The sequence below is a fragment of the Amblyraja radiata genome, chromosome 45 (assembly GCF_010909765.2).
Source record: "Amblyraja radiata isolate CabotCenter1 chromosome 45, sAmbRad1.1.pri, whole genome shotgun sequence".
Taxonomy (NCBI): Eukaryota; Metazoa; Chordata; class Chondrichthyes; order Rajiformes; family Rajidae; genus Amblyraja; species Amblyraja radiata.
The window spans coordinates 1,005,162-1,067,327 of record NC_046000.1 but is presented as its reverse complement, the minus strand read 5'-3'; the positions used below and the strand labels follow the sequence as shown (position 1 = coordinate 1,067,327).

The 62,166-nt window shown below is 47.9% G+C and overlaps 2 long non-coding RNA genes across 2 annotated transcripts in view; both read right to left on the bottom strand.

The window, feature by feature from the left end:
• Positions 1-16,665, bottom strand: part of LOC116968604 — a 17,097-nt gene extending 432 nt beyond the window's left edge. The window contains exons 1-2 of the long non-coding RNA XR_004410479.1: positions 16,623-16,665; positions 9,925-9,926 (exon numbers count right to left, since the gene is read on the bottom strand). This is a non-coding gene — a long non-coding RNA (uncharacterized LOC116968604). The remainder of the gene's footprint in view (positions 1-9,924; positions 9,927-16,622) is intronic.
• A 25,253-nt stretch (positions 16,666-41,918) lies between these two features.
• On the bottom strand, positions 41,919-52,030 carry LOC116968603. The gene is made up of 3 exons (XR_004410478.1): positions 52,021-52,030; positions 43,167-43,338; positions 41,919-41,966 (listed from the first exon to the last, which is right to left on the bottom strand). It is a non-coding gene; the product is annotated as an uncharacterized LOC116968603 (long non-coding RNA).
• Between the last annotated feature and the right edge of the window lie 10,136 nt (positions 52,031-62,166).

The window sequence follows — 62,166 nt, the reverse complement described above, 5'->3', positions numbered from 1 at the left end:
ATAAGGTTCGCACCAGGGTCTCATCCATACCCCGCAACACTGCTCTCTCTCCCCATCCCCGCACTCGCAACAAGGGCAGAGTCCCCCTAGTCCTCAACTTTCACCCCACCAGCCGGCAATACAACAAATAATCCTCCGCCATTTCCGCCACCTCCAACGTGACCCCACCACTCGCCACATCTTCCATCTACCCCTATGTCTGCCTTCCGCAAAGACCGCTCACTCCGCAACTCCCTGTCAATTCTTCCTCTGCCCTCCGTACCACCCCCCTCCCCGGGGCACTTTCCGTTGCAACCGCAAGAAATGCAACACCTGTCCCTTCACCTCCCCCCTCAACTCCATTCAAGGATCCAAGCAGTCGTTCCAGGTGCGACAAAGGTTCACCTGTATCTCCTCCAACCTCATCTACTGCATCCGCTGCTCTAGATGTCAGCTGATTTACATCGGGGAGACTAAGCGGAGGTTGGGCGATCGTTTCGCCGAACACATCCGCTCAGGTCCGCAATACATACCTGAACTCCCGGTGGCTCAGCACTTCAACTCCCCCTCCTATTCCCAATCCGACCTCTCTGTCCTGGGTCTCCTCCATTGCCAGAGTGAGCAACACCGGAAATTGGAGGAACAGCACCTCATATTCCGCCTGGGTTGCTTGCATCCGGATGGCATGAACGTTGAATTCTCCCAGTTTTGCTAGCCCTTGCTGTCTCCTCCCCTTCCTTAACCTGGAGCTGTCTCCTCCCATCCCCCCGCGCTTGGGCTCCTCCTCCTCCCTTTTTCCTTCCTTCATCCCCCCCCCCCATCAGTCGGAAGAAGGGATTCGGCCCGAAACGTCGCCTATTTCCTTCGCTCCATAGATGCTGCTGCACCCGCTGAGTTTCTCCAGCATTTTTGTGTACCGATGATTCAAGCTTTCTGTTTAATGTTTGGATGGGTGAAGGTAAAATGTTGTCATTCCATTTTTGTGCCTCAGACACAATTAGCAGAATTGTACATTATCCAAATTGATTTATCTTTGCAAAGAGCCCATTCAAAACCAAATTAGAAAATCAAATTGGGTGAGTAATGTGCACTGGGTGGGTATAAAGGACTTGTGGATGATTAAAAACTACAATGTTAAGAACTATCCTTCAACAATAATTTGGATTTATGCAGTCATTTTAAGTCACCACAAGATGCTAAGGTATAGAGTCATAGTATCATTCAGCACTGAACAGGCTCTTCAGCCCAATTTGACCATGCCGACAAAGACACCCCATGTAAGCTTGTCCCTGTTCCCCGTGTTTGGCCCATATCCCTATAAACTTTTCATGTCTATTAAATGTTGATAATGCTTCATCCTCTGGTAGCTATTTCCATACACCTGCCAAAGTCTGTGTGACAAAGTTGCCCCTCAGAAACCGATTAAATCTTTCCCATCTCAGTATTCAGTTTTAACTTTATTGTCATTTCACTGAGTACTTGCATACACAGAAGAAACGAAAAATTGTTTCTAATCAGTTTTTTGTCAGTGCAATTAATAAAAACAGAAATAAATACACACAACTTAAAAATTATCATATCTAAAATAGACCTAAAATTGAACTAAAAACAGACATTCAAACTGAAAAGTGACTTTACCTTGACAGGTAAAGTGTATGTGTATGGGGAGGGGACACAGTCCGTTAACCATTTTTATTGTTTGTGGGACGAAGCTGTGCAGCATCCTGCTGGTTCTGCAGCTGATACTCCCGTACCTCTTCCCAGATGGCAGAATGGAGAAGATCATAGAATCATAGAATCATAGAAAATAGGTGCAGGAGTAGGCCATTCGGTCCTTTGAGCCTGCACCGCCATTAAATATGATCATGGCTGATCATCCAACTCAGTACCCTGTACCTGCCTTCTCTCCATACCCCCTGATCCCTTTAGCCACAAGGGCCACATCTAACTCCCTCTTAAATATAGCCAATTAACTGCCCTCAACTACCTTCTGTGGCAGAGAGTTCCAGAGATTCACCACTCTCTGTGTGAAAAATGCTTTTTCTCATCTCGGTCCAAAGGATTTCCCCTTTATCCTTAAACTGTGACCCCTTGTCCTGGACTTCCCCAACATCGGGAACAATCTTCCTGCATCTAGCCTGTCCAACCACTTAAGAATTTTGTAAGTTTCAATAAGATCCCCCCCCAATCTCCTAAATTCTAGCGAGTACAAGCCAAGTCTATCCAATCTTTCTTCATATGAAAGTCCTGACATCCCAGGAATCAGTCTGGTGAACCTTCTCTGTACTCCCTCTATGGCAAGAATGTCTTTCCTCAGATTTGGAGACCAAAACTGTATGCAATACCCAGGTGTGGTCTCACCAAGACCCTGTACAACTGCTGTAGAACCTCCCTGCTCATATACTCAATCCTATACTCAAGATGTGGTGGGATCGGTGATAAGGGTCCTTAATGATGGAGATGGCTCTGCGGATTGCAGCGCTTCTGATAGATCTCCAACAGGAAAGGGAGTGGGGCACCTACTGGCTGTCTTCACTATCCTGTTTAGCTGTCTTTGTTCGTAAGCCTTGCAGCTCCCAAACCAGGAAGTGATGCCGTAGGTCAGTATGCACTCAATGGTGCCCCTGTAGAAGTTCGTTAGGTGAACAATGGGGAGACTTGCTTTTCTGAGTCTTCAGAGGGGGTGGAGCCACTGCTGTGCTCGTTTGATGACGGCTGTGGTGTTGGTCGTTGAGGTCAGGTCGTCCGCTAGGTGGAATCCCAGGAACTTCATGCTGCTGACCTTCTCCACAGCGGCTCCATCAATATGGAGCTACTTGTCTGGACCTTGAGTCCGTAATAAAGTTTATTATTATTATTATTATTATAATATGCAGCGGAGTGTGATGTTGTTTTCCAGCCCTCCTGAAATCAATCACCATATCCTTCGTCTTATCCACGTTGAGGGTGAGATTGTGAGATCTACACCACTCTGTAAGCAGCTCCACCTCCATCCTGTATGCTGACTCATTATTGTCACTGATGAGACCCACCACTGTTGTGTCATCAGCAAACTTATTGATGTAATTGTTGCTGAGTCTGGCAGTACAGTCATGAGTAAGCAGGGGGCTTAGGACACAGCCTTGGGGTGAGCCAGTGTTCACAGCGATGGTTCTTGATGTCCGACTGCCCACCCTGACTGTCTGCTGCCGTTGTGTAAAAAAGTCAAGGACATAATTGCAAGTGCCAGTGTCCACCTTTAACAGCTTCAGCTTTTCCAGCAGCTGCTGTGTAATGATTGGGTTAAAAGCGGAGCTGAAGTATATGAAGAGGATCCTGGCGTAGGTGTTCTTCTGGTTGAGATGTGACAGCTAGAGATGGAGTGTAGTGGAGACTGCATCCTCTGTGGACCGGTTGGTTCTGTAAGCGAACTGTAGTGGGTCCAGGTTGGCAGGGAGATGTGCTGCATGACCAGCCGCTTAAAACTCTTCATTAATATGGGTGTGAGAGCCACTGGGCGAAAGTCATTGAGACAGGCTGGGTTGGGCTTCTTCGGGACGGGAACGATGATGGCACTTTTGAGGCAGTTGGGCACTACTGCCTGGCTGGGTGAGATGCTAAAAAATTCTATAAAAACATATTTTAGTTGCTCTGTGCAGTCCTTTAAAACGCGTCTAGGAATGTTGTCCGGCCCTGCAGCTTTGCGTGGATTGACGCCGTCCAAGGCCTTTTTAACTCCAGCTGTGGACAGCCTGAGTGACTGGTCACTGGATGATGGCAGGAGTGCTTGTATCTGGGTGGTATTTTTAACCTCAACCGTGCGTAAAACTTGTTCAGTTCATCTGGTAGAGAGGGGTCGTTTTGGCATATCCGCAGTGGGGGGGGGGGGGGGGGGGAGGCTTTTAGTAAGTGATGGTATGAAAACCCTGCCACAAGCGACGTGTGTCTTTGTCATTGTGAAGTGGCTATAAGTTTTTGTACATACCGCCTCTTCGCTTCCCTGATCCCCCGGGATAGGTTACTCCTTGCCAGTTTGTATGCTGCGTTGTCCCCAGATTTAAATGCAGCATTCCGGACTCTCAGTAGAGAACAAACTTCCCCAGTTAGCCAAGGTTTCTGATTGGCACACCTCTTGACGGTTTTAACCACCGTCACATCATCAATGCATTTATTGATGTATCCGATGACGGATTCTGTATATTCTTGGAGATCAATGCCACTGTCACCTGTGCTGCCTCTCTGGAAATGGCCCACTGTGTGGTTTCAAAACAGTCTTGCAGTGCTGCGGTAGCTCCCTGTGGCCATATTCTGACTTCTTTGACCATTGGCCTGTTTCACCCTGGGTCTGTATGCAAGTGTGAGCATAACCGCTAGGTGGTCAGAGTTGCCGATATGGGGGAGGGGGGCTGCTTTATATGCATCTTTGATGTTTGTGTACACCAGGTCTAGTTTGTTCTTTCCCTGGTTGCGATGTTCACATGCTAGTAGAATTTAGGCAGAACAGATGTGAGACTTGCCTGGTTGAAATCCCCAGCTGCCATGAAGAAAGCATCGGGATGTTCCCTCTGCTGCTCACTGATGTTGTTGTAGAGTTGTTATAGCATCCTTCACGTCCGCACGCTCGGTGGTACATAGACGGCCGTTATGAAGACTGCCGTTAGCTCCCTCGGTAAGTAGAAGGGTCGGCATTTCACAGTCATTAGCTCTACGTGGGGTGAGCAGTAAGTGGAAATCACCACAGCATCCCGACACCACAATCTATTAACATACACAGCCAGACGCCCCCCCCCCCCCCCCCCCTTGACTTACCAGCTAGCGAAGCTACTTTGTCAGCTCTGTGTAGCATTAGCCCATCCAGCTGGATCGCAGCGTCCGTGATGTTCTGGTTCAGCCAGGTCTCTGTAAGGACGTAGACACAGCAGTTCTTCACACTACGTTGAGTAGCTCTCCACGCTCTGATGTAGTCCATCTTATTGCCGAGGGAGCGGACATTTGCCAACATGAGTGTAGGCACTGCTGGTGTATATGGATTTGCGACTAGCCTAGCGTAGACTCCTCCGTGCTTCCCCCGCTTCCGCATCCTGCTACACTGCTTGCGGTGATTCCTCACCAATGTTGTTCCAGATGCAGCCGCGGCTTTCTGTGGGCCTACGCGGCGCAGAAGTCCCAGCTCACCCAGAACGCTCCGTAAGTGTCTGTTACAGCAAGAAGCTTTGTTGTGAGTGTCCAACAGAAACTGTCGCTCATACTGCCGCACTCTCTCTCAACACACATTCTCCAGTCACACCACACGCTCCAATAACATGCAAAAGCAGTGAATTTCCACTGAGAGAGGCCACTGCAAACACCTGTCGCGCCGCCATCTTGATCTCGCCTTGAGGTGCTTGAGGAGTATAAAGAATGTAAAAATAATCTTAAGAGAGAAATTAGAAAAGCTAAAAGAAGATATGAGGTTGCTTTGGCAAGTAAGGTGAAAGTAAATCCAAAGGGTTTCTATAGCTATATTAATAGCAAAAGGATAACGAGGGATAACATTGGTCCATTAGAGAGTCAGAGTGGACAGCTATCTGCAAAGCCAAAAGAGATGGGGGAGATATTGATACTGTAGGGGGCGCTCCTCTGTGTGCAGCCATGTCAGCAGCGCGTCAGTTTTTCCAGCTTTTTTTTATTTTTTAGTATGTTTTAAAGTGTGTATTTTGTGTTTCTTCGTGTGTTTTGTGTGGGGGGTGGTGTGGGGGGGGGGTAAGGGGGAAACCGCTTCGGTCGCCTCCTCCATGGAGAGGCGACTTTTTCCAGGTCGCCTCCCCCGTGGCCTAACATCAAGGATCGACGCGGCCTTTCCCGGAGACGCGCCCGGGGCTTCAGCGGCGGGCGCAGCGTGGACTCTCGTTGTGGAGCGGGCGATCCTCGCTGGGGCTCGCTGGAGGGGAGCGCTCTGTTTCGCTGGCCCGGGGCAGCCGGCAGCCTGAAGTCGCAGCCTGAAGCCGCGGTCTGCAGAGCTCCAGCTGGTGCGGCGTCTACAGCCCGGCATCCCTCATGGGGGACCCGGGGGAAGAAGAAGCCATCACTGCCGGCCCGTGGCCAACTTCTACCGCGGGGCCGGCATGGACTTACCATCACCCCTGGAGGGGAGCTTCGACCGCCGGCCCTGCAGTCTACGGTGCTTCTGGCTGCGGCGGGGACTTTAAATCTCGACCGCCGGCCTGCGGCCTACAACAATCTAAAGCCGCGGTCTCCGGTGAGGAAGAGCCGATCCTGGACTGACTGGACTCTGGTCCTGTACACGGGGGGGAAATGGAGGAGGACTGGCCAAATGTTTGTGCCTTCCACCACAGTGATGAATGCTGTGGTGGATGTTTGTGTTACAGTTGTATTGTGTGTTCTTTATTATTGTACTGCTGCTGACAACCCAAATTTCCACCAACCCTGGTTGTGTGGCAATAAATTATATCTATCTATCTATCTATCTATCTATCTATCTATCTATCTATCTATCTATCTATCTATCTATCTATCTATCTATCTATCTATCTATCTATCTATCTATCTATCGAACAATTTATTTTCTTCGAGGAGAAGGATATTGAATTATGTGAGGTAAGGGAAACAAGTAGAGTAGCTATGGAAACTATGAGATTCAAAGAAGAGAAGTACTGACACTGTTGAAAAATATAAAAAGTGTATAAGTCTCCAGGTCCTGACAGGATATTCCCTAGGACATTGAGGGAAGTTAGTATAGAAATAGCAGGGGGCTATGACAGAAATATTTCAAATGTCATTAGAAACGGGAATGGTGCCGGAGGATTGGCGAACTGCGAATGTTGTTCCATTGTTTAAAAAGGGTTCTAAGAGTAAACCTGGCAATTATAGACCTGTTAGTTTGACGTCAATGGTGGGCAAATTAATGGAAAGGATACTTAGAGATAATATATATAAGCATCTGGATAAACAGGGTCTGATTAGGAACAGTCAACATGGATTTGTGCCTGGCAGGTCATGTTGGACTAATCTTGAATGTTTTGAAGAGGTTACTAAGGAAATTGATAAGGGTAAAGCAGTGGACGTTGTCTATATGGACTTCAGTAAGGCCTTTGACAAGGTTCCACATGGAAGGTTGGTTAAGAAGATTCAATTGTTGGGTATTAATGGTGGAATAGCAAGATGGATTCAACAGTGGCTGAATGGGAGATGCCAGAGTAATGGTGGAAGGCTGCTTGTCAGGTTGGAGGCCAGTGACTAGTGGGGTGCCTCAGGGATCTGTGTTGGGTCCACTGTTGTTTGTCATATTCATCAATGATCTGGATGATGGTGTGGTAAATTGGATTAGGAAGTATGCAGATGATACTAAGATAGGTGGTGTTGTGGATAATGAAGTAGATTTTCAAAGTCTACAGAGAGATTTATGCCAGTTGGAAGAGTGGGCTGAAAGATGGCAGATGGAGTTTAATGCTGATAAGTGTGAGGTGCTACATCTTGGCAGGACAAATCAAAATAGGACGTACATGGTAATGGTAGGGAATTGAGGAATGCAGTTGAACAGAGGGATCTAGGAATAACTGTGCATAGTTCACTGAAGGTGGAATCTCATGTAGATAGGGTGGTAAAGAAAGCTTTTGGTATGCTAGCCTTTATAAATCAGAGCATTGATTATAGAAGTTGGGATGTAATGTTAAAATTGTACAAGGCATTGGTGAGGCCAATTCTGGAGTATGGTGTACAATTGTGGTCGCCAAATTATAGGAAAGATGTCAACAAAATAGAGAGAGTACAGAGGAGATTTACTAGAATGTTGCCTGGGTTTCAGCAACTAAGTTACAGAGAAAGGTTGAACAAGTTAGATCTTTATTCTTTGGAGCGCAGAAGGTTAAGGGGGGACTTGATAGAGGTCTTTAAAATGATGAGAGGGATAGACAGAGTTGACGTGGATAAGCTTTTTCCATTGAGAGTTGGGAAGATTCAAACAAGAGGACATTTGAGAAAAAGGGACAGAGGTTTAGGGGTAACATGAGGGGGAACTTCTTTACTCAGAGTGGTAGCTGTGTGGAATAGAAACATAGAAAACAGGTGCAGGAGTAGGCCATTCGGCCCTTCGAGCCTGCACCGCTATTCAATATGATCATGGCTGATCATCCAACTCAGTATCCTTCTCTCCATACCCCCTGATACCTTTAGCCACCAGGGCCCCATCTAACTCCCTCTTAAATATAGCCAGTAAACTGGCCTCAACTGCCTTTTGTGGCAGAGAATTCAACAGATTCACCACTCTCTGTGTGAAAAATGTTTTTCTCATCTCGGTCCTCAAAGATTTCCCCCTTATCCTTAAACTGTGACCCCTTGTTCTGGACTTCCCCAACATCGGGAACAATCTTCCTGCATTTAGCCTGTCCAACCTCTTAATATATTTCAATAGATCCCCCCTCAATCTCCTAAATTCTAGCGAGTACAAGCCAAGTCTATCCAGTCTTTCTTCATATGAAAGTCCTGACATCCCAGGAATCAGTCTGGTGAACCTTCTCTGTACTTCCTTTATGGCAAGAATGTCTTTCCTCAGATTAGGAGACCAAAACTGTACGCAATACTCCAGGTGTGGTCTCCCCAAGACCCTATACAAGTGCAGTAGAACCTCCCTGCTCCTATACTCAAATCCTTTTACTATGAATGCTAACATACCATTTGCTTTCTTAACTGCCTGCTGCACCAGCATGCCTACTTTAAAATGACTGGCGTACCATGACACCCAGGTCTCGTTGCATCTCCCCATTTCCTAATCGGCCACCATTCAGATAATAGTCTACTTTCCTGTTTTTGCCACCAAAGTGCATAACCTCACATTTATCCACATTATACTGCATCTGCCATGCATTTGCCCACTCACCCAGCCTATGCGGGTCACCTTGCAGCCTCCTAGCATCCTCCTCACAGCTAACACTGCCCCCCAGCTTCGTGTCATCCACAAACTTGGAGATGTTGCATTGAATTCCCTCGTCCAAATCATTAATATATATTGAAAATAGCTTGGGTCCCAGCGCTGAGCCTTGCAGTACCCCACTAGTCACAGACTGCCATTATGAAGTGGAAGTGGTGGAGGCAGGTTCGATTTTATCATTTAAAAATGAATTGGATAGGTATATGGACGGGAAAGGAATGGAGGGTTATGGTCTGAGTGCAGGTAGATGGGACTAGGGGAGAATAAGTGTTCGGCATGGACTAGAAGGGCCGAGATGGCCTGTTTCCGTGCTGTAATTGTTATATGTGATATGCTATATATGAGAGGTCCCTACAAGAGACCGAGTTTGGAACAGTTAGAGGTAGAATTTAAGCAGTATATGCAACAGTAATTATGATACACAAGGCTATTTATGCACAGGCAAAGCAAAAGCAGTTGGAGGTGGACCAGGAGGAAGGACCCTTTAAACCCGGAGACAAGGTGCATGTATGAGCTTTCCGAACCACCCACCGCTGTTCAGGTAGTAAGTTGATCTACCTGGTACCATCTCAATCCTTACATGGGGGCTGCCCCAAAGGTTCGACTCGATAATAGCCCTGAGGTAAGTGAACAGGAGTACAAAGAAGTGAGGGTTATTATCTTGTTAAAGCAGAGCTTTAACAAGATAATAAGTGAGGGTTTTGGAGACATTAGTGACTGTGAGACTGGTGTAAATAAGGTCAGAATGAGGGGGTGTATGTGTCTTGTTTGGGGAACAATGATGCACCTGCATACCTAATAATACTAGCCCGGAGAGGTCTTTCACTAAAGCAATGGATAAGTTGAGAAATCTGATAAAAGAGAAGCAGAATGTGGGTTTTGGACATGACGTCTTTAGTTGGCTGGAAAATATGTTAGGCGGTTGGGGAGCGTGGCCGATTAAGATGGGGGTGACTATTGGAGGCGGAGCTGAACTGCTGGGGGTTCTTGTGGTGCTAAGTTGCGTCTTACCCTGTGTTATGTTTTTTTCGCGTAAGAACCACTGCCAAGCAGCTTTCGTTGATCCAGGATAAAGGTGAAACTGTTTCCCGTAAGAAGCAGACCCCGAAGATAGAATACTATGATGATGTGCAAGACATACCAGATAAATATAAAACTATAGATTGTGAGGAGGGCTGGATCTTTTTCCCCACCCTAGTATAGTGGGGGTGGGATTTTGGCCCAGTTATCCAGGATTCCAGAGAAAGAACATTATAAGGCTGAGCATTACAAATTTAAGGACCCTGAGTTTAATTTGACGACAGATATGTGCAGCTTGTGGTTTTCTTTTCTGTGAGACAATTTTTGGTCTCAAAGGGAGGGATATATGGTATATTTTATATTAAATGTATCTTGTATAATCTTGTATTGAAAATAAGTAATATTTTAAAAAGTAGTTTGTCAGTGGGGCCCGTTCTCGGGTCACAGGCCATTTGGTCACAGCCCATTTGCTCTTTCTCGATGTCACATTCTTGTGAAGTGGTGTAATGACATGGCTCAGGATTTATGACTGTTTATACGTCCAAGACAACAAGGCTGGAATAATAATGGATTCTGTATTAAGTTTGCTACGTTTAATTATACTCATGTTGAGATAAGAGATAAGACATATGTGAAGTGAAAGGTGTTCACTTGAGGTTTATGTGACCTTTGTATGTTGGATTTATTATGTTTATTAAAACTGAGGTAGCTATACTCTGAGATAGTGATAGTGGTGTCTGCATCTGTAACATTTCATTTGATCTGTAATGCTGCTGGTGAGGAGTCATAAAGAGGCCCAAGGATGAGTTTGGAATTCCATCCTCTGGAGATAACAAGAGAGGGCGAGGGTGTGTGAGCTAGCCAAGAAGCAATTTTACTTCGGAGTCACGTGAGTGACTACGTGAAGAGCCCGCCAGTGCGCATGCGTGTCATATGGTCTAACGCATTGCGTACGACTGGCAGGGGGGACGCGAGTCTCCTGCCAGCAGTCAGACCTGAAGGTAAGTTTTTAAAAACTTTTTCCAGGTTTTATCTTCCTGCAGGAACCTCTACTTAGAGGTCCTGCTAAAGCCCGGGGCGAAGTCCGGAGGACCCAGTCAAGGGAATACCGGTCACGACCTCGGGGATACCCGACCACGACCAAGGGATTGCTTGGAGACCGTGGAATGCGGGAGCGGGCGACGGTGAATTCGCCTCTCGGGCCGCTGGCGTTGGAGCCAGCAGCCTCATATTGGTGCCGCTGGCACCTGGGAAAATACAGCAGGTATACACCGACACATAGCCGCTTGAAAGACCACGGAATACGGGTAGCGGGCGGCTGAGAAGTCGCCTCTCGGGCCGTTGGCGTTGGACCCAGCGGCTTCATACTGGTGCCAGTGGCACCTATACAGCGGGAATACCCCCGGACAATGTATATCGCGGCTATCCCTTTTCACAGGGACCGCGGGGATACCCAGCTCGGCAGGGGGGAAGTCCCGACTATAAAGGGAACCCCGGCTGCATACAAGGACCTCGAGACCAAGCTCTGGGGGGGGGGGGGGGGGGGGGGGGAGGGGAGAGTTGCCCCCGCAGCAGAAGGTTTAAAACAGGACCTGCAGGTACATTCTTTACTCTCAGGTTGTTTACTTCTATTTCTGTAAGGATGTGTTACAGGAAAGGAACCATGGACTAAGTCCAAATGGAGACTGACTGCGGAGGACCGCGGGAGTGCGGGCAGTCAGCAGCGGTTGGCTACACCTGGACCGCTAATCAGATTCAGATTCAGATTCAACTTTAATTGTCATTGTCAGTGTACAGTACAGAGACAAAGAAGTGCAGTTAGCATCTCCGTGGAAGAGCGACATAGAATATGATTTCAATAAATAAAGCTATTTACATGTATACAGACATAGTGTTTTTCCTGTGGGATGAGTGCCCGGGGGGGGGTGATTGGCAGTCACCGAGGTACAGTGTTGAGTAGTGTGACAGCCGCAGGGAAGAAGCTGTTCCTGGACCTGCTGGTCCGGCAACGGAGAGACCTGTAGCTCCTCCCGGATGGTAGGAGGGTAAACAGTCCATGGTTGGGGTGAGAGCAGTCCTTGGCGATGCTGTGCGCCCTCCGCAGACAACGCTTGCTTTGGACAGACTCAATGGAGGGGAGCGAGGAACCGGTGATGTGTTGGGCAATTTTCACCACCCTCTGCAGTGCTTTCCGGTCGGAGACAGAGCAGTTGCCATACCATACTGTGATACAGTTGGTAAGGATGCTCTCGATGGTGCAGCGGTAGAAGTTCACCAGGATCTGAGGAGACAGATGGACCTTCTTCAGTCTCCTCAGGAAGAAGAGACGCTGGTGAGCCTTCTTGACCAGAGTTGAGGTATTGTGGGTCCAAGAGAGGTCATCGGAGATGTTGACCCCAGGAACCTGAAGCTGGAAACACGTTCCACCTCTGTCCCGTTGGTGTGGATGGCGGTGTGCGTGCCGCCCCTAGACTTCCTGAAGTCTACAATGAGCTCCTTGGTCTTCTTGGAGTTAAGGGCCAGGTTGTCAGCGCACCATGCTGCTAGGAGCTGGACCTCCTCCCTATAGACCGACTCATCGTTGTTGCTGATGAGGCCAATCACCGTTGTATCATCTGCATACTTGATGATGGTGTTAGTACCATGTACAGGTGTGCAGTCATAGGTGAAGAGGGAGTATAGGAGGGGGCTCAGCACACAGCCCTGTGGAATGCCGGTGTTCAGGGTGAGGGTTGAAGAGGTGTGCTTGTCTAACCTAACAGACTGGGGTCTGTTGGTTAGAAAGTCCAGATTGATCATCAGTCTCCGACCTGGCACCTGCACAGTCCGTATGGACATCACAGACTGGCGGGAAGTCCAAGCAGAAGTCGGACAGACCGAAGGGAGTCGGGCTGTGAAGACTGTGATCGAATATCCCGCATGGAGCGGTTGATGGAGCAGATGCTCCAACGTGAAAATGCTCCAGTATATGGAGTCTAGTCACCATGGGGTCCTAGGACGCCCATGGCAGCACCTCATAGAGGGCTGCATAATGCATCTCCCTCGACAGAGGGGAGCATTAGGAGTCACTTCTGGGCTGACTCTGAAGACAGGGGTTTGGCTGAAGATACCACAAGTGTGCTGGCGGTGCAGGAACAACAACCAGCAGCAAGGCTGTGAATGGCATCTCCGGTGGCAGCACCCCTACGCACCCACCAACAAACCATGGAAAGTGGTGAAAGCTTGAAGGCCGTACAACCAGGACAAAGGTCTTTTCAGGCCATAGCCCAGAACGGCCTTCCTGGAAGATGCGCCAACCTCGTATTCGAAGCTCCTCTACCTCCCAGGAGTAGAATGTGCAAAATGATGCACACAAGGTTAAGGCAGTTACTGGGTCGGTTAGCATAAGTCCTACCATTCGGATGTGGAAGGATGACACAACTCCTGGTTCCCCATCCTGCGGTATGAAGGTATGGAGCCACATCGATGATGCCTCCTGTCACGGATACAAATTGGTAATATTTACACTGGTTTGAATATTTACACTGGTTTGGGATAACATGAGATTAGTTTATACTGCACAGCAGGTATGGTTGGAGTTGCCTTCAAGGCAGGCTCACAATTATGGGAGATATGGACTGTTCATTGTCAACAGCTTCAACCCGCATGTGCAGTATAGACATTTCTGAATAACTTCCATGTGAGCATTTCCGCTCACAGGCTTCGGAGATATTTGAAATTTAGCTGGATGAGGCAATGATACACTCAAAAGCGTCGCAAAATGGGCTAACCAGTTCCCAGACTATTTACCAAATCACTACAATCAGTGCTTGGACTGCACAGAGCTAACAAACAAGTGTTATGGCCAATCTGGATGATATTGAACATACTGTATCAGCCACATAGCCATATTTGAGAAATTGGGTTCCTCATCCGTCCAGTTAAATTTAAGTTAAGTTGATACCAACTGAAACTATTGATTATTGAGATACAATTAAGCCATTCATTTGTCTGGGATTCTGAGACAAAATATTAGACCTCTGCTATTCCCAGCTGAAACTATCAAAGTCACTATGGTGGACGAACAGTATTCAACATTGGTACACTAAACCTTTCATCCGTAAATCTTCAGTCAATTCCAAACTGATGCTATTACTCCAAGATGGAATATTACTAATACCATCTCTAGTCACGTGAGGCAGATGGGATTAGCATGAGTTATCAATTGTTCAGTTATGGTATCAACTGCCAATGTACACCAAGTGCATTCTGTGCATTAAAAGGTGTGTGAATATGCATAATCTGCATGCACAAGTCCAAGGTGATACACTTTGGTGGTGGTGGTGGCTCGCCGGTGTGGGTGCGCTTGTGCAACAGCAGGGTGCTGGACTGGGTGAAGCCCTTGCCACACTGGGTGCAGGTGAAGGGAAGCTCGCCGGTGTGGGTGCGCTTGTGCACCAGCAGGTCGCAGGAGCGGGTGAAGCTCTTGCCACAGTGGGCACAGGTGTAGGGGCGCTCGCCGGTGTGGATGCGCTGGTGCCTCAGCAGGTTGCCGGAGCGGGTGAAGCTCTGGCCACACTGGGCACAGGTGTAGGGGTGCTCGCCGGTGTGGGTGCGCTGATGCTCCAGTAGTTTACTGGACCGGGTGAAGCCCTTGCCGCAATGGGCGCAGGTGTAGGGGTACTCGCCGGTGTGGGTGCGCTTGTGCACCAGCAGGGTGCTGGACTGGGTGAAGCCCTTGCCACACTGGGCGCAGGTGAAGGGAAGCTCGCCGGTGTGGATGCGCTGGTGCACCAGCAGGTCGCAGGAGCGGTTGAAGCTCTTGCCACAGTGGGCACAGGTGTAGGGGCGCTCGCCGGTGTGGATGCGCTGGTGTTTCAGCAGGGTGCTGGACTGGGTGAAGCTTTGGCCACACTGGGCACAGGTGTAGGGGCGCTCGCCGGTGTGGATGCGCTGGTGCACCAGCAGGGTGCTGGACTGGATGAAGCTCTTGCCGCACTCCGAGCAGTCGAAGGGGCGTTCTCCCGTGTGCACCCGCCGGTGGGTCTCCAGCAGGCTCGGCTTCTGGTAGGCCTTGCCACACCCATAACGCTTCTCCTTGTTGTGGCCCGTCATGTGGTCCTCCATCGAAGGTCAGCCCCTCGGAGCTCAGCCCGCACACCAAACAGACGGGGGGGGGGGGGGGGGGCGGCGGCTCACCGGCACCCTGGCCACCCTCAATGGCCGCTCACGTCCCCGTCTCTCCGTCCACAGCAACAGTTCCTAAACCCTGCAGAACACAGACGGTCAACAAGCTGGCAAACAGGACATTACCAGCACATATTGGGTGCGTTTATGGCGGAGGAAACAATTATATAATTCTGCGTGGCACAGTGGCGCAGCGGTATAGTTGCTGCCTCACCGCCAGATATCCGGGCTCAACCCTGACTACGGTGCTGTCTGTGCGGAGTTAGTACGTTCTCCTCTTGACCTGCGTGGGTTTTTACTCCGGGTGCTCCGCTTTCCTCCAACATTTCAAAGACATTCAGGGTCGTAGATTAATCGGCCTCCGCAAAATTATTAAATTGTCCCTAACGTGCGTAGGATAGTGCTAATTTACGGGGTGATCGCTGGTTGGCGCAGACTCCATGGCCGAAAGACCTGTTTCCACGCTGCATCTCTGAACTAAACTAAGCCAAAGGGTCTCGACCCAAAATGTCACCATTCACTCTCTCCACAGATGCTACCTGACCCACTGAACTACTCCAGCACTTTGTGTCTATCTTCTCCACAGATGCTGCCTGACCCGCTGAGTTACTCCAGCACACTCTCTCTCTCTGTCTCCCTCTCTCTCTCCCCTCTCTCTCTCTCCCTCTCTCTCTGTCTCTCTCTGTCTGTCTCTCTCTCTGTCTCTCTCTGTCTCTCCCTCTCCCTCTCTCTATCTGTCTCTGTCTCTCTCTGTCTCTCTCCCCTCTCTCTCTCCCTCTCTCTCTCTGCCTCTGTCTCTCTCTGTCTCTCTCTGTCTCTCTCTCTGTCTCTCTCTCTCTGTCTCTCTCTCTCTCTCTCTCTATCTGTCTCTCCCTCCCTCTCTGTCTCTCTGTCTCTCTGTCTCTCTGTCTCTCTCTCTCTCTGTCTCTCTCTCTCTCTCTCTCTCTCTCTCTCTCTCTCTCTCTCTCTCTCTCTCTCTCTCTCTCTCTCTCTCTCTATCTCTCACTATCTCTCATCGTTTGTCTCTGACTTTAGAAACATAGAAAATAGGTGCAGGAGGAGGCCATTCGAGCCAGCACCGCCATTCATTGTGATCATGGCTGATCGTCCCCAATCAATAACCCATGCTCACCCTCTCCCCATATCCCTTGACTCCACTAGCCCCTAGAGCTCTAACTCTCTCTTAAATCCATCCAGTGATTTGGCCTCCACTGCCCTCTGTGGCAGGGAATTCCACAAATTTACAACTCTCTGGATGAAAAAGTGTTTTCTCACCTCAGTCTTAAATGACCTTTCCTTTATTCTAAGACTGTGGCTTCTGGTTCTGGACTCGCCCAACATTGGGAATATTTTTCCTGCATCTAGCTTGTCCAGTCCTTTTATAATTTTATATGTTTCTAAAAGATATCCCACCATCCTTCTAAACTCCAGTGAATAACCTAGTCTTTTCAATCTTTCCTCATATGATAGTCCCGCCATCCCAGGGATCAATCTTGTGAACCTACGCTGCACTGCCTCAATCACAAGGATGTCCTTCCTCAAATTAGGAGACCAAAACTGTACGCAATACTCCAGATGTGGTCTCACCAGAGCCCTGTACAACTGCAGAAGAACCTCTTTACTCCTATACTGAAATCCTCTTGTTATGAAGGCCAACATTCCATTAACTTTCTTCACTGCCTGCTGTACCTGCATGGCAACTTTCAGTGACCAGTGTACAAGGACAGCCAGGTGTCGCTGTACCTCCCCCTTACCTAACCTAACCCTTTGAGATAATAATCTGCCCCCTTGTTTTTGCCACCAAAGTGGATAACCTCACATTTATCTATATTATACTGCATCTGCCACGCATCTGTCCACTCACCCAACTTGTCCAGGTCACACTGCAACCTCCTAACATCCTCTTCACAGTTCACACTGCTACCCAGCTTTGTGTCATCCGCAAACTTGCTAGTGTTGCTCCTAATTCCTTCTTCCAAATCATTAATATATAAGGTAAATAGTTGCGGCCCCAACACCGAACCTTGCGGCACTCCACTCGCCATTTCCTGCCATTCTGAAAAGGACCCGGTCACTCCGACTCTTTGCTTCCAGTCTGCCAACCAATTTTCTATCCATGTCAACATCCTACCCCCAATACCATGTGCTCTAATTTTAGTCACCAGTCTCCCGTGCGGGACTTTATCAAAGGCTTTCTGAAAGTCTAGATATACTACATCCACTGGCACCCCTTCATCCATTTTACTTGTCACATCCTCAAAAAAATTCCAGAAGATTAGTCAAGCATGATTTCCCTTTCATAAATCCATGCTGACTTGGACTAATCCTTTTACTGCTATCCAAATGCCTCATTATTACTTCATTAATAATTGACTCCAGCATCTTTCCCACCACTGAAGTCAGGCTAACTGGTCTGTAATTCCCCGTTTTCTCTCTCGCTCCTTTCTTGAAAAGTGGGATAACATTAGCTATCCTCCAATCCACAGGAACTGATCCTGAACCTATTGAACATTGGAAAATGATCACCAATGCGTCCACTATTTTTAGAGCCACCTCTCTGAGCACCCTGGGATGCAGTCCATCAGGCCCAGGGGATTTATCATCCTTCAGTCCCATTAGCTTACCCAATACTATTTCTCGCCTAATGAAAATTTAATTCCGTTCCTCGACCCCCTTAGATCCTCTGTCCTCCAGTACATCTGGGTGATTGTTTGTGTCTTCCTTAGTGAAGACAGATCCGATGTACCTGTTCAACTCTTCTGCCATTTCCTTGTTCCCCATAATAATTTCACCCGTGTCTGCCTTCAAGGGACCCACATTTGACTTTCAATTCAATTCAATTCAACTTTAATGTCATTGCACAAATACTGAGTATGGGTACAACGAAATGCAGTTTTGCGTCAGTCCGTAGTAGTAGTGCATCTAGAAATTTAAAAAAAAAGAAGATACAGAATAATAAAAAATACAGAATAATTAAACAATGGGGACGGAGGGACTGGAGAAATCTATCGGCGGGACTCCGAGTTCAGCAATGTGATGGTATAATTGTAGAAGCTGTTCCTCATCCTACTGGTACGGAGGGCAGGAGGAGGGCAAACAGTCCATGGTTGGGGTGGGAGGGGTCTTTAATGAGCTTCCCAGCCCGTCTCAGACACCGTTTGCGGTGGAGGGCATCAATGGCAGGGAGCGGGGCACCGATGATGTACTGAGCGGTTTTCACCACCCGTTGTAGTGCCTTCCTGTCCGCAACAGTGCAGCTGCTGTACCATACCGTGAAGCAGGTGGTCAGGATGCTCTCGATGGTACAGCGGTAGAAGTTGGTCAGGATCTGGGGGGACAGGTGGGCTTTCTTGAGCCTCCTCAGGAAGTAAAGGCGCTGCTGTGCCTTTTTGATCAGCTTGGAGGTGTTGAGGGACCAGGACAAATCCTCCGAGATGTGTACCCCGAGGACTTTGCTACTCTTTTTCCCTTAACGTATCTAGAGAAGCTTTTACTGTCCTTTTACTGCCCGTTTTGTTTCCTTCTGTTGTCCTATGAAAGTTTCCCAATCCTCTGGCTTCCGGCTACTCTTTGCTGTGTTATACATCTTTTCTTTTAGTTTTATTCTATCCCTAACTTCTCTTGTCAGCCACGGTTGCCACCTACACCCCTTAGAATCTTTCTTCCTTTTTGGAATGAAATGATCCTGCGACTTCCGAATTATGCCCAGAAATTCCTGTCATTGCTGTTCCACCGTCATTCCTGCTAGTATCCCTTTCCAGTCTACCTTGGACAGCTGCTCTCTCATGCCTTCATAATCCCCTTTGTTCAACTGCATCACTGCCACTACCGATTTAACCTTCTCCTTCTCAAATTGTAGATTGAAACTAATCATATTATGATTATTGTGACTCTCTCCCTGTCTCTCGCCCTGCCTCTCTGTCTCTCTATCTGTGTCTCTGTCTCTCTCTCTTTTTCTCTCCCTCTCGCTATCTCTCTCTGTCTCTTTCTCTCTCTCTGTCTCTCTTTCTCTCACTCTTTCTCACTCTCTCTGTCTCTCTCTCTCGGTCTCTCACTCTCTCTCTGATTCTCTCACTCTCTCTCACTGTCTCTGTCTGTCTCTTCCTCTGGTTCTCTCTCTCTCTTTGTCTGTCTCTCTATCATTCAGTCTCGCTCTCTCTCCCTCTCTCGCTCTCTCTCCCTCTGTCTCTCTCTCCCTCCCTTTGTCTCTCTCTGTCTCTCTCTCCCTTTCTCACTCCGTCTGTCTCTCCGTCTCTCTCTCTCTCTCTCTCTCGATCTGTCTATGTCTCGCTCTCTCTCTATCTCTGTCTCTGTCTGTCCTCTCTCACTCTCTCTCCCCATCTCCCTCTTGCTCTCTCTCTCTCCGTCTCTCTTTCCGTCTCTCTCTCTCTCTGTCTCTCTGGCTCTCTCTCACTCCCTCTCTCTCTCTCTGTCTCTCTCGTTGTCTCTCCCCCTCTCTCTGTCTTCCCCCGTCTCTCTCTGTCTGTACCTCTCTCTCCCTCTCCTCACCTCTCTCTCTCTCTCTCTCTGTCTGTCTCTCTCCATCATTCTCTCCCTCTCCCTCTCTGTCACTCTGTGTCTCTCTCTTGCCGTCTCTCTCTGTCCCTCACTCTCTGTCACTCACTGTCTCTCTCCCTCCCTCCCTCTCTCTATCTATCTCTGTGTCTCTCTCTCACTATGTCTCTCTCTGTCCCTCTCTCCCTCTCTCCCTCACTTTGTCTCTCTCTCTCTCTGTCTCTCTTTCTCTCTGTCTCTCTCTCCCTCCCTCTCTGTCTCTCTCTCTGTCTCTCGCAACCATCTCACTCTCTGCCTCTCCCTCTATCGCTCCGTCTCTCTGTCTCTATCTCTCTCCCTCTCTGTCTGTCTCTCTCCCTGTCTCGCTGTCTCTCTCTCTCTGTCTGTATCTCTCTCCCTATCTGTCTCTCTCTATCTCCCTCTCTCTCTGTCTCACTATGTCTCTCTCTCTGTATCTGTATCTCTCTCGCTGTCTCCCACTCTCTGTCTCTCTCTCCCCCCTCTCTCTGTCTCTGTCTCTCTCTCTGTCTCTCTCCATCTGTCTATCTCTCTGTCTCTCTCTGTTTCTGTTTCTCTCTCGCTGTCTCTCTCTCTCTCCCTGTGTGTCTCTCTTTCTCTCGCTCTCACTGTCTGTCTCTCTCTCTCTGTCTCTCTTTCTCTTTCCCTCTCTCTGTCTGTATGTCTGCTTCTCTCTTTCTCTCTCCCTCTATGTCCCCCTCTCTCTGTATCTCTGTCTCTCTCTCTCTCTTTGTCGCTGTCGCTCTCTGTCTCTCTCCCTCTCTCCCCTCTCTCTCTCTCTCTCTCTGTCTCTCCCCCTCTCTCTCTTTCTCTATATCTCTCTCTCCCTCTCTCTCCCACACTCTCTCTCTGTCTCTCTGTACCTCTCACCCTCTCTCTCCTCTCTCTCTCTGTCTCTCACTCTCTCTCTCTCTGTCAATCACTCTCTCTCTGCCTCTCTCTGTCTCTCTCCCTCTATCTCTCAATCTCCCCCTCTCTCTCTCACTCTGTTTCTCGTTCGGTCTGTCTGTCGCTCTCTCTATCTCTGTCTATCTCCCTCTCTCTCTGTCTCTCTCACTCCCTCTCCGTTTCTCACCCCGTCTCTCACTCTCTGTGGTGTCTCTCCGTCTCTCTCCCTCTCTCTCTCTCTTAGTATCTTTCTCTGTCAGTCTCTCTGTCATTCTCTCTGTCACTCTCTGTCAGTCTCTCTCTCTCTCCGTCTCTCTCTCCCCGTCTCTCTCACTCTCTCCCTCTGTCTCTCTCTCACCATCTGTCTGTCTCTCACTCTCTCTCTCTGTCTCTCTGTCAGTCTCTCTCCCTCTCTCTCTGTCTCTCTCCCTCTTTATCACTGTCTCTCTCTCTGTCTCTCATTCTCTCTCTCTTTCTCTCTCTCTGTCACACTGTCTCACTGTCTCTCTCTTTCTCACTGTCTCTGTCTCTCTCTGTCCCTCTCTGTCTCTCTGTCTGTCTCTCTCTCTCCCTCTCTCTCTCTGTCCTTCTCTCTGTTTCTCATTGTCTCTCTCTGTGTCTCTCTCTCTCTCTTTCTCACTGCCTCTCTCTTTCTCACTGTCTCTCTCTCTGTCCCTCTCTGTCTCTCTCTCTCTCTCTGACACTCTCTCTCTCTCTCTCTAAGGTAGACAAAAGTGCTGGAGAAACATTGGGTGCAGCAGCATCTATGGAGAGAAGGAAATGGGCAACGTTTTGGGCCAAAACCCTTGTCCACATTTGATTTTACTTCGGAGTCACGTGAGTGACTACGTGAAGAACCCGCTCAGTGCGCAGGCGCGGCATTACGCCAGCAGTGCAACAGCGGCTGCCACGGGAGTTAGGCTCTGCCGCTACAGAATGAACCGGACCGTCAGGTGAGTCAGGGCCGGCTTTAAGCCGATTTGACCGATTGCCCCCAATTGGGCCCCGCGTCTAATGGGGGCCCCGCACTAATGTTCCGTATTTCGTATGGAGATACGAATTCTCTTTGTTAAATAAAGATTTTTTTTTTTAATTCGCCATGCGGATTTTTTTTTTTTAATCGAACACGTATAACAACCACTGTACGGCAATCAGACACAAACGATTTGTTAACTAGTACTGTTAGCACTTCTTAACATGAAGTAGTTAACAAGTTGTTATATCAATCTGCATCCATCCACATTCCTGTAAATGTTATTGTGTTTTGAATGAGTATTAATGGCGCCGTGTTCATTTGAATAAAATTCACGCGGCGTCAATAATACTTGTTTAAAACACAATTACATTTACTGAGGAATGTAGATCGATGACACATTGAGAATTTCTTTAAACTCACCATCATGAGTGAGGGCCCCGGACCGCGAGAAGGGGCTTCTTCCTGGTGTGCAGGTTAGTCATGCACCTACCGACCCACGTTGTGTTTCCCTGTGTTTTGCTCTCTCTCTCTCCCTCCCTCTCTCTCCCGCTTCCCAATCTCGTCTCTCTCTAGCTCTCCCACTCCCTCTCTATCACCCTGTCTCCTCAGCATTCCCGGAATCATTGACGTTTAGCGGTAGACAAAAATGCTGGAGAAACCCAGCGGGTGAGGCAGCCGCCTTGACCGCTGAGTTCCTCCAGCACTCTGTGTTTTTTGTTTGGCTCTGAAGTTGAAGGTGGCTCAGCGGGACGGGCAGCGGCTCTGGGGAGAGGGTTGCGTTTCTGGTCGAGACCCTTCTTCAGACAATCACAAGTACTCTCTCCGGCGAGAGTTCAATTCAGTCTGAAGAAGGGTCTTCTCTCCAGAGTCGCTGCGCTGCCTGTCCTGCTGAGTTACTCCAGCTTTATGTCTATCTTCAATTTCAGAGAAATACAATTTCTTACGGGGGGCTTATAACGTCTCTAAACCCCTCTGAACACCTCTAAACCCCGTCTATTCCCCCCATATTTCCCTCTACAACACTTCTGAACACTTCTAAACCTATCTGAAGCCCTCTAAACATCTCTAAACCGTTTAAACCCCTCTAAACTAGGAGGCTACAAGGTGACTTGGATAGGCTGGGTGAGTGGGCAAATGCATGGCAGATACAGTATAATGTGGATAAATGTGAGGTTACCCACTTTGGTGGCAAAAACAGGAAAGTAGACTATTATCTGAATGGTGACTCATTTTTTATGTGTCGTACTTTAAGTTCCTTGTATATTGTGTAAAGACTGTTTTCGTCAAGTGAGTATCATTGCTCTTTGGATATATCGTGTTTTGTCACGTATTTAAGGATATATTGTGCTGTAACAACATAATTTTACAAAACATTAGTGTATAGAAAAAAACGAAACAGAAAGAGTGAGCTAATTAGCCATATAAATGACGTATGACAGTGTGAATATTGTGCGTCTCCGAAGACGAAATAATGGTTGGTGAGTGATCAGCTGGTTCAGAATATACCGATTATTTATCGTGTTCCATGGATATTTATATATATTTAGTGCATGATAATGATATGACAGTGTTAGAGAGTGTTTGGGATATCATAGAGAAAGACTACATAAGAACAGTACGAAATTAGCCATGGAAATGGAAATATGTTTAGCCTACGATCAGCTGTCATGAATGTAAACAATGCATCAAAAATGGCTTGTGGGTGGAATAGCTGATTCTGAATATAATGATTATTTTTCGTGTTCCATGGATGGGGTAGTTTTTACTTTTGGGGAACGCACCGCATTACCGTCGGCAAATCCTTCAGCCCGGCGCCGCCAAATCATTCCGCCCGGGTAAGTAGATCCGCGACATGTGGCCTAAATTAATGTTATATTATGAAAAGTTCAATCGCAGGTTAGGTTTGGTTTGGTTTGGTTTCGTTAGATGACTCAAAATTTATCTAGTGGTAGGTTTGGCTAGGAATCACCTGTTTGTAATGAATGTTTGTAATGAATGTAAACATAGCCTATTGGCTGAAGAACTTGAAGCTCTGAAACCTTTTCTTCCCTCCAGTATCATTAAGCCTCATGCTCTGTTTGAATACCGGGTAGTAAACAATCGATTTACAGCATTTCCTAATGTTTTTATTGCTTTGAGGATTTACTTAACAATGCCTGTAACAGTCGCATCAGGTGAAAGAAGTTTTTCAAAACTAAAACTAATTAAAACATACTTACGGTCAACAATTTCACAAGAGAGACTAAACAATTTGGCAATGATATCTATAGAAAATGACATTGCTAAAACCATTGACCTTGAAAATATTTTGAGAGACTTTGCAAATAAAAAAGCCAGAAAAGTCTTTTTCTAAAAGACCTGTGTATAATCAGTATGTCTGTAATTGCCTTACTTTGTATTAAAAAAAATAAAACTTTCATATAGTTTTTCAAAATTTTAGTATATCAAGCATTTAATGTTTTTTTTGGTTAAAGACGAGCCTACTACACGAAATATAAACATACATACATTTTTACTTTTCTAGAGTAGGGGCCCCGCCATCAGTTTTCTAATTGGGCCCCGCAATTCCTAGCACCGGCCCTGAGGTGAGTACCCTGAGGTCGGGTTTCTTTTACAGGTGAGCCATTTTCTGCTTGTGTTTTTTACAGGCAGAGAAAAAGGCTCTGGAACAAAACTGTCCCCCGTTCAAGGAGGAACGTTTCCCGTCGGGGAGGGGGGCAGCAACAGGCGGTAGGAGCATTACCCGGTGTTCCTCTATTCCCCGACACCGTGCCGAGGCCAGCCCGCTAGTACATGAGCAGTGGGCTGGATGCATAGCCACTCGAGAGGCATCCGGCAGGTGTTCCCGATGTCGGACGGGACGTCTCTCCACCCGCACGGGGGGAGAGAGAGCCGCCTGAGCTGCTGGAGCGGCTCACGGAGCAGGTGCCTGCGAGACGCGCTGCTTGAGGGGCGCTCTCGCTACTACAAGGCACAAAAGCTCCAGAAGAAGGTGGTAGGAACAATTACCGGACGCTCCGCTATCCCCATCACCGCGCCGAGCCCAGTCCCGCTAGTGCCTGAACTGCGGGCTGGATGTCTAGCCACCCGAACAGGCATCCGGCCGGTGGCGTCCGATTCGTCGGACGGGGACATGTCTCCACCTAAATGGAGGAGAGACAGCCGCTTGAGCTGCATCCAACAGCTATTGGAGCAGCTCCAGCGAGATGCGCAGAAAGAGCGCTCTCGCGGAGGGAGGTCAGGCACCCCCTCCACAGTGTTTCATGCATTGCCCTCTGCTCCCTCATTACTGGAGGCTAGCATTGGTGACCAGGGCTCGGCTGGTCTGGAACAGGGGCAGGCGGACGAATTCGGGAGTATGCCAGGGGTGCAGGAACATGAAGAGCTGTTGGGTGTGATGGACCGCTTGTAGCAACCCCATGGGCTGGAGCACCGCTGGAACCAAGAATGGCGGCCAGCATCAACCATTACTGGAAAAGGTGCTCGCTGAGGTGCTGAAACAACACACAGCACCAGAAAACTGTGAGGCCCTCAAAGTAAAAAGTGTCAACAGCCAAATCTGGGGGCATGTGGGTCACACATCCGGACCCAAGAACTCAAGCTACAGCGGATCCTAAGGCTCCTGACGTCGGCCATCACAGCCTTTGCTCGTTCCGTGGAGACCACGGAGATGGATACCTGCCAGCAGGATGTGCTGGCATTAATGTGTACCACACAATTGTGATCAACAATCTCCGGAGGGTAACATAAGACCTGCCCTCAATCCCAAATTTGCTGGCTTGTGTAAAGCCCCAGCTGCGGAGACGGACGCGCTGCTATTTGGGAAAGATTTCAATAATAAACTGAAGGAGATGCAGGAAGCATCAAAAACCTTCGGCCTAATGAGGGCAGGCCCCGGGACGAGCAAACCAAGACCTCCGATACCCAAGCGGCAGCACCCCACGGCATCCACCAGTCGACGTCCGCAATATGGGACTGGTGAACGCTTGGGGTCCGCACATTATCCCCAAAGATCTTTTTAGATCAGGGCCCGCAGCGGACCCTCTGGAAAATGCGCCTCCCCCCAACATCGCCAGCACGTCAGAACAAAATCTTCAGGAAAATGAAGAAACAGAATCGCCAATAACCATGGAGGTAGGTGGGTCTGGTCCCTACCAGCATATAGAGAATAAGGGTGCTTTATTAACAGGGGGGAGATTACACTTGTTTAAAGAAGCATGGGGTATGGTCACGAGTGACAAGTATATACTCAACAGCATTAGTGGATATAAAATACAATTCATGTCAGAAAAAACGCCGCCAGTTCAACAATGGCCCCAAAGGGTATTTCTCCCTCCGTCAAAGAGAAACGTGAGGGACAAGCTGAACTGGTGAGACTTATCACAAAGGGGGTCATCGAAAAGACCAAACATGAACCTTTGGAATTTGTATCGAATATATTCACTAAAACCAAAAAAGATGGTGGCTGTCGCATCATCATTGACTTAACATCACTAAACAAATTTGTTAAGTATATACATTTCAAAATGCAGACATATGTTACTGCCAAACAACTGAATTCCAAAGGACACTTCATGGCAAGCATTTATCTTAAAGATGCTTACTATCTAGTACCCATATACAAGGATCATCGCAGATACCTCAAATTTATCTGGATGGTACAAAGCATTGCCCTATGGGCTAACTTCAGCCCAAGATTATTCACCAAAATATTGAACCCAGCCATGGCAATACTAAGAAAACAAAAACATATTGTCATGGCATATCTGGAGGATATTCTGATAGTAGGGAAAACGATGGAATTGGCTGTGGCAGCAGTATCAGCTACAAAACGGCTCCTCGAAACTCTGGGGTTCGTCCTACATCCAGATAAATCTAAGTTGAAGCCATCCACTATCATGGACTACCTGGGCTTCACAATTAACTCAGTCCATATGACTGTTACCTTGCCAAAGGCAAAAATGGTTGAATTAGCACAATCATGCAACAAATTAATGGTCAACGAGCGACCAACTATTCGACAAGTAGCAAGAGTAATTGGGGAAATGGTAGCAGCATTTCCGGCTACACAATTCGGACCTTTGCACTATCAAAAAATTTACAGAGAGCAAAGGTACGGGCAATAAAACGACATACAGGTCACTATGATCGTGGCATGAACTTACCCACTGAAGCAATATCAGAGCTACAGTGGTGGGCAGAAAACGTTTGGCATAGTTTCAGCCCTATCTATATCACTAACCCTACTTTAGTTATTCAAACAGATGCCAGTGCTCAAGGCTGGGGAGCGACTAACTCCATATCCAGCACAAGTGGTAGATGGACTAACCTAGAGTCATCATTACTACTTACACTGGGCATTAACTATCTAGAGATGTTGGGCGCCTTTTATGGTTTAAAAGCATATGTATCTAATATGCAGCACTTGCATGTTCGGTTACAAATCGATAAATACTACGGTGATGGCTTATATTAACCATATGGGTGGCATAAAATCATTATCATGCGCCAAATTGGTCAACATGATTTGGCAATGGTGTTTCGAAAGACATATTTGGCTATCAGCTACTTACCTACCAGGTAAGCTAAACACCCATGCCATGAGAAAATTAAACGCCTGGGTTGCAAGTTTGAACAGACCTTACCTGGAACTGGGATTGTCCAAACAAACCATCACCACCATGTCGGCATACCTTCGAACATCCACCAAGAGGCAGTACTTAACCAGCATCAAAAAAGGGAGAAGTACTGCCAGGAAACAGGGACAACATACGCAACAGCTACAGCCACCAACATACTGGAGTTCCTGGCCTATCTACACCACGATGTAGGGATCAGCTACAGTGCCATCAACACAGCGCAGAGTGCTCTTTCTGCTTATCTCAAACCAGCGCCAGGACAACAGGCGATGGGATCCCATCCACTGGTGGTAAAACTGATGAAGGGCATTTACAATATCAAGCCCTAAGCTCAGGTATACCCATATTTGGGATATCAGTGTGGTCCTGACATATCTCAGGGAATGGCCACCAGCCAGATCCCCCGGCCTCGAGCAAGCTACACTAAAGACGCTCATGTTGATGGCACTTGTATCCGTTCAGAGGGTCCAGTCACTACACCTATTGCGACTGGACAACATGATCACAGCTCCAGACCAGATCTGTCGTTATCCAGCGACTGGTCAAACAGAGCAGACCAGGAACACCTAATCCAGTCGTGGCTTACCCACCAGAACCACGGTTATGTGCCATGACCCACCTACTATCCTACATAGACACAACCAGAATATTCGAGGGAGATGAAAAGCCTTGTGGGTCAGTCACAAAAACCTTATGGTGGGGTACGAGCCAAACTATTGCGAGATGGCTCAAGCAGGTGCTAGAAACTGCTGGGATAAACACTAACATGTACAAATTTTATTCCACCAGGGCAGCATCCATGTCGACGGCTAAAGAATGGACATGCCTATAGACCACATCCTGGCTACAGCAGGATGGTGGGAAGGGAAAAGACCGTTCAGAAATTTTATAATAAGCCGTTGGCAAAAACTGGTTTATTTGCAGTAAAGATTTACGAACTGCAAATATTTAATTTAAGCCCAGGGGAGCAACTTAATTTTTTGTTGTTATTGTTTAAAAAATACCATTGTGTTTTTCTACAAATAGACTCATTGGTTCATTACGATAACACTTCCTCCCTCAAGAACTTCGGCAATGAGTGAAATGAAACTGTTACACGGTTTGGAATCACAGCGCTTTGAAATCTTCACGTAGTCACTCACGTGACTCCGAAGTAAAATAGTAAGATTAAACGAGAACTTACCAGTTTGAAGTTTGATCTGTATTTTATGAGGAGTTACGATGAGGGTATTACGTGCCCTCCGCTCCCACCCTCATTATATGGATCAAACTAATAAATTGATGTCTCCTTATCTTTACTATGTTTACTTCAAAATAACTGTGTCTATCTGTGATTCCACACCGCTGCTTGGAAGTATGCCGCGCCTGCGCACTGAGCGGGTTCTTCACGTAATACCCTCATCGTAACTCCTCATAAAATACAGATCAAACTTCAAACTGTTAAGTTCTCGTTTAATCTTACTATTTTCCAGCATCTGCAGTTCCTTCTTAAACTCTCTCTCTCCCTGTCTCCCTCACTGTCTCTCTCTCTGTGTCTGTCTCTGTATGTCTCTCTCTCTCTCTCTCTCTCCCTGTCCCTCTCTGTCTCTCTCTCTCTGACTCTCTCTCTGTCTCTCTCTCTCTCTCCCTCTCACTGTCTCTCTCTCACTCTCTGTGTCTGTGTCTCTCTCTCTCTCTCTCTCTCTCTCTCTCTCTCTCACTGTCCCTCTCTCGGTCTCACTGTACCTCCGTCTCTCTCTGTATCTGTATCTCTCTTGCTGTCTCTCATTCTGTCTCTCTCCCTCTCTCTGTCTGTCTGAGGAGTTGTGTTCATTCCTGCTATGGAAAGATTGAGTCAGCCAATGTCACTAATTCTATTAAATGTGAGACAGCCAATGCCACTGATTCTATTAAATGTCTAACCTTAAGATTTGAGCTTGCATGTGCAAAAAGCCTACTAACACAAATGGCAGAACCACTCCCCTTGTACAACTTGCAGACATGCAGAATGACTAACCGCAGAGAACTGATTTTAGCAAAGAATGGAAAACAAATAATTGGAGGTGATCAACTTTGAGCAACTTTGCTGATAACCAACTTTAAACAAAGGGTGAAGAACAACCCCATATTTGAAGAAGATCCGATGACATCATGCTAATGGATGACTTATGTAAAGGAATATGTGAAAGAAATGTAATTGGATAAGAAGGGGGAAGGAAAGCTTTGTTTAAAAAGGTATATAAGGTAATGCCTGAAGAAGAGGAGTAGTGACTCTTTGAAGGGTTACCTGGCCTGCGGCCGGGTGAACTGATGTAAAGACTCTGCTCAATAAAAACGTACGTATTTGGGAACCCAGTGGTCTGGTCGATTATTGTCGCAACAACCGATGAAAAAAGGCTTGAATCCTCATTTGGTGTCAGAAGTGGGATGTCAACCGACGACTGATCCTGCCGGTTGAGAAACGGCGACGGGTGGGGAGATCGGAGGAGTGTGCACCCAAGTGAGTACATTTAGTTAAATTGCCACTTGGTCCTCCCTCAGATCTCGTCGCTCTAAGGTAATTCACCGGCACGGGTCAGTTGAAGGGATGACATCTGGATTTACCGGTTGTAGACACTGGGATAGGAAGTCTCGAGGGCGACCCTTGCCTGACCGAGCAGGAAACACCCCAGTTGAAGGGGGACCGTTGACGGTATACAAAAGGTTGTGCACAGGGATTAAAAGGGGAAGGTGGAAATCATTCGGTTCTGAGAGGCCGTAAAGAGCACAGGTTTGGTCGCCATGTAGGGCGAGGGAACGTAACTGGTAAGGGATTGACCGAGACTAGAGAACCACTGCGTCTTACAGAAAGCCCGCCTTAGACTGGTTGTTAAGAGAGGAAATCCTCCACGCGAAGGTCAGGAATTGAAGCGGCAGAGTGAGACGCTGGGGGGCTCGTGGGCTCTAGGGTCAACCCGGTATAATATTGTTGAAACTGGGTAATAACTTTGTAAGGACAACTACGTCGTAACAGAGAACAAACCATGGGTAATATGATTGATACCAGTTGTCACCCTGATCGGCCATTGCATCAACTATGCTATTTGCACCCAGAGATGGAGGAGACCTTCAGACACATGTCTGGGCGACTCACTCATAAAATGGGAAGGGATCAATGGCCTGAAGGGGGATCCAAGGATATGGATGTGGTATCCAGGGCACAAAGTCTCATTTGGAAAAAGGATATGAAGAAAAAGTATAAAAAGGCCATACAATTGTGAACTTTGCCTTCCATCACAGTGAGGAGGAGGTTCATTGTGATAGATGTTTGTGTGAATTAAATTGGTTTGTGTGTCTAGTAGGAATTGTTTTTTGTTTGTATGGCTGTAGAAACAGAGCTTCGTTTGAGCCTCACTGAGGTTCAAATGACAATAAATATTGTATTGTATGTATGGAACATTATAATGAACAAAGAGCCAAATCATTAACGGCAGGTTGGCAGAGTAATGCCCTAAAGTGGGGCATACCCTTGACAGAAGGAGGCCAGGAAAAGTTGGTAACAGTATTAAAACAAGAGTGCATGCATGCTAAGCAGACAAGGGAACGGCAGGCACAGTGACAGTAACAGAGACAAAATAAGGCAGGGATAGACGAAGACTTACGTAAGTCGGTGGCTGACATAGATTTGGCCGACGAGGATGAGGAAGACGAGGAGGTAGGTGATTGGGGAATGCTGGGAGCACCACCGCTGAATCAGCCTATCCCAGTTGCCCCCGCTCCACCGGCAGCCCCTACCGATTGATTAAATGTGTGGCCCCTACTGTGGGTAGTTCAGATGTCCAGACGGGCAACCGATTTGCTGACGAAGCGGCTAAGTGTGCATCCCGATGCATGTCTAAGGTAGTGGGCAGTACGATGAGACAGGTAAAAAGCCTATACATGGGCTCATCTGTGTCTGAGAAACCTATGCCAACCATTGAAGATGAGCTTCTTTTACAGGGGGACGCCCCTGCTGACGTTATTGCAGAATGGGAACAGCTGGGCTGTCAGAAGGTTGATTCCGGATTGTGGCTTACGCCGGCCAGACAGACCTGTATGACGGACCAGCTGGCTGCATGGGTTGTAGATTGCCTACATTTGGCCACTCATTGTGAAGTGCCAGTCGTACAAACATGTATTGGTTATTATTGATATTTCTTCTATTGATTGGATTATTTTATTGATGGATTGAGGCCTTTCCCACCACCGATTGCACGGCCGCTACGGTTGTTTCCATTCTACTGCGTCACATTGTTCCCAGCTTCGGGGTGCCAAATACCATTAGCTCTGACAACGGCCCCCACCTATTGGGGATCCATTCATTACTTCTATAAACTTGACTAAATGTCTTTTCCTATATGAGCCTACTGCCATTTTTTCTGTATTTATCATCTCTCCAATGTGATATTTTTTGAACTTGGAGACGGTGAGTTTGAAAGAAAATTTAACATCAGAACCATGATTGTGAAGATGCTTATTATTTTTACCTGTACTTGAAGGAAATCAAGCACATTCAGTTAAATTTACTGTTTTTATCCATTTATTGTCTTCTTGTTTTGTCTATGCTTAATTGTATTGCAGTTTATAAAGAAATGTTTGCAGAGGAAGGGATATTGGTGTTTTTCTTCAATTGTTACAATATAACAAATCTTTGGTGTGGTGCATTTCATTCCGTAATGTGCTAGCTTGGGGTATTGTTAAATACTTAAAAATATTAAGTAATAAGGGTAATGCCATGTGGCGCTGCTCGCCTTTCCCCTGCGGAGATTGTCTACGGCCACCCTCTCCGTACCCCCTGGACTGACATTATCCCCAGGCCTATGGAGCTTCACCACATGTGCGAGGAAATGGTTTCCTATATTCTGGCCTTGACTAGGGCCCTGCGTACTATCCATGATGACGTAAAGGCAGCTTACGTCGGTGACAATAATTTTCCAGTGGAAGGCCGCATTTCTGTTGGCTCATACGTCCTTATCAAGAATTAGACCAGCAAGAATGGCCTTTCGCCTCGATAGCTGGGCCCCTTCCAGGTTCTCCTTACCACGCCTACGGCTGTCAAGGTCGAGGCCGGTCCGCTTGGGTACATTTACATAATTGTAAGGTGCTTGGTGACACCAAACAAAGGAGGGAGAGGAGGAAGACAGAGGGACAGCAGCAAACCGGATAAAAACGGATAAGTATGAAAACGACTGACCACATATTAAAGCATTAAGTATGTCTATTCACAGGAAGCTAGTCACCGACTGGTCCAGCTCAACATGATCACATATTTCCTGCTAACCCTCTGTGCCCTTTATGCCCCTATGCCCTTTGTAATAAATAGGAACCAACATGAAGATGCTATGGGCGCTGGTGCTCACTTGTCTGGCAGCCGGAATAACGATTTGGAAGCAGACCAGACCGTTGAACGAAAGTAGGAACAAGAGGAGCTTGCGGAGCTCAACCGAAGCCGAATGGGGACACAACTCCTTTGTTCAAGCCTATCGAAAGATGTTTGGAGATGCTGTGGTTTGCTACACTTCCCAGTCCGTTGCTGAACTGTTCAATCCCATTCCCAACCCTAACCCTATCAAGCACCTGGTCCGTCTAATTTTAAAAAAAAGGTAGAAAATAATTCGGATGATTGGCTTAGCGGCATTGGAGATGGCCCAGGAGGAGGAACCTGGAACTTGAGCGGATGGAAGGATTGGTTTATCCACATAGCAGTATATCTGGGAGTCATTGCAGCAGGCTTCTGCATCGGATTGGCTGTCCTAAAGTGCCTCCTCCACCGAATGATGACAGCCGTTTCGGCATTGGGCACCACACCAGAGGAAGCTAGGAATTCTGTTCGTATGATGATATTACAGCATGAGCAGGATAGACTGTTACCCAACCCCTAATGACAACAAGGAGGACGAAAGTGATGAAGATGATAAGTATGCGGATGGTTGTGAGCGGTTTCCCGCGGTACGAGAAGCCGGGGATCCACTGGACAAAGAGCCAGCGGTACGAGAAGCCGTGGCCCGTTAGCTGGAGGCATACGAAGTACGGCGGATGGGACACGTGTTGGACTATGAATGTTGCCATAAAATGGCAAAAGGGGGGGAATGAGGAGTTGTGTTCATTCCTGCTATGGAAAGATTGAGTCAGCCAATGTCACTAATTCTATTAAATGTGAGACAGCCAATGCCACTGATTCTATTAAATGTCTAACCTTAAGATTTGAGCTTGCATGTGCAAAAAGCCTACTAACACAAATGGCAGAACCACTCCCCTTGTACAACTTGCAGACATGCAGAATGACTAACCGCAGAGAACTGATTTTAGCAAAGAATGGAAAACAAATAATTGGAGGTGATCAACTTTAAGCAACTTTGCTGATAACCAACTTTAAACAAAGGGTGAAGAACAACCTCATATTTGAAGAAGATCTGATGACATCATGCTAATGGATGACTTATGTAAAGGAATATGTGAAAGAAATGTAATTGGATAAGAAGGGGGAAGGAAAGCTTTGTTTAAAAAGGTATATAAGGTAATGCCTGAAGAAGAGGAGTAGTGACTCTTTGAAGGGTTACCTGGCCTGCGGCCGGGTGAACTGATGTAAAGACTCTGCTCAATAAAAACGTACGTATTTGGGAACCCAGTGGTCTGGTCGATTATTGTCGCAACAACCGATGAAAAAAGGCTTGAATCCTCATTTGGTGTCAGAAGTGGGATGTCAACCGACGACTGATCCTGCCGGTTGAGAAACGGCGACGGGTGGGGAGATCGGAGGAGTGTGCACCCAAGTGAGTACGTTTAGTTAAATTGCCACTTGGTCCTCCCTCAGATCTCGTCGCTCTAAGGTAATTCACCGGCACGGGTCAGTTGAAGGGACGACATCTGGATTTACCGGTTGCAGACACTGGGATAGGAAGTCTCGAGGGCGACCCTTGCCTGACCGAGCAGGAAACACCCCAGTTGAAGGGGGACTGTTGACGGTATACAAAAGGTTGTGCACAGGGATTAAAAGGGGAGGTGGAAATCATTCGGTTCTGAGAGGCCGTAAAGAGCACAGGTTTGGTCGCCATGTAGGGCGAGGGAACGTAACTGGTAAGGGATTGACCGAGACTAGAGAACCACTGCGTCTTACAGAAAGCCCGCCTTAGACTGGTTGTTAAGAGAGGAAATCCTCCACGCGAAGGTCAGGAATTGAAGCGGCAGAGTGAGACGCTGGGGGGCTCGTGGGCTCTAGGGTCAACCCGGTATAATATTGTTGAAACTGGGTAATAACTTTGTAAGGACAACTACGTCGTAACAGAGAACAAACCATGGGTAATATGATTGATACCAGTTGTCACCCTGATCGGCCATTGCATCAACTATGCTATTTGCACCCAGAGATGGAGGAGACCTTCAGACACATGTCTGGGCGACTCACTCATAAAATGGGAAGGGATCAATGGCCTGAAGGGGGATCCAAGGATATGGATGTGGTATCCAGGGCACAAAGTCTCATTTGGAAAAAGGATATGAAGAAAAAGTATAAAAAGGCCATACAATTGTGGACTTTGCCTTCCATCACAGTGAGGAGGAGGTTCATTGTGATAGATGTTTGTGTGAATTAAATTGGTTTGTGTGTCTAGTAGGAATTGTTTTTTGTTTGTATGGCTGTAGAAACAGAGCTTCGTTTGAGCCTCACTGAGGTTCAAATGACAATAAATATTGTATTGTATGTATGGAACATTGTAATGAACAAAGAGCCAAATCATTAACGGCAGGTTGGCAGAGTAATGCCCTAAAGTGGGGCATACCCTTGACAGAAGGAGGCCAGGAAAAGTTGGTAACAGTATTAAAACAAGAGTGCATGCATGCTAAGCAGACAAGGGAACGGCAGGCACAGGAACAGAGACAAAATAAGGCAGGGATAGACGAAGACTTACGTAAGTCGGTGGCTGACATAGATTTGGCCGACGAGTGTCTGTGTCTGTCTCCCTGTGTCTGTCTCTTTCTCTTTCTCTCTCCCTCTCTCTGTCTCTGTATGTCTCTCTCTCTGCATCTGTGTATCTCTCTCTGTCTGTCTCCCTCTGTGTGTGTCTCTCGCTCTCCCCTCTCTCTCTGTCTCTCTCTCTCTCTCCCCGTCTCGCTCTCTCTCCATCTCTCTCTCCGTCTCTCTCACACTCTCTGTCTTGCTCCGACTCTCTGTCTCTCTTTCTCCCTCTCTCCCTTTCTCTGTCTCTCCCCCCCCCTCTCTCTCTCTCTGTCTCTCTACCTCTCTCTCCCTCTCTCCTCACCTCTCTCTCTGTCTCTCACTCTGTCTGTCTGTCTGTCTGCCTGTCTGCCTCTCTCCCTCTGCCTCTCTCCCTCTGTCTATCTCTCCCTATCAATTCAATTTCAATTAAAAAACTTTATTGGCATGATAAAATACATTGTTATATTGCCAAAGTATAAAGCATGACATACATATTTAAAATGCATAAGTATAAAGGATGGGTTGCACTTGAACCCGGGGGGGTGCAATATCCTGGCGGGGAGATTTGCAAAGGCTACTGGGGAGACTTTAAACTAGAATAGTTGGGGGGAGGGACACAAATAGAGAAAGCTAGAAGACAGTGTGTGAGGCAGGAGGCAGAGAAGGGAAGCACTCAGACCCGACATGTAGGGGAGAAAGAAGAAAAAGGAAATAAACAGAGAATAAGAGGCAGTGGGTTTCTTAAATGTGCATATTTTAATGCTAGGAGCATTGTAAGAAAGGTGGATGAGCTTAGAGCCTGGATTGACACCTGGAAGTATGATGTTGTGGCGATCAGTGAAACATGGTTGCAGGAGGGCTGTGATTGGAAACTAAATATTCCAGGATTTCGTTGCTTCAGGTGTGATAGAATTGGAGGGGCAAGAGGTGGAGGTGTTGCATTGCTTGTCAGCGAAGAAATGACAGCAGTGCTTTGGCAGGATAGATTAGGGGGCTCGTCTAGGGAGGCTATTTAGGTGAAACTGAGAAATGGGAAAGGTGTAGCAACACATAGGGGTGTATTATAAACCACCAAATGGGGAGCGAAAATTGGAAGAGCAAATATGTAAGGAGATAGCAGATATTAGTATTAAGCACAAGGTAGTGATTGTGGGAGATTTCACTTTTCCGCACATAGACTGGGAAACACATTCTGTAAATGGGCTGGATTGTTTGGTGTTTGTAAAATGTGTGCAGGATTGTTTTTTGCAGCAATACATAGAAGTACCTACTAGAGAAGGTGCATTGCTGGACGTCCTGTTAGGAAATGAGACAGGACAGGTGGTGGAGGTATGCGTTGGGGAGCACTTCGGGTCCAGTGATCACAATACCATTAGTTTCAATATAATTATGGCGAGGGTCAGAACTGGGCCTAGGGTTGAGATTTTTGATTGGAGAAAGGCTAACTTTGAGGAGATGCGAAATGATTTAAAAGGAGTGAATTGGGACATTTTGTTTTATGGGAAGGATGTAGAAGAGAAATGGAGGACATTTAAAGATGAAATTTAAAAAGTACAGAATTTTTATGTCCCTGTTCGGTTGAAAAGAAATAGTAAAAAATGGAAAGAGCCATGGTTTTCAAAGGAAATTGGACACGGTTTGGAAAAAGAGAGAGATCTACAATAATTATAGGCAGCATGGAATACATGAGGTGCTTGAGGAGTATAAAGAATGTAAAAATAATCTTAAGAAAGAAATTAGAAAAGCTAAAAGAAGATATGAGGTTGCTTTGGCAAGTAAGGTGAAAGTAAATCCAAAGGGTTTCTACAGCTATATTAATAGCAAAAGGATAATGAGGGATAAAATTGGTCCATTAGAGAGTCAGAGTGGACAGCTATCTCCAGAGCCAAAAGAGATGGGGGGGATATTGAACAATTTATTTTCTTCGGTATTCACCAAGAAGAAGGATATTGAATTATGTGAGGTAAGGGAAACAAGTAGAGTAGCTATGGAAACTATGAGATTCAAAGAAGAGGAAGTAGACACTATTGAAAAATATAAAAGTGGATAAGTCTCCAGGTCCTGACAGGATATTCCCTAGGACATTGAGGGAAGTTAGTGTAGAAATAGCAGAGGCTATGACAGAAATATTTCAAATGTCATTAGAAACGGGAATAGTGCCGGAGGATTGGCGTACTGTGCATGTTGTTCCATTGTTTAAAACGGGTTCTAAGAGTAAACCTAGCAATTGTTTTTGCCTGTTAGTTTGACGTCAGTGGTGGGCAAATTAATGGAAAGGATACTTAGAGATAATATATTAAAGCATCTGGATAAACAGGGTCTGATTAGGAACAGTCAACATGGATTTGTGCCTGGAAGGTCATGTTTGACTAATCTTCTTGAATTTTTTGAAGAGGTTACTAGGGAAATTGATGAGGGTAAAGCAGTGGACTTTAGTAAGGCCTTTAACAAGGTTCCTCATGGAAGGTTGGTTAAGAAGGTTCAATTGTTGGGTATTAATGGTGGAGTAGCAAGATGGATTCAACAGTGGCTGAATGGGAGATGCCAGAGAGTAATGGTGGATGGCTGTTTGTCAGGTTGGAGGCCGGTGACTAGTGGGGTGCCTCAGGGATCTGTGTTGGGTCCACTGTTGTTTGTCATGTACATCAATGATCTGGATGATGATGTGGTAAATTGGATTAGTAAGTAGAATTTCAAAGTTTACAGAGAGATTTAGGCCATTTGGAAGAGTGGGCTGAAAGATGGCAGATGGAGTTTAATGCTGATAAGTGTGAGGTGCTACATCTTGGCAGGACAAATCAAAATAGGACTTACATGGTAAATCAAGTTCAAGTTCAAGTGAGTTTATAGTCATGTGTCCCTGTATAGGACAATGAAATTCTTGCTTTGCTTAAGCACACAGAAAAATAGTAAGGCATTTATTACAGTACAGATAAATGTGTCCATAAATGGTAGCGAATTGAGGAATGCAGTTGAACAGAGGGATCTAGGAATAACTGTGCATAGTTCCCTGAAGATGGAATCTCATGTAGATAGGGTGGTAAAGAAAGCTTTTGGTGTGCTGGCCTTTATAAATCAGAGCATTGAGTATAGAGGTTGAGATGTAATGTTAAAATTGTACAAGGCATTGGTGAGGCCAATTCTGGAGTATGGTGTACAATTTTGGTTGCCTAATTATAGGAAGGATGTCAACAAAATAGGGAGATTACAGAGGAGATTTACTAGAATGTTGCCTGGGTTTCAGCAACTAAGTTACAGAGAAAGGTTGAACAAGTTAGGTCTTTATTCTTTGGAGTGCAGAAGGTTAAGGGGGGACTTGATAGAGGATGTACAAGGAAAATAGCGCGGAAAACAGGCCAACTCGGCCCTTCAAGTCCGTGCCGAACACTTATTTTCCCCTAGTCCCATCTATCTGCACTCAGACCATAACCCTCCATTCCTTTCCCGTCCAAAAACCTATCCAATTCATTTTTAAATGATAACATCGAACCACTTCACCATTTCCACTGGAAGCTCATTCCACACAGCTACCACTCTCCGAGTAAAGAAGTTCCCCATGTTACCCCTAAACTTCTGTCCCTCTTAATAGCCTTCTGTCCTCTTGTTTGAATCTTCCCTACTCTCAATGGGAAAATCTTATCCACGTCAACTCTGTCTATCCCTCTCATCATTTTAAAGACCTCTATCAAGCCCCCCCTTAACCTTCTGTGCTCCAAAGAATAAAGACCTAACTTGTTCAACCTTTCTCTGTAACTTAGTTGCTGAAACCCAGGCAACATTCTAGTAAATCTCCTCTGTACGCTCTATATTTTGTTGACATCCTTCCTATAATTAGGCGACCAAAATTGTACACCAAACTCCAGAATTGGCCTCACCAATGCCTTGTACAATTTTAACATTATATCCCAACTTCTATACTCAATGCTCTGATTTATAAAGGCCAGCACACCAAAACAGGGCTCAAAATTAACGGTTGCCCGGGTGCCATTGACCACTCAAAGTGCCACCGGGCAACCTAAACACAGAGTCATTTTGCCCGGCTTGGCAACCAGATACTGGTTTGTACCGACGACAGACACAAAAAACTGGAGTAACTGCGCGGGTCAGGCAGCATCTCTGGGGAAAAGGAACGCGATATTATGTGTCAGCGGTGACGGCTGTATTGCGTGGGAAAGATACTAGGTGCGGGGTGAGGAAATGTCGCAGCGAATGACGGCCCCCGAACAGTGACAGCGGCTCCATCTCCTCCTCCTCCTCCTGCCCGCCCTGATAAGGGCCGCTGCTTGCAAACCCGCTAATGGCGCACTTTCAAAACAAACCCTCCCGCATGGCGAGGCTGGGAGGAGGGAGGGAAGGAGGGGGAGGCCTCGGCGTGCGGGAGGGTTTGCTTTGAAAGCGATTATCGCCGTTAGCGGGTTTGCAGGCAGCGGCCGCTATCAGGGAGGAGGAGGAGATGGAGCCGCTGTCGCGGCCCGTCATTCGCTCCGACACTTCTGAAGCAGCTGCACCATAGATCCTATAGCTGTAGGATCTTTGAGCTGCACTGCTCGGCCCCGCACCTTGCTGTTGGCTGGCGGAGGAGGGAGGCGGTGGCGAGGAGTTCCCAACGGCCAAGGCAGCGGGGCGATGTTGTCCGAGGAGCGCTGACCTTCCTTCCTCCCCACCTCGCCCCCTTCTCTCTCTCTCTTGTACGCCCCCTCCCCCCACATCCTGGGACCCCTCCTCTCCATCCCGCACTAATCCCCATTCCCTCCTCTATTCAGTCCTCACTGACATCCCCTGTGCTCCCCTCCCCACCCCCCCCAATCTATTCATCCTGCTGTGATCACCCTATCCACCTCGCATTGATTCTCCTGCCACCCCTCCCCCCCCATCCATCCTGCACTGATTCCCCAATTCACCCTGTACTTACCCCTTTCCCATCCATCCTGCACTTCTCCTCCATCCATCCTGTACTGATTCCCCCATCCATCCTGTACTAATCCACGCATTCATCCCGTACTGACCGACCCTCCATTTACCCTGCACCTTCCCCTCAATCATCCTGTAGTGATCCCCCATTCATCTTGCATAGACCGTCCGATCCACACTGTACTGACCCCCCCCCCATTCATCCTGCGCTGATCTCTCCCCCCCCCATCCATCCTGCACTGATCCTCCCATTCAAGAAGAATGGGGGGAACAGTCTGAAGGGTCTCGACCCGAAACGTTGCCTATTTCCTTTGCTCCATAGATGCTGCCTCACCCGCTAAGTTTCTCCAGCACTTTTTTCTACCCGATCCATCCCGTACTGAAGCCCCCCCATTCAACACCACTGACATCCCCCGTGCTCTCCCCTCACAATTTTACCTACTCCAACCAACACGTACTAATTCACCTGCCTCAATCCATCCATTCTGCACCGACTGCCTTCTAACCTGCCCTCCTCCCTCCCCCACCCACCCCTGCAACATTCACAACTATACGTACGCATATATGTTACCATGGTCCAGGATTTATTGACACAGGTTGATCGTACGCTGAATAATTCAACCACATTTTTGTTTGGAAGTGGAAAGAACTAATAGAAATTGCATTAATTGCAATGTGTAAAAAGAGTTGAGATACTGTCTTATAATTTTGCTGCATGTCATTGTGGGATATATCATGTCTTGATTGGTGAATGTTTAGTTTGTGACTTTATTTGAAGCAGAAATAATATGTGAATGCTTCATTGAGCATAATTCCGACTGGTAACTACGCACTTCGTCCGAGCACATTATCGCACGCGTCATGCAAGCCATCTTAAATGACCACCTGAACTGATCTTAAATGACCACCTGAACTGTCATTTGGCAACCTAGAAAGCTGCCAAGGTTGCCCGGCTGGAAACAGGGAAAAAAAATTAAGCGAGAGCCCTGCAAAAGCTTTCTTTACCACCCTATCTACATGAGATTCCACCTTCAGGGGACTATGCACAGTTAGTCCTAGATCCCTCTGTTCAACTGCATTCCTCAATTCGCTACCATTTACCATGTACGTCCTATTTTGATTTGTCCTGCCAAGATGTAACACCTCACACTTATCAGCATTAAACTCCATCTGCCATCATTCAGCCCACTCTTCCAAATGGCCTAAATCTCTCTGTAGACTTTGAAAATCTACTTCATTATCCACAACACCACCTATCTTAGTATCATATGCATACTTGTAATCCAATTTACCACACCATCATCCAGATCATTGATGTACATGACAAACAACAGTGGACCCAACACAGATCCCTGAGGCTAGTCATGGCCTCTAACCTGAGTTCAGGGCCATGATGAATTTATCTCCACTATCTGAAGCCCATCTGTAAGTCTGGTTTAGTTTATACAGCTTACTGGGTTCCTTTTTTACGTCTTTAGTTTGAACAGGAAATTTTAAGTACACGTTGATTTGACTATGGTCTGAAAGAGGGGACTGCTGCCTAACAGTGAATGCACTGATAAGTGCAGGGGTCTATGTCAGTAATTGCGTAGTCTACCACGCTAGACCCAAGAGCTGAGGAATATGTAAACCTTCCCAGCGAGTCCCCTCTGAGCCTATCATTAACTGTGTACAGGCCCAAGGCTCTCTCTGTCTCTTTCTCACTGTTTCTCTCTCTCTCTCTCTCTCTCTGTCTCTCTCCCTCTGTGTCTGTCTCTCTCTTTCTCTTTCTCTGTCTGTCTCTCTCTCGGTCGCACCATCTCTGTATCCCTGTTTCTCTCTCTGTCTCTGTATCTCTCACTGTATCTGTCCCTCTCTTTTTGTCTCCCAGTCCGGACCGCTCCCGCTCTCCTCATCCCCGACACTACCCCCACCAAATGGGGGAGGGGGGGGGGACGGGGACTCACCGGTACACTGGCCGCCCTCAATGGCCACTCACGTCCCTGTCTCTCCGTCCACAGCAACGGCTCCTAAACCCTGCAGGAGGGGAACACAGAGGGTCAACAAGCTGGCAAACAGGACATTACTAACGTGTCAACATTACTGGTGTTTGATGGGGGGGGGGGGGGGGGGGGGGGGTGGAGGGGAGTGGGTGTCGGTGGGGGGTGAGAGGTGAGTGAGTGGTGTGTCAGTGCTGGGGGAAAGGGAAGGGGAAGGTGAGGGGGAGAGTGGGGTTCAGTGGTGGGGTGACGGGGAGAGTGGGGGTCCGGTGGTTTGCGGGGGTGAGTGGGGGAGTAGGGGAGGATAGGGGTTGAGGGGGTCTTTAGGCGTGAGGGGGTGAGGATGGGCGAGGTGGGGTCAGTGGGGGGGGGGTCAGTGAGGGGGGGGGTCAGTGAAGGGGGGGTCAGTGATGGAGAGTGTCAGTGAGGGGGGGTCAGTGAGGGGGGGTCAGTGATGGAGTGTCAGCGAGGGGGGGGTCAGTGAGGGTGGGGTCAGTGATGGAGAGTGTCAGTGAGGGGGGGGGTCAGGGAGGGTGGGGTCAGTGAGGGTGGGATCAGTGGGGGGGGGTCAGTGAGGGTGGGGTCAGTGATGGAGAGTGTCAGTGAGGGGGGGGGTCAGTGAGGGTGGGGTCAGTGAGGGGGGGGGTCAGTGAGGGGGGGGGTCAGTGAGGGGGGGGGTCAGTGAGGGTGGGGTCAGTGAGGGTGGGATCAGTGGGGGGGGGTCAGTGAGGGGGGGGTCAGTGAGGGGGGGGGTCAGTGAGGGTGGGATCAGTGGGGGGGGGTCAGTGAAGGGGGGGGGTCAGTGAGGGGGGGGGCAGTGGGGGGTGGTGGTCAGTGGGGGGGGGTCAGTGAGGGTGGGGGCAGTGAGGGGGGGCAGTGGGGGGGGGGGTCAGTGAGGGGGTGTGTCAGTGAGGGTGTGTGTGTCAGTGAGGGGGGGGTGTGTCAGTGAGGGGGGGTGTGTCAGTGAGGGGGGGGGGGTGTCAGTGAGGGGGGGGGTGTCAGTGAGGGGGGGGGGGACGAACACCTTCTCCACCACCGCCAGACAGTGTAGTTGCGGCCCGGACCGGTCTCCGCTCCGCTCCAAGCGCCGACCCCAGTGGCATCGGGCGGGCGGCCAGTGAGTGAGTGTCTCCCGGTGCGAGGCCGGAGACTGGAGCCGCCGCCAGCTCCCGATGCCCAGCTCCGCCCGCGGCCCAAACCGCCCTGATCCACCGGAGCCTCTCACTCACTCACTCACCGGGTAACTGACGGATCACCCCGCGCCCACGCCTGGAGGACCAGCGCCGCTCGGCTCACCCCGCCTGGAGGACCAGCGCCGCTCGGCTCACCCCGCTTGGAGGACCAGCGCCGCTCGGCTCACCCCGCCTGGAGGACCAGCGCCGCTCGGCTCACCCCGCCTGGAGGACCGACTGGGAAGAGAGAGCGTTCACCCTCCCATTGGGAGACGAGACCGAAGCAGGGCCACAGCCCGGAAATGACGTCACAGCCGCGCTGCCTTCCACAAGATAGACCAATGGACTGACGTGTAGTGTGCAACGGAACGTCACTCCGCCATTTTAGGAATCAGACCCCGATCCCCGTTCTGCCTCCCGCAGTTTAATCCACGTCAGTCCATTGGATTTTGCAGTTTATCTTGGTCTATGATGCGACCATTATGATCTTTGTTTATAATAAATAAGATGCTTCTTTTAAAAAACATTTAAAAAAATAAACTGCGTATAAAATGAGCGACAATGCGCAATGAAAGGTCTCTGGACCATATGCATTCTATCATCTTTGGTTTAATTAGTGTTGTGGGGGAACGGTATGTGTGTGTTTCTGTGTGTGAGGGGCAAGATAGAGATAATAGATTTCAAAGTTCCTCATGGATTAGAAGCAACTTTGATTTACATCAACTCATGATGTACATAAGCCATAAAGGCAATTATATTTGCCTTTATATTTTGTTTTTGCCTAAAGATATAAGGAACATAAGCAATTAAGGCAAATATATTTGCCTATATTTATATATTAGAAACACGTATATATATTATATTAGACTAAGTCGGACCCGTTGGGTCCCTGCATCACACGGGAGGGCTGGTCACCAACTGAATATTACACCTCTCCACCAATTCCAATATTGCTCGCCAGTGGGGGAGGGGGGGCTGTCTGTTGTGCTAGTATGTTGCGGGCCGAAGGTACTGGTTTCCAGAGGGCTAGTATCGACATTGTGGGCCGAATGGATTCTTGGGCTGGCAGCCAACTGTTGCAACGATTGTAAAAGCCAAGGCGAGGCAAACAATTGAGCTGCTGCCACCTGACAACCAAAATTCATTTTGTGAACACAAACTTGTTAAAAAGGCGAGGCAAACAATTGGGCAGCTGCCACCTGACAACCAACATTCATTTTGTGAACACACACTTTTTAAGGATTTAGTGTACCTTCACACGCTTTTTAAAGATGCCTCATAATTTTACATGCTTCTATCATGTCATGTCGGCCTCCATTACTCCAGAGCATATAGAATACAGCCTGTCCAATCTCTCCTGCTAACTCAAGCCATCCCAAGCAGGCAACAACCTAGTGAATCTTTTCTTCACCCTCTCCAGCTTAATCACATGCTCTCTGTGGTGTGATGACCATCACTGCACACAATACTCCAAGTGCAGCCTAACGGACCATTAGTACAACTGTAACATGGCGTCCCAATCCTTGTACAGTGCCTCGGTTGATGAAGGTGTTCCTGCCCACTCTTTCAGTGAATCCTCTTCAGATCCTTCTCACTTCTCACATCCAGCCTTGATTCCCGTCGTCTATTGAGCTGGGGTCAAGGAAAGAGCGTTCACGTTGCGGCCCTGTTTCCACCAATCTTTCCACCACCACGCACACGAAGCACAAGACAGACACCATTGTATGCAGTTACCTAGAATCACTACCAGGAAAGGAAGGCGAGAATTACACTTAGAACGTGGTTGCCATATGGGACATGGTTCCTGGGAATGTGGTGGATGCAAGAACACTCATACTAGTGAACAAGTATCTGGAAGAGCACTTGAAGCTTTGAAGTGTGGAAGGTTATGGACCAAGTGTTGATAAACTGGACTGGTACAGTGGGGCTCTTGATCGTCAGTATGGAGGGCCACATGAGCCGTCTCTGTACTGTACAATCCCATTACCGAGAGATGTGTTCAGCTCTGGCTGAACAACTTCTAATCTTGTGTGTGGACTCGATAAGAAGATCTATTGAGCTGGGTTTCGAGTGACATCAGTGACAGAGCCTCCACACTCTCAAGGTGGACAGTCATAAAGATTGAAAGAGTCAAAGAATCATAAAAGAAACAGGCCCTTCAGCCCAACACGTCCATGCCGACCAAGATGCCCCACCTGAGCTGGTCCCATATATCCACATTTGATCCATATCACTCTGAACTGTCCAGACCTACGTACCTGTCCAAGTGTCTTTTTAAAGTTGTTATTGTCCCTGACACTTCCTATGCAAGTACCCACCAACCTCTGTGGGGAAAATCAGTGCATTCCTGGTGAGGCGATTTTACGCCAGTCCAAAATGCCTGCCCCTTACTCTGAACGTTGAATCCAGATATTTGACCAGGGGAAATGCTGGGACTGCAGCTATTCACAATATACATCAATGATTTAGATGAAGGGATTCAAAGTAACATCAGCAAATTTGCAGATGACACAAAGCTGGGTGGCAGTGTGAACTGTGAGGAGGATGCTATGAGGATGCAGGGTGACTTGGACAGGTTGGGTGAGTGGGCGGATGCATGGCAGATGCAGTTTAATGTGGATAAATGTGAGGTTATCCACTTTGGTGGCAAAAACAGGAAGGCAGATTATTATCTGAATGGTGTCAAGTTGGGAAGAGGGGAAGTACAAGGAGATCTGGGGTTCAACACTCACTGAAAGCATGCAGGTACAGCAGGCAGTGAAGAAAGCTAATTGGCCTACATAACAATAGGAGTTGAATATAAAAGCAAAGAGGTCCTTCTCCAGTTGTACAAGACCCTAGTGAGACCACACTTGAGGCAGGAAACATGTTCCCAATGTTGGGGGAGTTCAGAACCAGGGCCACAGTTCACGAATAAGGGGTAGGCCCGTCGGAACGAAGATGAGGAAAAACTTTTTTACCCATAGAGTTGTGAATCTCTGGAGTTCTCTGCCTCAGAAGGCAGTGGAGGCCAATTTTCTGGATGCTTTCAAGAGAGAGTTAGATAGAGCTCTGAAAGATAGCGGAGTGGCGGCGGCGCGGGCACATCGCGACGCCCCGTATCTCCCAAGAATGGGAAAAATAGCGACAATTCCCCAACCCGTTTCAAGGCTGCTCACACAGAGCAGTCTTGTATCCATTTCGTACAGCCGACAGGAACTTCTGTACTTCGATTCCTGCGGCTGCAACAACTTTCTGGGCGATCTCCGTCTTGCTCCTGAGCTCGTCAGAGCAACGGAGCACCGGAGCTGCGGGGCTGGAGACCGCCAGCAGAGCCGCGGGGCTGGAGACCGCCAGCAAAGCCGCGGGGCTGGAGAACGCCAGCAGAGCCGCGGGGCTGGAGACCGCCACCGGAGCCACGGAGCAACGGAACGGCAGAACACCAGCGCGCACCAAGCACCAACAGACGGCGACGCATATGAAAGCACCGCCAGGAACGCAGAGGTGGGTTAAAGGCCAGGTTAAAGCTAGCCCCACACAGGCTAGCGATTCCTAGCCTTTTCCTCGCCAACGTGCGCTCACTGGCAAACAAAATGGACGAACTCCGGCTAAGGATCACCTCCCACAACTGGATCAAAGACTGCAACATCCTGATCTTCACAGAAACTTGGCTCAACATCGACGTTCCTGATAGCGCCATCCAGCTAACGGGGCGTCATTTACTCCGAGCGGACAGGACAACAGACTCCGGTAAGACCAGAGGTGGGGGTCTGTGCATTTATGTAAATAAAGCATGGTGCACGGACTCCACCATCATCGAGTGTCACTGCTCAGCTAACCTTGAGTTCCTCTTGTTTAGATACAGACCGTTCTATCTGCCCAGAGAGTTCACCTCCACTGTTGTGACTGCAGCCTATATCCCTCCTGATGCTAATGCCAAGCTTGCAATGAAAGAGCTGCATACTGCCATTAGCAAACAACAGACGCACAACCCCGAGGCAGCCTTCATTGTTTCGGGTGGCTTCAATCACTCCAACCTGAAAACTGTACTCCCCAAATTCCACCAACATGTATCCTTCCCCACTAGAGTAGACAAGACACTGGACAAAGTCTACACTAACATGGCTGAAGCTTACAAAGCCGTCCCCCTCCCCCACCTTGGACAGTCTGATCACCTCTCATTGTTCCTGCTCCCAAAGTACTCCCCACTCATCAGACGGGTTAAACCCACTGTGAGGACAGTTAAAATCTGGTCAGAGGAGGCGGACTCCACACTTCAGCAGTGTTTTGGAAACACTGACTGGAAGGCGTTTGCAGCCCAGGCCACCCTTGACTCCCACACGGATATTGATTCCTACACATCCTCTGTTCTGGACTTTATAAACTCCACCATCAATAGTGTCACCTCCCTCAAACGGGTGACCATATTCCCGAATCAGAAGCCATGGATGAACAGCGAGGTCAGGCTACTGCTGAAAGCATTTAGATGAAGGGATTCAAAGTAACATCAGCAAATTTGCAGATGACACAAAGCTGGGTGGCAGTGTGAACTGTGAGGAGGATGCTATGAGGATGCAGGGTGACTTGGACAGGTTGGGTGAGTGGGCGGATGCATGGCAGATGCAGTTTAATGTGGATAAATGTGAGGTTATCCACTTTGGTGGCAAAAACAGGAAGGCAGATTATTATCTGAATGGTGTCAAGTTGGGAAGAGGGGAAGTACAAGGAGATCTGGGGTTCAACACTCACTGAAAGCATGCAGGTACAGCAGGCAGTGAAGAAAGCTAATTGGCCTACATAACAATAGGAGTTGAATATAAAAGCAAAGAGGTCCTTCTCCAGTTGTACAAGACCCTAGTGAGACCACACTTGAGGCAGGAAACATGTTCCCAATGTTGGGGGAGTTCAGAACCAGGGCCACAGTTCACGAATAAGGGGTAGGCCCGTCGGAACGAAGATGAGGAAAAACTTTTTTACCCATAGAGTTGTGAATCTCTGGAGTTCTCTGCCTCAGAAGGCAGTGGAGGCCAATTTTCTGGATGCTTTCAAGAGAGAGTTAGATAGAGCTCTGAAAGATAGCGGAGTGGCGGCGGCGCGGGCACATCGCGACGCCCCGTATCTCCCAAGAATGGGAAAAATAGCGACAATTCCCCAACCCGTTTCAAGGCTGCTCACACAGAGCAGTCTTGTATCCATTTCGTACAGCCGACAGGAACTTCTGTACTTCGATTCCTGCGGCTGCAACAACTTTCTGGGCGATCTCCGTCTTGCTCCTGAGCTCGTCAGAGCAACGGAGCACCGGAGCTGCGGGGCTGGAGACCGCCAGCAGAGCCGCGGGGCTGGAGACCGCCAGCAAAGCCGCGGGGCTGGAGAACGCCAGCAGAGCCGCGGGGCTGGAGACCGCCACCGGAGCCACGGAGCAACGGAACGGCAGAACACCAGCGCGCACCAAGCACCAACAGACGGCGACGCATATGAAAGCACCGCCAGGAACGCAGAGGTGGGTTAAAGGCCAGGTTAAAGCTAGCCCCACACAGGCTAGCGATTCCTAGCCTTTTCCTCGCCAACGTGCGCTCACTGGCAAACAAAATGGACGAACTCCGGCTAAGGATCACCTCCCACAACTGGATCAAAGACTGCAACATCCTGATCTTCACAGAAACTTGGCTCAACATCGACGTTCCTGATAGCGCCATCCAGCTAACGGGGCGTCATTTACTCCGAGCGGACAGGACAACAGACTCCGGTAAGACCAGAGGTGGGGGTCTGTGCATTTATGTAAATAAAGCATGGTGCACGGACTCCACCATCATCGAGTGTCACTGCTCAGCTAACCTTGAGTTCCTCTTGTTTAGATACAGACCGTTCTATCTGCCCAGAGAGTTCACCTCCACTGTTGTGACTGCAGCCTATATCCCTCCTGATGCTAATGCCAAGCTTGCAATGAAAGAGCTGCATACTGCCATTAGCAAACAACAGACGCACAACCCCGAGGCAGCCTTCATTGTTTCGGGTGGCTTCAATCACTCCAACCTGAAAACTGTACTCCCCAAATTCCACCAACATGTATCCTTCCCCACTAGAGTAGACAAGACACTGGACAAAGTCTACACTAACATGGCTGAAGCTTACAAAGCCGTCCCCCTCCCCCACCTTGGACAGTCTGATCACCTCTCATTGTTCCTGCTCCCAAAGTACTCCCCACTCATCAGACGGGTTAAACCTACTGTGAGGACAGTTAAAATCTGGTCAGAGGAGGCGGACTCCACACTTCAGCAGTGTTTTGGAAACACTGACTGGAAGGCGTTTGCAGCCCAGGCCACCCTTGACTCCCACACGGATATTGATTCCTACACATCCTCTGTTCTGGACTTTATAAACTCCACCATCAATAGTGTCACCTCCCTCAAACGGGTGACCATATTCCCGAATCAGAAGCCATGGATGAACAGCGAGGTCAGGCTACTGCTGAAAGCACGGGACACCGCTTTCAGGTCAGGCGATGCTCGAGCCTACAGTTCATCCAGGGCTAACCTGAAGAGGGGCATCAAGAAGGCCAAGCACTGCCATAAGCTCAGGATTGAGCTCTACTCCCTCTTCACCTACGACTGCACACCTGTACATGGTACTAACACCATCATCAAGTATGCAGATGATACAACGGTGATTGGCCTCATCAGCAACAACGATGAGTCGGCCTATAGGGAGGAGGTCCAGCTCCTAGCAGCATGGTGCGCTGACAACAACCTGGCCCTTAACTCCAAGAAGACCAAGGACCTCATTGTAGACTTCAGGAAGTCTAGGGGCGGCACGCACACCCCCATCCACATCAACGGGACGGAGGTGGAACGTGTTTCCAGCTTCAGGTTCCTGGGGGTCAACATCTCCGATGACCTCTCTTGGACCCACAATACCTCAACTCTGGTCAAGAAGGCTCACCAGCGTCTCTTCTTCCTGAGGAGACTGAAGAAGGTCCATCTGTCTCCTCAGATCCTGGTGAACTTCTACCGCTGCACCATCGAGAGCATCCTTACCAACTGTATCACAGTATGGTATGGCAACTGCTCTGTCTCCGACCGGAAAGCACTGCAGAGGTTGGTGAAAATTGCCCAACACATCACCGGTTCCTCGCTCCCCTCCATTGAGTCTGTCCAAAGCAAGCGTTGTCTGCGGAGGGCGCTCAGCATCGCCAAGGACTGCTCTCACCCCAACCATGGACTGTTTACCCTCCTACCATCCGGGAGGCGCTACAGGTCTCTCCGTTGCTGGACCAGAAGGTCCAGGAACAGCTTCTTCCCTGCGGCTGTCACACTACTCAACAATGTACCTCAGTGACTGCCAATCACCCCCCCGGGACACTCCTCCCACAGGAAAAACACTATGTCTGTATACATGTAAATTGTTTTATTTATTGAAATCATATTTTATGTCGCTCTTCCAGGGAGATGCTAACTGCATTTCGTTGTCTCTGTATTGTACACTGACAATGACAATTAAAGTTGAATCTGAATCTGAATCTGAATCTGATCTGAGTCAGGGGACATGGTGAGAAGGCAGGAACGGGGTACTGAATGTGGATGATCAGTCGATGTGGCTCGAAGGGCCGAATGGCCTTCTCCTGCACCTATTTTCTATTCAAACCCCTGGGTCCCTCAGAATATCGACATAGAATGATCCAGCTGGAAAACAGGCCCTTCGGCCCAACTCACCATGCTGATTAAGAATATCATCCAACCAAATCCCATTCCCTCTTATTTGACCCATATCCCACTAAACCATTCCCATCCATGTACACATCCAAATACATAGATACATAGACAATAGATGCAGGATAATTTTATATGCTTCTATAACATCCCCTCTAATCCTTCTAAATTCCAGTGAATACAAGCCCAGTTGCTCAATTCTTTCATCAGATGACAGTCCCGCCATCCCGGGAAATAATCTTGTGAACCTACGTGGCACTCCCTCAATAGCAAGAATGTCCTTCCTTAAAATAGGAAATGTCCTAATGTCTTAAATCTCCTAAAATGTCTTTCAATATTGTGATCGTGCCTGCCTGAACTATTTCCTCAGTTAACTCGTTCCATATACCATCACCCTCCATGTGAAAACAATGGCCCTTTGGTGTCTATTAAATCTTTCCTGTCTCACCTCAAATCCATGCCCTCCAGTTCCTGATTCCCATACCCTGGCAAAAGGACTATGTGGGATCACCCTCTCTACGTCCCTCAGAATTTTATAAACCTCGAAGACCAATTCTCAGATTTCCACGATCTAAGGAATAAAGTTCCTGTCCAATCTCACCCCATAACTTCAGGTTCAGACAACATCCATGTAAATCTCCTCTGCACTCTTTCCATTTTACTGGCATCTTTCATTCACCTTGGTGACTAAATCTGAAGACAATACATATGCAGCACCACCAACATTGTGAACAACAGCAACATCAACATCAACGAGCAGAGATTTCAGGGGGTCACTAGAAATGTAGGAGATTACAGGCAGAGTGAGGGGAGAGGGTGAAGGAGGGGTTGCTGCACAAGGATGAGAATGGTAAAAGTGAGTGAGGGAGGGAGGGAGCCGATAGAGTGAGGCACTAACACACACTCACTGTTCACTGCCCGGCAAGGAGGAAGAGAAGACCCCGATGGATGTCCACAGTGGAGGAGCAGTTAGGCCCACATGACTCCACCAGTCAGGCCGCAGATCCACACGAGAATGGCAGAGAGCAAGGACCAGCTCGTCTGATACAATCGCCGCCTTCTCTATCTCTGCAAACCACAAGAGCATCCGTGCGATCACCTCTCATTTGTCTAAACACCACAAGTACCGAGCGAGCGAGCGAGCGAGCGAGCGACCCCACTTCAGTTCCGTCCTTAACCTCAGGCTCCATCCCCGGGCCCAGGCCGCTCCCCCTCCGTGGGCCTCGTCGCCGACCCGCGCCCGGACCGGCCGGTTGCCGTGGCAACGTCGTCAGAGACGGGACGCGGCCTCTGTGAGTGACGTCAACGCGCAAATTGCTTAGTGAATGTGGACACAAAAAGATGCAGCAACTCATCGAAGGTACACAAAAATGCTGGAGAAACTCAGCGGGTGCAGCAGCATCTATGGAGCGAAGGAAATAGGCGACGTTTTGGGCTGAAACCCTTCTTCAGACTGATGGGGGGTGGGGGGGAGAAGGAAGGAAAAAGGGAGGAGGAGGAGCCCGAGGGCGGGGGGATGGGAGGAGACAGCTCGAGGGTTAAGGAAGGGGAGGAGACAGCAAGGGCTAGCAAAACTGGGAGAATTCAACGTTCATACCATCCGGACGCAAGCAACCCAGGCGGAATATGAGGTGCTGTTCCTCCAATTTCCGGTGTTGCTCAACATCGAAACAGGCAGCAGCATCTCTGTAGAGAAGGGATGGGGGACGTTTCTGGTCCACACCCTTCTTCACACTGGTTGGGGATAAGGGAAACGTGAGATATAGACGGTGATGTGGAGAGATAAAGAACGACGAATGAAAGATATGCAAAAAAGTAACGATGATAAAGGAAACAGGCCATTGTAAGCTGTTTGTAGGATGAAAATGAGAAGCTAGTGGACTTGGGTGGTGGAGGAATAGAGAGAGAGGGAATGCTGGGGCTACCTGAAGTGAGGGACATCAATATTCATGCCACTGGGCTGGGCTGGAATATGAGATGCTGCTCCTCCAATTTGCTTTTAGCCTCACGCTGACAATGGAGGAGACCAAGGACTGAAAGGTCTGTACAGGAATGGGAAGGAGAATTAAAGTGTCCAGCAACCGGGAGATCAGGTTGGTTCACGGCGAGCTGAGCGAAGGTGTTCCGCAAAACGATCACCCAGTCTGCGTTTGGTCTCGCCTATGTATATGAGTCCACATCTTGAAATACAGATACAGTAGATGAGGATGGAGGAGCTGCAAGTGAACCTCTGCCTAACCTGAAAGGACTGTCGCGGTCCCTGGACAGGGTCGTCGGAGGAGGTATAGCGACAGGTGTTGCATCTACTCTGGTTGCATGGGAAGATGCCTGGGGAAGGGGTGGTTTGGGTGGGAAGGGATGAGTTAACCAGGGAGTTGCAGAGGGAATGGTCCCTGCAGGTCGGAAAGTGATGGAGATGGGAAAATGTGGCTAGAGGTGGGATCCCGTTGGAGGTGGCGGAAATTTCGGAGGATTATGTGTTGTATGCAATGGTTGATGTGATGGAAGGTAAGGACTAGGGGTCTCTGTCTCTTGTCACTAGGAGAGGGGGAGCAAGAGCGGAGAAAGGGGTACTGAGGAGACAAGAATGTGATGGGAGAGGGGAACCCCATTCCCTAAAGAATGAGGACATCTCACATGTTCTAGTATGGAACACCTCATCTTGAGCACAAATGTGGTGTAGACGGATGAATTGAGAGTAAAGGATAGAGTCTTTGCAGGAAGGTCCCACATAAGAGATTAGTATACAAACTTAAAGCACGCGGTATTGGGGGTTCAGTATTGATGTGGATAGAGAACTGGCTGGCAGATAGGAAGAAAAGTGTAGGAGTAAACGGGTCCTTTTCACAATGGCAGGCAGTGACTAGTGGGGTACCACAAGGCTCAGTGCTGGGACCCCAGCTATTTACGATATATATTAATGATTTGGACGAGGGAATTGAATGCAACATCTCCAAGTTTTCGGATGACAAGAAGCTGGGGGGCAGTGTTAGCTGTGAGGAGGATGCCAGGAGGCTGCAAGGTGACTTGGATAGGCTGGGTGAGTGGGCAAATGCATGGCAGATGCAGTATAATGTGGATAAATGTGAGGTTATCCACTTTGGTGGCAAAAACAGGAAAGTAGACTATTATCTGAATGGTGGCCGATTAGGAAAAGGGGAGATGCAACGAGACCTGGGTGTCATGGTACGCCAGTCATTAAAAGTAGGCATGCAGGTGCACCAGGCAGTGAAGAAGGCAAATGGTATGTTAGCATTCATAGCAAAAGGATTTGAGTATAGGAGCAGGGAGGTTCTACTGCAGTTGTACAGGGTCTTGGTGAGACCACACCTGGAGTATTGCGTACAGTTTTGGTCTCCTAATCTGAGGAAATACATTCTTGCCGTAGATTAGGAAGATTCACCAGGCTGATTCCTGGGATGTCAGGACTTTCATATGAAGAAAGACTGGATAGACTCGGTTTGTACTCGCTAGAATTTAGAAGATTGACGGGGGATCTTATAGAAACTTATAAAATTCTTAAGGGGGTTGGACAGGCTAGATGCAGGAAGATTGTTCCTGATGTTGGGGAAATCCAGAACAAGGGGTCACAGTTTAAGAATAAGGGGGAAATCTTTTAGGACCGAGATGAGGAAAACATTTTTCACACAGAGTGGTGAATCTCTGGAATTCTCTGCCACAGAAGGTAGTTGAGGCCAGTTCATTGCCTATATTTAAGAGGGAGTTAGATGTGGCCCTTGTGGCTAAAGGGATCAGGGGGTATGGAGAGAAGGCAGGTACAGGATACTGAGTTGGATGATCAGCCATGATCATATTGAATGGCGGTGCAGGCTTGAAGGGCCGAATGGCCTACTCCTGCACCTATTTTCAATGTTTCTATGAAGCAAGGTGGGAAGAAGAAGTTGTGGGAGTCAGTGGGTTTGTAATAGATGTTAGTCAATAGTCTATTTCTTGTGATGGAGTGTGTGACATCAAGAAAGGGGAGGGAGATGTTGGAGGTGGTCCAAGTGAATTTTTTATTTTTTTTAGATTAGATTAGATCCTTTATTTGTCATTCAGACCTTTCGGTCTGAACGAAATATCGTTGCCTGCAGCCATACATATAATAATAAACAACAAAACACACAATAAACACAAATTAACATCCAAATTAACACCCACCATAGTGAGTTCACCAGGCACTTCCTCACTGTGATGGAGGCAAAATCTTAAAGTTACTGTCCCTTCCTTTCTCGTTCTCCCTCTGCGCTGAGGCGATACACCACCGGGCGAAGGTATCAGTCCCGCGGCTCAACCGAGCTCCGCGAACGGGCCGGTTCAAGCTCCGTGGCCCGGGGTGGTCGAAGCTGCCGCCCTCCAGTCCAGCGGATGCAGCTGTTGCCGCGGGAGCTCCAGAAAACAGGCACCAGCCTGTGACCTGCGAGCTCCCGACGATGTCGTCCACTGGTCCGCGGCCGAGCCCCGGATTAAGGTCGCCGCCGCCAGAACGCCTCCTCAGCCACCGGAGCGCTGTCCCAGCCCCGCGCCGGGCCGTCCTCACCGGAGCGCCGTCCCAGCCCCGCGCCGGGCAGTCCTCACCGGAGCGCCGTCCCAACCCCGAGCCGGGCCGTCCTCACCGGAGCACCGTCCCAGCCCCGTGCCGGGCCGTCCTCACCGGAGCGCCGTCCCAGCCCCGAGCCGTGCCGCTGCCGCCGGAGAGCCGCCGCAGCTCGAAGATGGCCAGCCTCGCTGTTGGTGAGTCCTGGCTGGCTCGGTTTCCGGAGCCTCGAGGTCGGTCGCAGGTTGGAGGCCGCCAGCTCCGCCATTAGGCCTCAGCGCAGATGGAGGCAGAGAAGAGGGATACGACAAGAAGAGTCGCATTACCCTGAAGGGAGAGAGCAGAAAACCATGTTTCAGCCCCCCCCCCCCCACACATAAAACAGCCTAATAACTAAAATTTGACTAAAACAAGACAAAAAAAAATTTGAGTGCAGGATAAAAATTGGTGGTGAAGTTGATGAAGTCCATGAGTTCTGCCTGGATGCAGGGGATAGCACCGATGCAGTCATCAATGTAACGGAGACAGAGTTCGAGGACAGGGCCAGTGCACGCCTTGAGCAAGGATTGTTCAACGTACCCTACAAAGAGACAGGCATAGCTGGGGCCCATGCGGGTGCCCAGAGCTACGTCTTGGACTTGGATTCTTCAGTGAAATTGTCTCTCATTCCGTGACAGGCATGGCCGCAGCCCGGGGGGAGGGGCAGAGAGAGCTGTCCATCAGAGGCACAGGCACGGGCAGTCATTGCGCACAGACAAATCACAGAGATGTTTCGCTGTAAAATCTGCAACTGGAGAAATGAACTAGAAATTGTAACTGTGATAGAAAAGTGAACAAAATATAATATCGTTTCCGAGCCAATAAAAAAGATAATCGAAAATTCATGAAAGAGACAAAGAACAAAGAAAGAGGTGAGAGATGCAGCCAGTCAGAATTGTGTAAACAGTAAACGTGAGATAAAATAAAACTGATCTGATTATGGGGGCAGAGTTAGTGTAGATAGTGAGAAATGTCCCTACAGACAAAGTCACCTGAAACCAGTGGGAATCAGGTAAGGAAGGCGAGTGTTAGATGGGACCTAAGGGTTGTATTATATTCAGAAAGTGATTGAAATGTGGGATATAACAGAATATGCTGAAAGGGATTCCAGTTTTGACCATTTTGATCAATTTATCAGTCCATTAAAGGCCATCGGGATGAGGGAACAAGGGTCCACAAGGGATATTTGGGCTCTCAAGACTCAAGAACGTTTAATTGTCATATGTATCCGCAATGGAAAAATGACATTGACACTTGTTGCAGCTACACAGTAGCACGCAGATCATAATTAATAATTAAACATGCATTAAATTAGTAACCACATTACGAGGTAACCAAAATTGTGCAACAACTGAAATCCATGGTGCTGCCAAAAACATGGTGCACAGGAAATCACTGAGGTTGTGTCATGTTTAAAAGCACTATAATTACTGGAAAGAAGCTGTTCTTGAAACTGGTGACCATGATTTTCAGATTCGTCAACTTTCATTCTGTTGGTAGGAGCAAAATGTGTGCACAGCCATACAATATTAGCTGCCTTTTAAAGCATTGCCTTCTACAGATCGCTCAGATGTTGGAGAGGTTATACCTGTGAGTGACCTGGTAGTGTCTGCCCCATAGTTTTCTTTGTTCAAGGACATTTGAGTTGACAAACCAGACCGTGATGCAACTGTACACCTGTAAAAGTTAAATAAAGTATTTGTCAACAAACTGAATTGATCAATCCTTTTAGGAAATAGAAGAAGGAAAAAAGAGGTGTATATCATGTGTAGACAGCTGAGATGAAGCAAATCTAGTAACTTAAGTGGAAAAGCAAAAGACCAAAAAGAGGACACTAGATATCTTTGGCAGAGAAGGTTATAAAAGGGTGGATTTGTGTATATTAAGAGCTAAAGGTAACTCAGGTAAGATTAGGGTCGCTGAAGGATCAATGTGGATGTCTATATTTGGAGCCATGGAGAATGTTACATGAACTGAGGGATTCAGTGAAGAGAACTACGATGTCTGGTAACATCTCAACGTTGAGAGGCAGAGATAAGGTAGACAGTCAAACCATTTTTACAGGTTGCAAATGTCCTGGACCAGCAGGCATAGCTGTAAGATGAGAGGGAGAAAGCATAAAGGACTATGTGGGGCAGGTTTTTTACTAAGAATAGTGGGGGTCTTGTTCGCATTGCCTGGGTTGGTGGTGGCAGATACAATAGTGGTGTATAAGAGGCTTTTAGATAGGCACACGGATGTGCAGGGAATAGAGAAGTATGGGTCATTCATAGGCAGATGAAATCAGTTTAATTAGGCATCATGTTTGGCACAAACATTGTGGGCTGAAGGTACTGTTCTACGTTCAATCTGGAAAGAGGTACTGGTGGCCTTATAGTGCATAAAGAAGAGTAAATCCCAGGGGCCTGATCAAGGCTATCTTTGGACATTGTGTGAAACCAGGGAAGAAAATGCAGAGGCTCTGCAGAGATATTTGTATTACTGTTAGGCATGGCTGAGATACCGGAAGACTAATGTGGTCCCTTTACTTAAGAAAGACAGTTCAGTAAAGGCAGGGAACTACAGACCAGTGAGCCTAATGTTAGTGGTGTGAAAGTTACTGGTGGGGATTATGAGTGGATCCACTTGCACTTGGAAAGGCAAGGACTGAGGAGGAACAGTCATGATGGCTCTGTGCATGAGAAATCATGCCTCAAGAATTTGACTGGGTTTTTCAAAAAAGGGACCATGGAAATTGGCGAGGGAAGGGCAGTAGATGTTGCCACATGGACTTTAGCAAGGCCTTTGACATGGTCATGTATGGCACACAGGTCCAAAAGTTAGACCATAAGGGATCCAGGGTGAGCTATTCAATCGATAGAAAACTGGCTATAGACGTGTTTGTGTCGAGCTGTTTTAGAGTTTGGCCTATGACCAGTGGTGTGCTGCAGGGATCAGTGCTGGGTCCACTGTTGATTATCATCTATGTCCATGATTTGCATGAGTATGCGATTGCCTTGGTTGATGAATAATAAATTAGTGGTATAGTCGACAGCGAATAAGGTTATCTAAAGTTGCCACAGGATTTAAATCAGCTGGGACAGAGGCCCAAGGAATGGCAGATGGAACTTAACTTGAACAAGTGCATAGTTTTTCATTTTGGCTGAACAGTAAATGTCACCAGACTGTTGGAAGGATGTGTTTTTGCTGGAGAGAGTACAAAGGAAATTCAGCAGGATGTTGCCTGGACTGGAGGACTTTAGCCATGGGGGGAGCTTGGAGAAGCATGGTCTGTGTTTCAAAAACATGAGGCGATAGGTTTGAGGTAAGGCACATGGAGGTTTAAAGGAAATCGAAGGGTTCTTTTTTTTCAAATGGATTGATTGATATCTGAATCATGTGCCAGAGAAGGTGATGGAATCAGATACAGTCACTGTGTTTAAGAAACATTTAGACAGATGGATAAATATGTAAAGCATAGAAGATGAAGTCCCAATGCAAGCAAATGGGATTAATATACGTGGGCAAAAAGATCAGCATGAATGCGGTGGGCCAAAGGCTCCATTTATTGGCTGGACGACTCTGTCCATCTGAATATAAAATGATCATATTTTGTGGGGAAAAGAAGCAGATTCTCCAAACATATCACCAACTATTTGTCCTGGTACAACCACATTGTTACTAGGGCTAAGGTGCCACACCAGCGCCTCTACTTCTTCAGAATAACAAAGCATTTTAGCAGCTCTCCAGTGACTATCAATTTCTGCTTATGCACCACTATAGACATCATTTATCCAGCAGCATCATAGCTTGCTGGTCTGTCCGGGTAAATGTGGAGAGATGTGGAAACAGCCCAGCCCAACACAAACCAGCCTGCTCCATCAACTTAATCTACAGCTCATGCTACCTCAGGAAAGCACCCAACTTAATCCAAGGACCACTCACAACCTGGTCATTCTATGTCCTCTCTGCTGTCAGGTGGAAAAGATGACAGTTTCAAATCACTACCACCAGATTCAAGAACAGCTATTTGCCCGCTGTTATCAGACTGTTGACACCTTTCATATGTTTCCAATTTTCCATTCCGCCTCGTTGTGGCCCCTTGCACTTTGTTTTCTTTTTGCACTAATATATTGTATGAGTGAACGACTTCCCTGCATTACATGCAAAATAAACGTTGTCACTGTACATTGCTACATTTGACAATAATAAATCAACTCCAAAAACCAAGAGATGACAAAGGCCTGAGGTTCACACAGATCTTGGGGTCCTGTTGCATGATTTGTAACAACTAACATGCAGACACAGAGAGAATTAGTGAACTTAACAGGTTACCTGTGTAATGGCAGTAGGGTTGCTGAAGTCTTCTTCTTGCGTATGGCGTGCACAGCCTAAAGTTGTAGGTCAACTTGTTCTATTTGATCATGTTTGTGCACGTCGAGTTGATTGCATTAGTCGAAACAGGGTGGCCCAGGTGAAGGTTGCAATCTCCCACCCCAGGCTGTAAGTATAACAGGGTTATACTGGTAGGTGATTTCAACATCCGTTATATTGACTGGATCTTCCATAGATACGAGGCTATGGATAGGGTGGAATTTGTTAAATATGCCCAGGAAAGATTTCCCAAGTGATACTGGGCCTCCTCTTGGTAAATCAGGCAGAGCAAGTGACTGAAGTGTCAGTGGGGAGCCAGTGACCATTATTATATCCGTTTAATAAAAATAGGTAAATAAATTATATTTCAGACATACAGTGAGTTGATACCACAACTGGAGTCTGTGTCGGGTGTTGGACTGTTTAAAAATACAGGGTCGCTCATGTATGAGAGAGAAGACAAATCCAAATCCAGGGATCAGACTCCGAGGACCGGTGGAGTCAGCGAGTTTAACAGTTATTGAGCTGGGAAACTACACGTAAAGGGCCTGTCCCACTTACGCGACCTTTACAGGCGACTGCCGGCTCTCGTCATAGGTCGCAGAAATTTTCAACATGTTAAAAAACCAGAAAGCGCTACGACTCTTTGGAGAGTCGTAGCGTCAACTCAATGAGACTCAACTTGGCTGAACACCGAGGTTCCTGACAGCGCCATCCAGCTAACGGGGCGTCATTTACTCTGAGCGGACAGGACAACAGACTCCGGTAAGACCAGAGGTGGGGGTCTGTGCATTTATGTAAATAAAGCATGGTGCATGGACTCCACCATCATCGAGAGTCACTGCTCAGCTAACCTAGAGTTCCTCCTGGTTAGATGCAGACCGTTCTATCTGCCCAGAGAGTTTACCTCCACTGTTGTGACTGCAGCCTATATTCCTCCTGATGCTAATGCCAAGCTTGCAATGAAAGAGCTGCATACAGCCATTAGCAAACAACAGACTCACAACCCCGAGGCAGCCTTCATTGTTGCGGGTGACTTCAATCACTCCAACCTGAAGGCTGTACTCCCCAAATTCCACCAATGTACTCCCCAAATGTCTCCTTCGCCACTAGAGATGACAAGACACTGGACAAAGTCTACACTAACATGGCTGAAGCTTACAAAGCCGTCCCCCTCCCCCACCTTGGACAGTCTGATCACCTCTCATTGTTCCTGCTCCCAAAGTACTCCCCACTCATCAGACGGGTTAAACCCACTGTGAGGACAGTTAAAATCTGGTCAGAGGAGGCGGACTCCACACTTCAGCAGTGTTTTGGAAACACTGACTGGAAGGCGTTTGCAGCCCAGGCCACCCTTGATTCCCACACGGACATTGATTCCTATACATCCTCTGTTCTGGACTTTATAAACTCCACCATCAACAGTGTCACCTCCCTCAAACGGGTGACCATATTCCCGAATCAGAAGCCATGGATGAACAGCGAGATCAGGCTACTGCTCAAAGGTCAAAAACTTTATTTGCCATTTGTGCTTACACACATAGGAACTCTTGTGCGGCTATTCAGAGAGTCAAGTTAAGTTAAAAATTAAAATTAAAAATTAAAAACATTTTAAAAAAATTTAAAAAGACACACAGAAGACACATAGAGCATTGTAACTTCACAAACACTATATCAGGACATCAGTTCATTTTGTTGTGTTTTGGCCAAGAGTCTCACTGTTGCAGGAAAGAAGCTCTTAAAAAGCGTGTTCTATTTGTGGCGATACTGTCCGCTCGTCTGTGCCTGAGGTTGTATGTGCAGTTTTTGTGTTTGAGCAGGGAGTGAGCTGGATGTAGTGTGTCTCTAATGATTCTCCCTGCTCTTTTTTGACAGCGCTGTGTGTAGATTGTGTCCATGGAGGGGAGTTCAGTTCTGATGATCCTCTCTGCAGTCTTTATGACTCTTTGCAGAGCCTTCCTCTCTGTCTGTGTGGTGTTTCCATACCACACCGTGATGCCTGTGGTGAGGATGCTCTCTACCAGTCCTTTGTAGACCTGGGTGAGAGGGCGACAGTGCAGACCAGCTTTTCTGAGCAGCCTGATGAAGTACAGTCTCTGCTGGGCTTTTTTCACTGTGGCTGCAGTGTTCAAAGTCCAGTTCAGATCTGATGTTATTTGTAGTCCCAGGTATCTGTAACTGTCAGCCCTCTCCACCACAGTCCCCTTGATGATGAGGGGCTGCAGGGGGGGTGGATTTTTTCTGAAGTCCATTATTATTTCTTTTGTCTTGTCTGTGTTGAGGCTTAGGTCGTTCACCTCACCATAGGCAAGAATGTCGTTCACCAGACTCCAAAGCACGGGACACCGCTTTCAGGTCAGGTGATGCCCGAGCCTACAGTTCATCCAGGGCTAACATGAGAGGGGCATCAAGAAGGCCAAGCACTGCTATAAGCTCAGGATTGAGGAGCAC